The 72,089-nt window shown below is 39.6% G+C and overlaps 5 protein-coding genes and 1 non-coding gene across 6 annotated transcripts; 2 read left to right on the plus strand and 4 right to left on the minus strand.

Annotated features, from left to right (window-relative positions):
* Positions 1 to 1,358: 1,358 nt before the first annotated feature.
* Positions 1,359 to 1,790, minus strand: LOC117273492 (KNR4/SMI1 homolog). The gene has a single exon (XM_033652660.2). The coding sequence runs from the start codon at positions 1,788 to 1,790 to the stop codon at positions 1,359 to 1,361; it is 432 nt and encodes a 143-aa protein (XP_033508551.1).
* A 3,822-nt stretch (positions 1,791 to 5,612) lies between these two features.
* Positions 5,613 to 9,036, minus strand: LOC104120584 (QWRF motif-containing protein 3). The gene is made up of 6 exons (XM_070181386.1): positions 7,741 to 9,036; positions 7,530 to 7,649; positions 7,298 to 7,414; positions 6,253 to 6,342; positions 6,045 to 6,152; positions 5,613 to 5,897 (listed from the first exon to the last, which is right to left on the minus strand). The coding sequence occupies exons 1-6, from the start codon at positions 8,923 to 8,925 to the stop codon at positions 5,805 to 5,807; spliced, it is 1,713 nt and encodes a 570-aa protein (XP_070037487.1). The 5' UTR covers positions 8,926 to 9,036; the 3' UTR covers positions 5,613 to 5,804.
* A 5,141-nt stretch (positions 9,037 to 14,177) lies between these two features.
* On the plus strand, positions 14,178 to 14,694 carry LOC138895344 (uncharacterized). Its single transcript, XM_070180023.1, has 2 exons — positions 14,178 to 14,264; positions 14,311 to 14,694. Exons 1-2 carry the CDS (start codon positions 14,178 to 14,180, stop codon positions 14,692 to 14,694), a joined length of 471 nt encoding a protein of 156 aa, XP_070036124.1.
* An 8,540-nt stretch (positions 14,695 to 23,234) lies between these two features.
* TRNAD-GUC (transfer RNA aspartic acid (anticodon GUC)) lies at positions 23,235 to 23,306 on the minus strand. Its single transcript has one exon. It is a non-coding gene; the product is annotated as a tRNA-Asp (tRNA).
* Positions 23,307 to 23,924: 618 nt separating this feature from the next.
* LOC104120589 (homeobox-leucine zipper protein HAT9-like) lies at positions 23,925 to 25,098 on the plus strand. The gene is made up of 3 exons (XM_009632384.4): positions 23,925 to 24,269; positions 24,608 to 24,687; positions 24,783 to 25,098. The coding sequence occupies exons 1-3, from the start codon at positions 23,925 to 23,927 to the stop codon at positions 25,096 to 25,098; spliced, it is 741 nt and encodes a 246-aa protein (XP_009630679.3).
* A 513-nt stretch (positions 25,099 to 25,611) lies between these two features.
* Positions 25,612 to 30,491, minus strand: LOC117277310 (putative F-box/LRR-repeat protein At3g18150). The gene is made up of 6 exons (XM_070180024.1): positions 30,398 to 30,491; positions 28,550 to 28,601; positions 28,093 to 28,254; positions 27,792 to 28,020; positions 26,716 to 26,895; positions 25,612 to 26,186 (listed from the first exon to the last, which is right to left on the minus strand). Exons 1-6 carry the CDS (start codon positions 30,489 to 30,491, stop codon positions 25,869 to 25,871), a joined length of 1,035 nt encoding a protein of 344 aa, XP_070036125.1. The 3' UTR covers positions 25,612 to 25,868.
* Positions 30,492 to 72,089: the final 41,598 nt, after the last annotated feature.

Consider the following 72,089-nt stretch of genomic DNA (forward strand, 5'->3'; position numbering starts at 1 on the left):
AAGATTTATTACGTAAATAGGCTTAAGGTAAATCAACGAGTTCGAGCAACACTCACTCAACTATCAAGCCTACAGGCTACATTACTTCGAGTTCGAAAGCACTCACTCGACTATTAAGCCTACAGGCTACATTACTTCGAGTTCAAAATCACTCACTCGACTATTAAGCCTACGGGCTACATTACTTCGAGTTCAAACTCACTCACTCGACTAATAAGCCCACCGGCTACATTACTTCGAGTTCGAAATTACTCACTCGACTAATAAGCCCACGGGCTACATTACTTCGAGTTCGAAATCACTCACTTGACTTTTAAGCCTGCGGGCTACATTACTTCGAGTTCTAATCACTCACTCGACTATTAAGCCTACGGGCAACATTACTTCGAGTTTGAATCACTCACTCGACTACTACGCCTATGGGCTACATTACTTCGAGTTTGAATCATTCACTCGACTACTAAGCCTACATGCCACTTTTATTTCGAGTTCGAGCAAGCACTCACTCGACCATTATGCCTACGGGCAACATTACTTCGAGTTCGAAACATTCATTCGACTACTAAGCCTACGGACTACTTTTATTTCGAGTTCGAGCTAGCACTCACTCGACCACTATGCCTACGGGCTACATTACTTCGAGTTCGAATTATTCACTCGACTACTAAGCCTACGGGCTACTTTCATTTTGAGTTCGAGCAAGCACTCACTCGACCATTATACCTACGGGCTATATTATATCGAGTTCAAATCATTCACTCGACTACTAAGCCTTTATTTCGAATTTGAGCAAGCACTCACTTGACCATTATATCTACATGCTACATTACTTCGAGTTCGAATCATTCACTCGACTACTAAGCCTACAAGCTACTTTTATTTCGAGTTTGAGCAAGCACTCACTCGACCATTACGCCTACGGTCTATATTACATCAAGTTCGAATCATTCACTCGACTACTAAGCCCACGAGCTATTTTTATTTCGAGTTCGAGCAAGCACTCAATCAACTATTACACCTACGGGCTATATTACTTCGAGTTCGAATCACTCACTCAACTAATAATCCTAAGGGCTACATCACTTCAAATTCAAACAATCACTCAACTAGACTACTAAGCCTATGTGCTACCTTATTTCAAGTTTGAGTAAGCACTCACTCGGTTATAAAGGCTATGAAGTCCAAATTCGATCAAATTGCCTAAATCCTTATGAAAACATTCATAAGGAACGAATAAAATCTTCACAAGGCAGGAAACAAAATAGAAGCAAGTTGGTAAAAGAAAAAGATATTTATATATATACAAGATTGTTTACATGATTGATTACAACATAGAAACTAAGGGCTAAGTTTCTTGGTTATCTCTGGGAGCGGTCTCTTCTGCACCAGGCCCCCCAGTTCTCGGACCCGCTCTTACTCCCATCATCATTATCATCATTATCATCATCGTCATCATCGGAAGCCAAGGCTTCATAATCAGCTTTGAGTTCTTTAGCCTTTTTAATCTCTTCAGCGAGATCGAAACCTCGAGCATGGATCTCCTCGAGGGTCTCCCTCTGAGATCGACACTTAGCAAATTCAACGACCCAATGTGCTCGAGTATCGGCGGTCTCGGCTGCCTCTCTTGCTTGGACCTGGGCAGCTTCAGCATTGGCCCGATAGACGGCCACGAGTGCATCCGCATCGGCTTTTTCCTTTTCGGCGTTAGATTCGGCCTTGGAAAGTTCAGAGGCCAAGCGAGCCTCGAGATTCTCTATTCTTCTTGCTTGAACCGAGCTTTTCTCCTTCATACTTTGAAGTTGGTTTTTGGTCACTGATAATTGGGCTCAAGCGGCTTCTTTCTCTGCAGTAAAGTGATCCATACCTTCTTTCCACTTCAAGGATTCCGCTTTTATCACATCTACCTCCTCATTGAGTTTTCTGATCATCTCAATTTTCTGCTGCAACTGTGAGACCGAAAAATTAGCCATCGTTCTGGTATCGAGCCCATAGGCTTTTAAAAGTATCATTACCTGCTCGGACAGATCAGTCTGATCTTGGTGAGCCTTGGCTAACTCAGATCAGAGGTCTTTTAATTCCTCTCTCCTTTGCCCTAAGAGGAGTTTAAGGGAGTTCCTCTTCTCCGTAACCCATTGAATGTCGGCCTTATATTGACGTAGCTCGGTTCGAGACCGAGAACATGCTTCTCGATGAACTGTCACGGCCTGTAAAGAAAGAAGAAACAAAGTTAGAAAAGAAAAGCAAACATAAAGGTAATGCCAACAAAATAATTTAAGGCTTACCTGATTCAAAGCCTGCTGTACTCTGTGAAAAAGATCTGATGCCTCACTTGTACCGGTAGCGTCCTCGACACTGGTAAACAGGTCACAAAAAGGATCCTCTCCATCATGAGGACTGTCTAGTTCAAGGCCCCCCAAAGCTTGGGCTTCCCGAATCGCCCCTGTAGATAAAGTAGGGAAGGTGGGCGAGTCTTCGATTGCTACTGCCCCAAGTGAATCACTTGGAGCATTCTCTTCGGTTCGAAGAGATTCGGGGAGATCCCCTTCAGACATATCCCCTATCCGTTGGCTTCGATGGGAAGCATCTTCAATCTCCAACAACTCGGGGACTCTGCCCGAATCTTTCTCCAATATATCCTTAGTTTGAGGCGGAGCTTTATGAACCACCATCGATCCAGCTGCCTGTGGAACGTCAGTGGTCTTCTTCGTTCGGGCCGCCAGCGCGGACCCATCGTTTTCTTCTTCTTCTTCTTCTTCTTCTTCTTCTTCTTCTTCTTCTTCTTCTTTTTGATCCCTTAGACGCAGAACTGATTTTACGGTCAAAGGAATAGTATTCTTGTTCGACTTACGAGCCGTCCTCTTCTTCGGTTTTGGATCTTCGGGAACGGAGGCTCTTTTCCTCTTATTATCTTTCACCGGCTTTGGGACAGAGGCCGAAGCTTCTTCCTCGATGAACGAGGGCCTAAAAATCGCATCTTTGCACACACCTAGATACGGGAAATTTTATTAAAGTGTATGGAAAGCATCTTGTTCGAACTACCAAAAAATACGAGAAAGGGGCTTACCATGATTTTTGGCCTCCCGTCGGCCCTTTGACAAGTCACGCCATGAGCGCTCGGCCTATGCGGAGGTCCAAACCAGATCCCGTACCCAATTCTTGAGATCGGGAACTGTGCCGGGCATCCAGGAAACCGCTGCATCACAAAAGGGGGATATTGGTGAGAAAAAAAATGAAAGGACAAAATAATAAGAGATAACATCAGAATTATACTTACGCTTCATGTTCCACTCCTCGGGAAAAGACATCTTTTCAGTTGGAATCAGGTCCGAAGTCCTTACTCGAACGAACCTGTCCATCCAGCCTCGATCCATGTCCTCGTCTATGCTCGAGAATAGAGCCTTGGTAGCTCGACGTTGAAGTTTTATTAACTCTCCTCGAAAAAGGCGAGGACGGTACAATCAGATGAGATGATCGAGGGTGAAAGGCATCCCCTCAATTTTGTTCACAAAGTATCAGATCAAAATAACGATCCGCCAAAAAGAAGGATGGATCTGGCCTAGGGTTATTAGGTATTTACGACAAAAATCTATGATAACAGGGTCGAGGGGACCTAACGTGAAAGGGTAAGTGTACACACTTAAAAATCCTCTCACGTGAGTAGTAATATCCTCTTCGGGAGATTGTACTACCACTTCTTTGTTCCCCCAGTTACAATCTTTTTTTATCTGCTCGATATACCCCTTGGTTATCGAATAAATATATCTCAATACGGACTCACACCGGCCAGGAACCGGCGAACCTTTATCGAGTTTGAAATAGGAGGTAAGAACACATGCCGCCGGAACGCACTCCTCACGCTGTGGATCTACCGATATTTGGTCGGTGGCAGATTGGGAAGAAGAAGCTTTTTTTTTTTGGGGGACGGTTTTTGATGTCTTCACCATTTTTGGATTTAAAGAAGGTGACAAAGATTTGGTGGTTTAGAAGAAGAATTTTGCAGAAAAGAGTCACAGATCAGCGAATGAACTCAGAAGAGACTAAAAAGAACTTAAATATTTTTTGAAGATTGAAGACGTAAAAGTGATAAATGGTGGAAAGAAGGGCTATTTATAGATTGAAGTAATGACGGTTCAATATCAGCGGTGGTCGACCACCGTCTGACACGCATTAAATGCCTTGGTAAGCTAAACTGACGGACAGCTATCACGGACGTCATGGTCGGGCTCGATGCAAACGTCAGCGCATATCCAATCGAGCCATTGAGAAATCATATCGTTTCTCACCACATCCTTCCCGAGAAACAATGTGACTATCTGTATACGGTCGAAATAGATTTTGGCCTTCGTACGATTGATCGAGGTCGAAACATAATGGATCGAAGAAAGACTTCATAATATCGAGATGGGTTCCGAAGATGGTATGAACGAGCTTCAGATTTCAGGTATAGGTCAAACACTGAGTTCGAAGTCATTATCGAGCTCGGGTCTAAATCGAACTATGATGAGATGATTTCGAGCTTAAGGGGCAGAGGCCAACCGATACCGAGCCCAAATCATTACTTGATTCCGAGTTCACATCGAGCTCTAGAAGCACTACCGACCAGCACCGAGGACGATCGATCTCGAGCTCACAAACAAGAGCCGTTGCAAACACACTAAGGGAGAGAATCTCAGCGGAAATTAGGAAAAAACTAATTTATCATGGGTTTTCCACTATGTATTTTTAATTATATCTAAAGTAGGATCCTCCACTATAAAGAGGATGGCTACATTTATGTAGAGGGTAGTTCTTTGGCTTACATTGTAAATTCAAGCACCATACACTCCTATATTGAAGAGTTATTCTTTTAAGATTTATAAATTGATTCATCTTGCTTAGTCCTAAAAATCATCTTCTTTCCAATCTTGTTTATTTGGTATCCATATTGGAGATTTCTATTTATCCTTACAATTTGTATTAAGTTATACCACAAATTCTTAGAACTACGTACAAATTAAACTCTATCCGTTTTTTGGGTAAACACAATTAGAAACACGTCTTCAAGGATGTGGATTCTAATGAACCGACTTCATTGAAAAGAATTTATCATATTATGTGTTACATTGAGCTTTTATTTGCATATTGTATTAATTAGTTTTATTATATTTGTTTTTGTAAGTTGAAACTTTGTATGTTTGTAACGAATGTACTTTTCTCTGTGTAAATTTGTGTATCTATTGAGTATTGATTTGTTCTTCTGATAGCCTAACAGGTTATTAGATTGAGCTGCTTCTTTTCATAAGTGAATAGGAGGTCAATTCGTCATTTTTATTTATTTATTGTTTATTGGTCTAATTATAAAGAGTTTGTTTGTCAAAGAAGAAAATATAAAAATATATTTTAAAAAATTCAATAAAATGAAGGTATGTAAATACAAGAATTAAGAATTGAAGATTTTAAAGAAAGTATGTTAGAGCTCAATAAATTGTTAAATTTATGCATTTAGTGTTTGCACGATTGAACTACTTAGCGTACCTAGTAATCCAATGTTTTATATTCATTTTCAAGTGTTTTAAAACTCTTGGCACAAAATAACGTCATTTTGCTACAAGTAACAAAACACAGGGTCTGGGTAGAGGGCCGCCCAAGGGGTAAAAATGCTTATATACATGAATTATTTAAACGTTTGTTGTGCCACTATTTTCACGCTTGTACTAAATTCGGCGTATGTCACTAATATACAATGAAAAAAGTAACATAATAATGCACGTCCAGAAAGGAGAATGCGTTAAAACCTTGAGCATTTGTTTGCTGAGATCAAATGACTAAGCAGATACCATATTCTTCTCTTTTTTGCAGTACTGTTCTTGTTGCAATCTTAATTGCATAATGCTGCATTTTAAACTCCTTTCTTGACTCTGCCAATACAAAACAGACAAGATTTACAAAGAAAACTCAAATGCTAATCTTATCAAATAAAGCATCTGAATAAATTAAGAAATTTTGTGTATTGCAAAAAATGCCCAACTTGTATAATCTATAAAGCAAAGAAAAAAAAATTTAACCTCAAGTGCAGAAATATTTTTGAAAAGCTCCAAGAATTCTTCTAATAGCAACTTCTCTTGTACAGCTACCTCTGCCATTTCCTTGAGTACTTCAGCAATTTTCTCAGCCTGAACAAAAATTTAATTTACAACTCATTTTCTACTGAAACTATCTATACTATTAGAAACAATATAAGCAATGCAAGAATTTACAAAGTCGAAATCTTACTCCTGATGAGAAAGTGGATAATATCTTCTCGATCGATGAAGATACATCTGAGGCATGTTGAAGAGTAATAATAGCCGATTGTGGTTCCACCTGCAGGATTAACCTTGTCAGCTAAATGCTCTGTTTTTGCAACAGTTCAGTCCACTAGTGATATTATCCGCTTTGGGCCTAAGCATGCACGGTTTTAAAACGCGTCACTAGGGTCTAAGGCTTGTTTACTTATATACTCAACATCTCTCACGTGTTTTGGCGATGAGAGATTCGCCTGAGGTGTCATATACACCTCCTTAGGGCGTACGCGGAGTGGTTCTGATACTATATTTAACAACCCAGTTCACTAATGATATTATATGCTTTGGGTGGAGATCGACACGATTCGTCTGAGATGTCACATAGACCTCCTTAGGGTCTTAGCGTACGCGGAGTGGTTCTGATACCATATTTAACAGCCTAGTCCACTAGTGATATTATTCGCTTTGGGCCGAGGCCAACACGACTTTAAAATGCGTCATTAGGATCTAAGGCGTATTTACTTATATAGCCGGTATCTCTCCCGTGTTTTATCGATATGAGATTCGCATGGGGTGCATATTTCATGGTTCCACCTGTAGGATTAATCTTGTCAGCTAAATGCTCTGTTTTTGTAATAGCCCAGTCCACTAGTATATTATCTGCTTTGGGCATAAGCATGCATGGCTGTAAAACGCGTCACTAGAGTCAAAGGTTTGTTTACTTATATACCCAGCATATCTCACGTGCTTTGTTGATGTGAGATTCGACTGGGTGTCACATACACCCCTTAGGGACTCATCGTACGCGGAGTGATTCTGATACCATATTTAACAGCTTTGTCCACTAGTGATATTATTCGCTTTGGGCCGAGGCCAGCACGACTTTAAAATGCGTCATTAGGATCTAATGCGTATTTACTTATATAGCCGGTATCTCTCCTGTGTTTTATCGATATGAGATTCGCATGGGATGCATATTTCATGGTAGAGCAAATAGACCAAGTGAATAAAATGAGTTATTTGAATTGACCTACCGTTGCTCCTTCAATAAGAGGTACCCTACAAACTGCAGACTGTAAACCGTCTATGGATTTTGACACTGATGAAGAGTGTTGCCTTTCCATAGAATCCCATGCTTCTAGTAACTTAATCTGTACAATCATTCATATATGGCCAAAAAATATTACCTAAACACAATTGTAATGGTTTTGGTTTTTGGTAAATCATGTCATTTTACCAAATTAATTAAGGGTAATAAGTTCTTACTTGAGCATGAAGAATAAAACTCAATTTCATGTCCAGTTTTTGCCTCTGTAGCTGCAACTTCTTTTGTACCACAGATTGTCTCAATTTTATTAGACCACCCCAAGCATATACTAAGTTTGCCTGAGAAAACCAAATAACTCCATCAGCTGATTTTATAACTAAGGCCTAGTACTCATCACAACATTTTAAACTAAAAAAAGACTACACAAACCTCAGCCTGTTTACTTATATTTTGATTGACAATATCAGCTTTAGCCTTTACATATCTCCACTGCATCAATCTATTATGAAGCATCCTTAGCTGATGAACGCTCTCGGCCATGCCTGGCCGAAGAGGAGATGCTGCAACAGAAGAAAATTTCTTACCTTTGAACAATTCAAGCCCCATACTAAGAAAATTCCCGACTTTTTTCCCCCTAGAAGGACTCGTCGGAGGTTTCATATTTAACATAAATGTCCCTTTGTTTTCTATCAACATAGGAGGAGAGTTTGGCCTTCCAGGAGACAGAGTCCACTTAGAAGTTTTACTGTTAAGTGAACCAATCCTTTGAATTGGATTCTTGAATTTGAGTCCTAATTTTGGAGAACTGTCTGATGAAACTGGCTTCTGAACACTAGAATCTGCACTCCATCTTCGCGACCATTTTGATGATGAATCTTGCATATACTTTGAAGGAACTTCAATTCCAGCTTTTCTTGAACTCATTGTTGGTGCCATATAAGATGGTGCTAAGTTTCTCCGAATAACAGGAGAATCCAAGCTGTTGTTTGAATCAATGTCACTATATTCAGATTCATGTTCCAAGTCTGATAAAATATCTGATCTAATTCGTGCAGAATTAGATCTTCGTCGAAGGGAGTTCTCATCGACAGAAAGTCTTCCCGGGACAATATGATCACTATAATCTTCTAATAAATTTGAAGACTTTGAAGAAGTTGAAAATCTCCCTGGAAATTTGAGTTTTCCAGTGTACCTCATTGATCCACCAAAAAATGATTTTCTTTTTTCTTTTGTGCTTTCTTTTTCATTCTCAAATCTACTAAACTCCGTGCAACTCTTTTGCTTACTAAGAAACATTGGAGTTTTGCAATTTTTGCGCTCTTCAATGTCTTTTAGCCTCTCATTTCCTAAGTGATTTCCAAAAGTGTCGATTGTTGAACTTGAAGATGGCCAAAGTTTTCCCATTAATCCTGAATTCTCAAGGCTTTTATGCTTTCTAGAATCAGTGGATGATCTTGGTTTTGGCACTATGTTTTGTGGAGACTGATTCTCAGTATCAAGAATTGAGTGATTTGAAGTGTGGGAGAGATATCTTGAACTTATTTTTCTTGAATTTGGCTTTTTTAGCGTCAAAGAATGATCAAAAACCATGTTTTCACAGTCGTTCTCCTTCATAGTAACAACAAAATTAACAAGCAAACAACACAATAGAGTCCAGAGATAAAAGTTTTGGCTTTTGGATTTTAGATTTTTGGTTTGTTACAGAAATGGATGAGACTAAAAACAAACACTTGAAATGTGGCGGCAATATAGATGCTAAGCCGGCATATTTACCGGATTTCTGGTGAATGGATTTATGAATTTACGTAAACAGCCTTATATGGAGAGATTTTGGTAAGAATTAAAAAGGGTAGTTTTGGGTTTTGATGAGTGGAAGTAAGTTTTGAATGTTCTCAAAGGGAGTTGACTTGGATAGAGACGTTAGAAAAACAAAAGACATCAACAAAGATAATGTTGGGTTTGGAGAAATTAGCAACTAATCTTTATCAAAATGGAGTGTCGTTTGAGGATTCTGTTTGTTTAGCTTTGCCGGCATTCCTAGTATTAGCGTTGCTTTGGGATAGAAAGCTGAAGAGGTGCCACTTGGTGCCTCTTTAATTTTGGATTTAATTTATCCTCTGTAAATTTCTTTTTTCCTTTTTTAACTATTCAGTGTTTTTCAAAGGTGACCTGTGTAAAAAATAATTGTAAGCTTCTATTTTTGCAAGAAATAATATTTGTGAGTAGTAATTTTAAAATTTTCTATTCCCAAAATGCCAATAAATAAATCAATAACCCTTTCATAATTTGTGTAAAGTGTTAGTTAGCTTAATATGATTGTGAATTCGTGATTACGTCTCTCCATCAAGGGGCAAGTAAGTCAGTTTGGATTCAGGTATCCTCAGTTTCATTATATTACTACCTCTAAAATGAGGAAAAATGGGTCCTTCTCATAATATTTTAATCTTCCTACAATTTCTCCATATTGGTTGTAACTTGTGTTATGGATAACTTTAGTTACGTAGAGACAAACTTAAATATATCTTCTTCCATACTTCAAAGTTAACCCCCAACCCAAGGAAACATGTACTTGACGCATAAACTTAAAATTGCTGTAAAAATTCATAAATATTAAAATTTGAATTCCGCCTATGTGATCATTATTGATTATTATGATTTGATGTAAATATAATCTGATTGGTATAAGTAAGTACTTTCACCAATTGGGAATCCTCTGTATAAATCAAAATACTCCAATATCCTTCTCCCATTTCTTTTTTTTTTTTTTTTTTTGCTTTTAGAATATGCGAAGTTGCTAAGTTGTAGAAATTAATTGTATAGGGTAAAATATGCTATGACACGTGACCGTCCAAAAAAGGGACACGTGAAACCCAAGACGGGGATGGCCAAAGACCGAAGGCAACTATTTCGAATAACGCTCATAAAGATGTGATAAATACTCTTCGCCCGATAGCATGTAATAGAGAATATTTTATGGCATTAAGAACAATTACCCATTACAGGGAATTTGATATTTATGTTCACCGTTACATCTTCATCAATGTCCCTCATAATTGACATTAAAAAGGGCACGATCCTAGGATTTCCTCATAGCTATAAATAGTGAGCTCAATTGTCATTGTAAAAGACACGAATTTTCTAGCAAACTTACGCTACATTCTATACAAAGATCAATACAATCTTATCTTCTTACTTTTTGATTTCGTTGTTGTTGTACCCGGAAACCCTGTTCCCGAAACTATTGCTTCTACTGTTTCGTCTATATCCTAAGGCTAAGTATTGCATAATTCTTCAATTATTTTATTATTTTAGGCTCAAATTAATTCATTTGTCTAGAAACCACGTATAAATTCAACTGTACCATTTTACGGGTAAACAGTTTGGCACCCACCGTGGGGCCTAGACAGTCATGTAATTAAATTGATCCTTGCCTTTATTTACTAACATGTTTTGATTATTTTGTCTTAGAAAAAATCATAAGAAATGACAGATAACATTGTTAACGACATGCATAACCCCGAGATTCGAGGGGATCAGCCTCATTTCGAGGACTCAATCAGTGACACCCATAATGAGGGGAATGGCGCTACAGCGGTGCATGATAGGCAATATTCTCGAGATGTTCGGGAGACCACTCCCGATGATACTAATGAGGATTGTGTAGTTGACGCGATAAGGGTCTTGTAAGAGTAACAAGCGATCATTCTAGACTACCTCACGTGACAGAATAAGGTTATGACGGAGTTGAAGCAAGTGCCGTCGGGAGCTTCAAATAATGCAAACAAACGAGATCCAGTTCCTCCCGGGGTTCCCACGAATCAAACGACGCATAGGGTCGACAGCAACACCCCCAGGGGTGAAATTGGCTCCGATGGGGTAGGGGGAACGGATCCGGCCTCAACAACGAGAATGATCCTTTCAAGAATAAACTTTTACGGTTTATGAGGGAAGTGAACGCTCGCATGGACCAGATCCCGGGGGCGCCACCAGTGCTGAAAGGTCCGGATTCGAAAAAGTATACTCAATTTCCATACAAGCCAAGTATGACACGAGAGTTAATCTCGAAGCGGTTCAAAATGCCTGAAGTGACAAAGTATGACGGAACTTCAGACCCCCAGGAGCATATTACCACCTACACAACGACGGTAAAGGGAAATGATTTAGCTCCTCACAAAATTGAATCTGTATTGCTAAAGAAATTTGGAGAAACCCTCACGAGGGGAGCCTTGACGTAGTATTCGCTGTTACCTGAGCATTGCATAGACTCCTTTGAAATGCTCACGGATTCTTTCATCAAGGTTCATGCCGGAGCTATAAAAGTACATGCCCAAAAGGCTGACATATTCAGGATTGCGCATAGAGAATCTGAGCTACTACGAGAGTTCATTACCCGATTCCAGAAGGAGAGAGTGTTGCTCACGGTTGTCCCAGATGAATGGGCGGCTGAAGTATTCACCAAGGGATTGAATCCGAGGAGTTCAGACGCTTCCCGAAAATTGAAAGAAAGCTTACTCGAGTTTCAAGTAACAACCTGGGCGGATGTCCACAACCGGTACGAATCAAAACTAAGGATCGAAGATGATTAGGTTGGTTTTCCATCATCGACCAAAGGACGAGAAAAGAGGAGAGAAAATAAAAGGATGATTATGACGCGGAAAGGCGGACTTCGAGGGCCCGGTTTTTGCCCTACCAACGGACCGAAGGCCGCAACAGGGGTTTCCGGATAGTGTTATAAGTAGGGATTTTAACCTATTATTTGCTCTCTTTTACTTGTGTTTTAGGCCAAAAATGCTTCAAGGTATTCCCGAAAACTAATAAAATATTCTTGCTTGCAGGGATTGTTCAAAATGAGCCAAAGGAATCAAAATCAACTCACAAAGGAGTCAAAAGTTTAACAAAACCAAGGCTGGGCAAAGAGGTCTAAAGCGCGGACCGCACAAATAATGTGCGGCCGTGATCAAAATTATGTGGTCCGCAAGAGGGAGATCCAGAGAGTGTAATTTTGGGCCAAGTGATGAGCGCGAACCCGCACCAGAAATGTGCGGCCGCATAAGTCCTTGTGCGGACGCAATTGAAATTACGCGGTCCGCGATGACTGAGATTCAGAGAGCTGACAATTTGAGCAAAAGAGAGAAGTGCGGACCGCACCAGAATTGTGCGGCCGCAGAAGTCCCTTGTGCGGCCGCGATCGAAATTATGCGATCCGCAAGATGAAGAATCAGAGAGTTGATTTCACTCAAGAACGCGGACCACATCACTTTTATGCGGCCGCATAATCTGGAGCGCGGCCGCTCTTAGAATTATGCGGTCCACGAAAGTTTAGCTCAACCCAGATCCAAAAGAGAAGAACGCGTCCCGCATCAGAATTATGCGGCCGCGAAAGCAAGAGTGCGGCCGCACTCAGAATTACGCGGCCGCACAACCTACAGAGGGGTATTTTTGTCAGATATTTTTAGCTTAGTATAAATAAAACTTTTTATCATTTTTAGGGTATGTCAGGTTATGTTATGTTTTGTATAAGCACATGTGACGGCTGGTTTTACTGTTTTCAGAATTTTTTTGTACTAGATTCACTTCTTAATATTAGATTTTCATTCCATAAATTAATATTATAGATTTTATCTTCATTTCATCTTTAATTTCTGTTATTTTCATAAGTAGCTAAACCCATAGTTAGGGTTGTGACCCAACCCTAGTGTGGGTATTTCATTTTAGGGCTTGAATGTGAATGAGTTAGTGATATTTAGCCTAGTTCTTGCTAGAACTCAAGAATTAATGGTTGTAAATATTGATTTATGCATTTATGACTTAGTCTATACTTAAGAAAGAGGGACTAAGTCTATAAAAACTAGGCTTAACAAGGAATTGGGGTGAACTCAAAAAATTGATAGCCCCAATTAAAGGGTTAAACCTAGAGATAGTAATACCCAACTTGAGCTAATATCACTTGATTTGCATGAATACCCATTTGGACTTGAAAAGGCCAAATTGGGCAAAATCACTCAAACTACCGAGAGGTATAGAGTGAGTACCCTGGTGTGATAGCTATATTATAATCCCAACTAATCAAGCTTGCCCTAGATTTTTCTACCCGTTAGATATCCACCTAGGTAGAAGTCACTACCCTAGTCTCTTTAAACATTTGAAAAACAACAACAAAAACATTGTTCTTAGTTTCAATTATTGCAATCTTTAGAGTAAAGTTAGAAGTAGAAAAACCAATCAAGTTTATGGAAGTGCAATTAAAGCCAAAACTTGCTATTAACTTAGATATACACCTAATCCCATATTCTAACTCCCTGTGGATTCGATCCCGACCTTTGTTGGGATTATTATTGCGTCGACCGCCTCGCCACTCAATTGTGGTGTGGGTTTGGCACAGATCACAACGGGCATGTTTGCTGTTGACAGGAGGTTTGATCGCGGTCGGAACAATCGATCACTAAAGGATAACGAAGTGTCAGGATCGCGGGATCCTTCTTACCCCAAGTTATCGGAATACAACTTCAACGCCAGTCTAATGGAGTTGGTGTCGGCCATGAGAAACATCAAAGAAGCACGATTCTCGAAACCGTTGAGATCTGATCCCAGCCAGAGGGATCCCAACTTGTGGTGTGAATACCACGGGACGAATGACCACCGGACGGGGGACTGTCGACAACTCCGGGAAGAAGTGACAACATTATTGAAGAATGGTCACCTCAGAGAAGTGACCGAGCTAAGAACAATTATAGTCGTAACCGAGACAATGCAGAACCCTCGAAAGCAGGAGAAGATCCCCCCGTCAAACAATCAACATGATCTATATAAGGAACGAGATTAACGGGGTCACCTTTTCAGTAGCAAAGAAGATGAAAGTATCAATAATGCATAGCAAAAGGCTTCGGGAAGACGATATCACTTTTATGGAGGAGGACGCAGACGGATTGCTGCTACCACACAACGATGCACTGGTAAGTTATTTAAATATGCTAGATTTTAAGATTAAACGTGTTCTAGTGGATCCAGGAAGTTCAACTATTGTCATACAATGGAGAGTATTGGAGTAAGCTAAACTCACCGGAAGCATTATTCTGGCCACAAAACTCCTCATCGGATTCAACCTCAAGTGTGACAACCCGGGGAGAAATTTTATTACTCACGAACGCTGAAGGAGTAATGAAAACAACTCTTTTTGAAGCAGTAGATGGTGATATGGGACACAACATCATTCTGGGAAGGCCATGGTTGCACGAGATGAAAGTTGTACCATTAACATATCACCAATTGCTGAAGTTTCCAACGTCCGAAGTAATTAAGCAGATAAGGGGTGATCAACCGGCGACAAGGGAGATGAATACAATTTTGGTCTCCAGTAGCAAAGGAAAGAAACACATGGCATAGCAATTACAGGGACCAACACCTACTCCCAAACTAGATGACGTTAGCCCGGGGGCAGAGGCGTCGGAATATTATCAGGTGCCGAGATACTTTCAAGTTCCAGAAGAGACCGATGCAACGAAGTCCACAGCTGAAGAGCTGGAGCAAGGTGGCATTGTTCGAAGAATTCCTAGAAATGAAATTCTACTTGGGGATAGGAATACACCCAGAACTTAAGTCCGACTTTATTAAATTCCTTAAATCTAACGCCGATTGTTTTGCATGGTGGCATAAGGATATGACAGGCATCCCGATAGAGGTAGTCGTACACAACTTAAGCTTAGATCCCAGCATACCTCCGATAAGACAAAAGAAACGCTTGATTGCCGAAACGAGGAATAAATTCGTCAAAGAAGAGGTAACCCGCTTATTTAATATCAGTTCAATCCGAGAGGTAAGATATCCAGACTAGCTAGCCAATGTAGTAGTAGTTCCTAATAAGAACAATAGGTTTCACATATATAGATTATAGAGATCTTAACAAGGCGTGCCAGAAAGACTCATTCCCATTGCCAAACATCGATCAAATGATTGATGCCACGGTCGGGCACAAGTTAATGAGTTTCCTCGATGCTTATTCCAGGTACAACCAAATTAAGATGAACCCGGAGGATTAGGAAAAAACTTCGTTTATAACAAATTTCGATATATATATTGCTATAATGTGATGCCCTTCAGGTTGAAAAATGCCGGAGCCACTTACCAACGACTCGTGAACAAGATGTTTGAAAATAAAATAGGAAAAACTATGAAAGTTTATATAGACGATATGCTCGTTAAGTCTTTAAATGCAAGTTATCATCTTAAACATATGAAACTTAATCCCGAGAAATGCGCGTTCGGGGTCAGCTCTGGTAAGTTTCTAGGATTTCTGGTATCACAAAGGGGAATTGAGGTAAACCTCGATAAGATCAAGGCCATAGAAGACATATCGGACCAACTATCAAACGTGAAGGAAGTCCAAAGGCTTACGGGGAGATTGACAGCTTTGAGCAGGTTCATTTCCGAGCCATCAAAAAAGTGTCATCGTTTCTTCGCACTGCTCAAAAAGAAAAATAATTTCGAATGAACCCCGGAGTGCCAGCAGGCTTTGAGAGATTTAAAAAAAATACTTGTTAAGCCCTCCATTACTTTCAAAACCAAAATAAGGTGAAACGTTGTTGGTTTATCTCGCGGTCACAGAAGTTGCGGTAAGTGCGGTTTTAGTCCAAGAGAACGAAGGTACGTAATCTCCCATTTATTATGTTAGTAAAATTTTAACGGGAGCAGAAACTTGTTACCCACATTTGGATAAGCTGGCCTTAGCTCTCGTAGTCGCCGCTCAGAAGCTGAGGTCCTACTTCCAATGCCACCTGATAGCTGTGGTGACTACTTTCCCTTTGCGCAACATCCTTTATAAACTCGAGCTCTCAGATAGATTGGCCAAATGGGCCATCAAAAAGAGTGAATTCGACATAGAATATAAACCAAGGACTATAATTAAGTCGCAAGTCTTGGCTGACTTCGTGGCCGATTTCAGTCCAGGATTATTGCCTCTGCAACCAAGGAAGCAATAATGGTATCGGAATCGACATCAGGGGTTTGGACCTTATTTACAGACGGAGCTTCGAACGTAAAAGGGTACGGGCTCGGTATAGTCTTAATCACGCCTTCGGGGGAGACCCTAAGGCAAGCCATCAGGACGGTCCATTTAACTAACAACGAAGCAGAGTATGAAGCTTTGATTGTAGGGCTCGAATTGGCCCGAGGACTTGACTCCAAGGTCATCGAAATCAAATACGATTCACAGCTGGTGGTAAATCAGGTCTACGGGATCTTCGAGAGCAAAGAAGAGCGCATGCAACAATACATGGTAAAGGTTTAGGCTCTGTTGGCGCGATTCCGGGAGTGGTCAATTACTCATATCCCAAGGGAAGATAACACAGAAGCAGACACATCCTAGGATCATCGACGGAAATAAAGGGATCGGAGTCCAGGACGGTAGTACAACTGATGAACTCAGTCCTGGATACAGATGGTTACTATGAGGTAAATTCGACTAATCTAGTTTGGGACTGGAGGAATGAAATCATCGATTATCTCGAACACGGGAAGCTACCTGAAGACCCCAAACTATCCCGGGCGCTGTGCGCCAAAGCAGCAGGATATAGCTTCAAGACATGCCAATTGTATAGAAAATCTTTTCAAGGCCTGCTGGACCGATGCTTAGGGGCATCCGAAGCAAACTATGTTATGAGAGACGTTCACGAAGGGATATGCGGCAACCACTCGGGCGCAGATTCCTTAGTGCTAAAGTTGGTAAGGGCAAAATATTATTGGCCCCGCATAGAACAAGATACCAAAGATTTCGTACGAAAATGTTATAAGTGTCAACGCTACGCACCACTGGTGCATCAACTGGCAGAACCCTTACATTCGGTTCTGTCCCCGTGGTCGTTCATGAAATGGGGGATGGACATCGTCAGACCACTACCACCGGCTCCCGAAAAGGTAAGATTTCTTTTAATTTTGACTGACTATTTTTCTAAGTGGGTGGAAGCAGGTCCTTATCAGAAGATCGGAGAACGCGAAATGGTGGATTTCTTGTGGTTGCAGGTGCGGAATACCAAAAGAGATAGCATGCGACAATGGGCCATAATTTATCGGCGCAAAAATTACAAAGTTTCTCCAAGATTTAAAAATAAAGAGGATCACATCTTCACCCTATCATCCGAGAGCAAACGGTTAAGCGGAGTCGACGAACAAAGTGATTATTTAAAATCTCAAGAAAAGGTTGGAAGCAGCTAAGGATAATTGGCCCGAGGAATTACCCGGAGTTCTATGGGCATACCGAACAACGACCAAGTCAAGCACATGGGAAACCCCTTTTTCCCTCGTGTACGGTGCAGAAGCTTTAATCTCGGTGGAAGTATGGGAAGTACCCACCTTGAGATATTTCCAGCCAGATGAAGAATCGAATAACAAAGCAATATTAGTCAACTTGGAACTGCTTGATGAACGTAGGGACTTGGTGCATGTAAGAATGGTAGCTCAAAAGCAGAGAATAGAGCGGTATTATAATCGAAGAGCCAACCTCCGTTATTTCAAAGTAGGAGACTTGGTCCTAAGAAAAGTAACTCAAAACACCTAGGATCTCAACGCGGGGAAGCTAGGTCCAACGTGGGAAGGCCCATACCAGGTTTCAGCTATCACCGGGAAAGGTTCATACGAGTTGAAAAACCAAAATGGAGAAAAGTTGCCCAGCAATTGTAACATGGCACACCTCAAAAGATATTATTGCTGATGAACATTATCCTATCAGAAAGTATGTGCTGCACTCTTTTTCCCTTCGTTCAGTTTTTGTCCCAATTGGGTTTTTCTGGAAAGGTTTTTAATGAGGTAGTAACAGAAAGGATACTACGAAAACAATAACAATAAGACCTTTAATAGCAAGGAATACAAGCAAAGATCCACTCGGGGATGGTTAAATAATTTTTTGCTCTATAGAAAATTCCCATCGGGAAGTTAAGTTTGCTATTGAGCAAAGGTTACCTGATCGTTCACGAGTAAAACCACTAAAGGATTGTTAGATAGTCCTTCGCTCGATAGCATAAATTCCTAAGGGGAAGTAAAGTGTGTTACCAAGTTAAGGATTATCTAGCAATGCATTAGTAGAATCTTCGAAGATACAAGACTTCCAGTATTCCAATTCACACTCTTCGCATTCAAACACTGGGGGGGAATTATATGGGGATATGGCAACAATGACTGCCACGTCGATAGGAAAATAAAAATCGGAAATATAATTGCATCATCAGGACCGGGGACTGAGTGGCCAGCCTTGTAGAAATAAGTTGTACAAGTTAGTCAAAAGTAATGGCAATTTCTTTTCAGCATAGCAAAAGCTTATGTAGTTTTTGAAAATAGAAGGAATAAAATGAAATCCTTTTGTTTTTATCTTGTTTCTTGTCTGAATGATGAATTAACTTTGTCATTTGAAAGATAAACAAGTACTTCAAATGCTAGTGCCGTAATGAACAAGAGACGTCCTCTTCAAGAGCACCGTAAATATAAGAGGACCCTCTCTTATAAAAAACCTCACATTAAAGGGTTTGTTCCGGAAGAATTTATGCTCGGAATCAAAACGCCTTCGGGGAAAAGATACACCCGAACCCGTATACGAAAGGACGCAAAAGTAAATTTGCACAAATACTTATCAAATCCCTCTTGAAAAAGGGCTGATGCCCAGAGACAAAAATGCTTTCGGGGAGAATACACCCAAGGCTTCACATAATAAGACACAAAACAGAAAGGCTTACACAAAATTCTTAAGCAAAAGGAAGAAAATATTCAAGCGAAATGAAGACTCAAACAATAGTTGAGCAAAAGATATTTTTATTTACAAAAATACATTAAAACAGCACATGTACAAGAATTGGCAAAAGAAAAGAAAGCTAAACTGCAGTATCTCCGGAACCAGGAGGAAGAGAAGTGTCCGCGTCCCCGGGAGAAGTAGACGAACCCACCGATGGCTCAACGTTTTCACATGTTTGGCCTTCCGCATCATCATCCTCCGATTCTTCTTCAGTTCCCGAGGACTCGGAATCAGAACTAGAACCAGAAAGACCAGGTGCATCAGACCTCGCTGGGAGTCCACTTTTAGCAACTAACTCAAGCTCACATGCCTTAGCAATTTTGGCATCAAAATCAACGACACCAGTTTTGGCCTCTTCCAAGGTTTTTCTCCTCATGCTGTATATAGCGTAAGTTTTCTGAACAACGAGGGAAGTTGCTCGGCGCTTAAGTTGTTCTTTGAGTTGGGTTACTTCGGTAGAAAAGTTTTCTCTGGCGGACCTAGCAGATTTGAGGCTAATATCAAGGTCACGTACAGTTGAACTAAAAAGCCTATTATGCTCGATAGTTTTCCTGTACTTCTCTTCCAGCTGGGCGTATTTCGCCCCCGTAGCAGCAAGCTCTTCACTTTTGGAGTTCAAGGCTGCCTTTAAGTTGATCACTCTTTCAGGCAGCCTCACGTTCGGTTGAAGCAAGAACGGGCGTTATGAACTTCAACCCATTTGGCCATGGCTTCATGAAATCTAACCCTCAGCGGGCCAATTTATTGGCTAAGGGTTACCACTTCTTGCTCGCTTTGCCGCAAACGAGCCTCCAATACAACAGCTTCAGCAGCTTTGGCTTCCAGTTCCGAAAGGTGAGCGACATGTTGCTCCTACTCTTCCAAAAGCTGATCCAGTGCGGAGGTAATCTCTTCCTTTTCACGAATCAACCTTTGAAGGCCCTCAAAAGCAAGAAAGTTGGCCTACAAAGTAAGAAGGGTAAAATTCAGGATATGTTCATACCCAAAAATATAAGGAGAAATAAAGGAAGAAAGGAACGTACCGCTGCGGCGTTGTGCATGGCGTTGTTCAACAAATACTCTCCCGAGAGTGCCTGAATCTTTTCCCAATCTTTCTCTGAAGCCAAAGGCTTCAGATAATTAGAAAGCTCCACCGGCCGGGATAACAAGTTGCATCCGGTAGAGACCGAAAGAGTAACATTCCTCCTCCTTTGCGGATCATCATAAGGGGCATCATAATTTTGCCCCAAATTACCATGAATTGGGGATTGTGGAAGAGGAACACCTTCTTCATGGTCAGGTGCGGCCGGTGGAGATGATGTAGCAATTGCTGGTGGAAGAGTGGATGAAGATGGAAGTGATGTAGTAGTTGCTGGTGTTGGTGAAGATAAAGATGAAGCTGATGGAGTTGAATATTGAGAAGTAGCTGCATCAAATGCAGTGCTGGTTGTTGGATGCTCGCCAACCAAAGACGGCAGTGATCCGGTACTCAGCCCCGCAGTACCGGGTACAACAATTGGGGCCCGAAAATAAGAGTTGACATTATCTACCAAATTAAATTCTCCCTAAAGTGTCGAGGCATCGTCCTCAGTTGGTGTAACTATCTCAACAGGTCGAGTATTCTATTGAAATGATGATGATCGTCATCTCTACGTAGAGAAGCTCCCTCATCACTAGCTTCTTCATCATCGTCGATCGTCACGGTATCTATGACCGGCCCGAAAGGAAGGCCAGTCACCATCACTACCGGAGATGACTCGGGGATATCAGTCCTCGCCCTCTTATTCTTTTCCCTAGCTACGGATGAGCGTCTTCTCTTTGGTTGTTTGTCTTCCGGTCGGGGACTTCGTAAAGAAACATTTGCTCCCGAAGCAGGCTCGGAGACACCTGTTCGAGTAAGCGCCTCCTGAAGTAGCCTCGCTACATCAACATGATCAGTCAAGACATCCTCCTTGGGAACAACAACAGAGCCCGCGGGTAGACCTAATTTCATAGATAGGTTAGAAGGGATCAATCAAGTTCTTCACATGAAAAATTGAAATAAGGTGAGTTTGAATTACCATGATTCTTGGCCTTCTACACGTATTTAGGGGCCAGTTCTTTCCACAAGAGAGTCTCGGGCATCGTAACGTCCAAGATCTTTTGTACCCACCGATCCAAACCTTCAACCACCAGTGGGATCCATCGAGTTGTTGAACCAAGCGAAGGATAGAGGATCAATACGGCTATAGAAAATTATTTAGTAAAAGAAAATACTAAACAAAGAGCTTACGAGTGCGGTTCCAAGTAGCCGAAAAGGATGGAGCCGTTGCTGGAATGATGTCGTTGGTGGCAGCTGCAACGAACCGTTCCATCCACCCACGGTCGTTGTCATCATCCATGTTAGACAACAAAGCATGGTGGTCACGTTTGCAGAGGTTTATCATTCCCCCGCAGAAGATTTTGGGAGAATAGAGATTCATCATATGAGCTAAGGTTAGCTCCTCTCCAGTCTCCTGGCACAAACGTCGAAGGCAAGCAACCATCCTCCACACAGAAGGACTTACTTGTGCCAAACACACTTGGTAGAAGAGGCAAAACTCCGCAATCACAGAGTCAAGCTCTCTCTGCTCAAAGAGAACGCACCCAAAGTAAAGGGATACGTGTAAAAATATGTAAAACCCTCCTTGGGTAGGGTGACTCACTCCGATAGATCAGGAGCAATAATATCCAAGTCATGGCAGCGGTAGTCTTCCTTCATAGCAGGAATGCTAGAAGGACGTATGGAAGAAAGGTACCTACTGACGGCCCATGTACGAGAGTTAGTAGTAGAAAATTTTTCTTCGAAGTCTTTTGTGGTATTAAGACTTCTAGGGATGATGGAGCCCACTGTTGGAGGAGCAGAGTCCTCGGCCTTGTTCTTGCTCTTTGAAAAACTGGTACGCTTTGAGGAAGAAGCCATTGTATGGAAGAGGGAACAGGTTTTTTGTTTGAAGAGAATTAGAGAAAAGATGAAAAGCAAGATGCAAGTTAGATAAGGGAAGCTTGAAAAATTATGAAGTATAAGGGAGAAAGTTGATACGTATAAGTAAATATTTTGGCGGCTAAATTCATGGCCATGATTACATCGATAATTGGCAAAAGTTATGCTGAGTCATGGGATAACGCGTGTTCGGGGCATTAACTGCGGAGAGACATGCGTCTAATCAACCATTAGAAGCCTTCAGAGGGAATTATAGTAATTTTCGCCAAAAGAGTATTTCTACCAACTTCCCTGTAACACAAAGTTATGTCACCGGAAAGTAGGAGGACTATATGTATAGGGTAAAATATGCTAGGATACGTGGCCGTCCAAAAAAGGGACACGTGAAACCCAAGACGGGGGCATGGCCAAAGACCGAAGGCAACTGTTTCAAATAATGCTCATAAAGGTGTGATAAATGCTCTTCGCCTGATAATATTTAATAGAGAATATTCCATGGCATTAAGAGTAATTACCCGTTACAGGAAATTTGGCATTTATGTTCACCGTTATATCTTCATCAATGTCCCTCATAATTGACATTAAAGAAGAGCACGATCATATGACTTCCTTCATAGCTATAAATAGTGAGCTCAATTATCATTGTAAAGGATACGGATTTTCTGGCAAACTTACGCTACATTCTATACAAAGCTCAATACAATCTTATCTTCTTACTTTTTGATTTCGTTGTTGTTGTGTCCGGAAACCCTGTTCCCGGAACTGTTGCTTCTGTTATTTCGTCTATATCCTAAGGTTAAGTATTGCATAATTCTTCAATTATTTTATTATTTCAGGATCAAATTAATTCATTTGTCTAGAAATCACGTATAAATTCAATTGTATCGTTTTACAAGTAAACAGTAATAATTTTAGTCTCTTTATTACGGTTAGTCTCTTTATTACGGGTAGTTTAGCGTATTATACTTCGACTAATATTTCATATTTCTGGTCCCTCCTCTAGTAGGCGTTTGGCAAAATTTCTCCTCCTTTTGGTCAAAAGTAAAAGGAAAACGAGTCATGAGCTATGTGCAAGACACTTTGAGGGGCAATTCTAAAATTGGTTCATTTGAAACGTAGAAGTAGGAGCTACAAATACAAATAAACATATAAGCCTGTACTCTCCCGTTTACATACAGAAGAAATATAAAAGAGAATTAAAACAAAAGACGCCGTTGCCGGGGATCGAACCCGGGTCACCCGCGTGACAGGCGGGAATACTCACCACTATACTACAACGACCTTGTTGATTTATTACTGTTGCTTATAAAAAATAAATGCTCTCTTATTTTGCTCCTCTTCACGGCGATCTCCAGATATTATCATCACCAGCCAAATACCTTACATGATTTCTCTCTGTCCTAAATAATTCTTATCGTTACGAAATGTATGAAATTATGAATCCTTTCTCATTAATTTATGAGAATCATAAATGTATTAGAGTTTCTATACGCAAGAAACAAATAAGTAATAATGTGCAAGTAATTGGAATATGAAAAGCCCTTTGAATATATCAAAATCTTTTCTGGGAAATAGAGGGGCAAGTCAAACAAAGTCATAGTTCAAAGTAAGTTATTGGTCTCCTAAAAGGAGTCCTAGTTTTAACGCATGCCATAATTGCCATTACTACTCAAAATGCTTATTATTTCACTCCTCTCTTCTCTTCTTCTACTTTAATGACTTTGTATAATAAATACATAATTAACAATCTCATTCATTATTTCTGAAACAAAACATACTTATTCCCACTCTTACCATATAAATTAGATCCTGTTCAAGGAACAGTTTCAGTATTCTCAAATCAAACCATAATATTCACTCATCCTTTTCTCTTTTGCATATATCATTTCTCTCTATACCATGGGAAATGATAATGAAATTTGTGACACCAGACTCACACTTGGACTTGCCACAAGTGACTTATTACCTAAACAGAACCAATTAGAAGAACATAAGAAGATTATATGTTTAGATCTATCTATTCCTCTTCATTCTAGTGACATGGAGGAGAAAAAGACTGAGGGGTCCACCTCAAAAATTTGTAAAAATGGCCAAAGGCAAGCCCCTAAAAGTATAAGTCCAAGAAATTACAACAATTTTAACAGTGAAAGCAACAAGAATGGTATGAGAAAGAAGCTGAGGCTTACCAAAGAACAATCCACTTTGCTTGAAGAAAGTTTCAAACGGCACATTACACTTGCTATGGTATATCATTAATATCTTAAAGTTTGCATCTTTATATATATATATATATATAAGGGAAGCCTGGTGCATGAAGTATATTACAGGGTACGAGGAAGGGCCGCACCCGAGGGGTGTGATATAGGCAGTCTACCCTGATGCTTGCATCAGTGGCTGATTCAACGGCTCAAACTCGTGACCTACAAGTCACACGAAGACAACTTTACTGTTGCTCCAAGACTCCCAGTCTTCTTCTTATTTTTTTTGTTTTTGTTTTTATGTACTCTCGCAAAAAAGATTGACGGAAAATGTCTTTAACAAATGAGTTAAGAGTGATAGGCTAAATTTTGATTGATATGCAGGGTAAAAAACAAGAGCTTGCAGCCAAATTAAAACTCAAGCCACGGCAAGTAGAAGTTTGGTTTCAGAATAGAAGAGCAAGGTAATTCTCATTAATTTACTATACCTCTATTTCATATTTTTCTCTTTGTACTGTTTTAGATTCTTAATTATAACATTTATTTTTGTGTTATAAAGGACTAAACTGAAGCAAACAGAAGTGGACTGTGAGTTTTTGAAGAAGTGGTGCCAAAGTTTGAATGATGAAAATAGTAGACTAAAGAAAGAGTTGCAAGAGCTAAGATCAATCAAGATTGATCAATGGGCATCACCTTTTCATCTTCAACTTCCCAAGATTAGGACAATTGCCCTGTGTCCATCTTGCCAGAAAACAGAGAATATCAAATCTGAGCAAAAGCATTGTGATTTGGATTGTGGAAACCGAAAAGTGGCTAATGATGCAATGTCCAAAGAAGCAAATTCAGAAACTATTCTTGTCAATGAAAAAAACTAATAGTATCCCTTATTTACCACAAAGTCATTATATAAAATTGTATTAAATAAAGTAGGGCAAGAATCAAAATTCATAAGTGTTTAATAAATCTAATCTGGTTTACCAACTCTCTTCAAATTTTGGAGACTCTAAATTGCCTTTCTTCATTGATTGTAACTCCAGCGTATTGTTTTTAAATTTTTCATTTTAGGTATATATATACAACAATTATATATAAGATGAAGCTACCTATAACGAATTTAATAAGTAGTCCAGTAACTCCAGATTTTTAGCCAACTAACCACATGATGCAACTACCTTAAGAGAATATAAAAAAAACATATGAAATGATGAAATGCTTGAAAATCTAATGCTAAAGTATTACCACACTTTGATAGCAACCCAGTTTTTTGGTGTTCTCTTCCTATTAAGTTACAAGGTGCAGTTCAAAACTCAAAAGAGTGGCCTGTTTAACTCTAAATTCTCATTGCTAAGTAAGTTTTAAGGCCTAATATGAGTAGAAAACTGAACAAATAATAGAAAGCCCATTCATAACTTTCTCCTCTATTAGGACCCCATGTAAAAGCAATTTCACAAAAAGAAAATATTTTAAAGAAAAAGCTGTATAACATCCAACAGGAAAGCCCTTCAACAGTTTATTACAGAAAATGCAGGAAACGGTCCACGGCACAATTCATTTTGCACATTAATATCATAAGTTCAACTTATAAACACCGACAGTGTAAATGACTTTTACACTATCTAGGCAAATCATTCTGAAGGGTTCACCATCAATAGAAAACCACTGCAGCAGAGGCAGAGGCTTTTGGGGCATTCATTAGCCTCTCCTCGAATTCCTGAACCTTACCAGACATAAGAGTAATTGGGCCATAGATCCACGTCTGCTTCTCCGCGAATATCACCATTTCCTCTAACACCATGGAACTCCTGAGCAAATATTCCACAAAATGAATCACATGCTTCTCCATTACGAAACCAGCTACCTCCACCGTCTTGAGGTGATGAGTCAAGCACTGGACAGGAGTATCTACCATATTCCAAAATTCATCTCCATCAAAGTCATATGGGTGAATCCACGAGGTTGCGTTCTAAAATAAGCACAAGAGGAAATATCCAGTTAAGAATTGTCCTGAGCTATGTATAACGGATACTAACAAGGACTCGGAACTACAAAATCTTAGGGTAACACATTATGAAAATACATCTATAGTTACTGTGAAACAAACATAGAAAATCATACATGTTTAGAAATTTAAGTTTCCACCTTGAAGAAACATGATGTCTTATGTTTCTACTTGATGGTTTCTCATGACTCCCCAAATAATGAGTAAAAAGGAGATTAGGGAAAAAAGTCCTATTTGCATATAGTAGAGAGACACTCACATTTCACAGTAGAGTCCCTTATATGAAATTTAAAAATGCTATTTTTATAATAATGAAAAATGCCAAAGTTAGTATTCAACACATCCCAACATGCCAACTCGGATTTGTGTCCTACCAGTGTCTGATACCAACATGTTTCCAAATCTTTAGGGTCAATGATAATAGGCTCGACTCAAACATTGCAAAGAATACAGTTAACAGCAACAGCAATAAAACAATTAAATTTTATCATACTCGGGATGGATAATCATAGTAAGCAGTTATTTCGATGATAAGATTCTCCAAGCTAGGACAATGCTTCAGCAAGTTCACTATTCCTGGTAAGTGCCATTTCACAAAATCCAATTGAAGGTGAAGCATCTTGCAACTGAAGGTCGGAGCTGGTAGATTTGTCAACTGCCATGAAGAAAATACCTAGGCAGACAAAAAATAAAACACAAAAGTTAAAGAAACTAAATACATAGATTTTTTAATTGGGCTATTCAAACGCTTGGTCAACATTCTTAAACACATTCAATGCGCTGCACAAATTTGGTGTGTGCTTCAGCACATAAGTAAATTATTGTGTTGGCCAAAAGGACTATGTCTAAAAGAAAATGGTCCTATGCACTGTGAACGGTGCTTCTAAGTTATCAAGAAAACAAGGAGGTTTCTTCCTTAGGTATTGATATGATAAAGAATGCAATCAAAGAGATGCTTACAATAGCAAAGAATGCTGCATCCACCAAATTTGACGTAAATGCTTGCTAAACTGAACCATGAAAATGCAGACATCTAAATTGCTTAGAGGAAGTAGCCCACAGTCATATGACAGCTTCACTATACTCTGAGTTTTTATTGTCTAGCCTCCATAAGACTCTACATTAAAGAATATGCCTTTTGCTGATTGCACATTTACCATTTCTGAGTTTATGAAAAACAATATGAGAAGGTTGTGTTTGTAATCTGATGATATTAAAATAAAACTTTCTTTTTTCGATAAATTAAAATGAAATTTCTTAAGAAAAGCAGAGAAGCACAAACACAAAATGACAATTTAATCAAGGACGAGTGCTGACAACCACAAGGTACAAAATCATTAAAAAACTGAATGCATAATGTACATGAAATGTTGATGGACGCCTAAACCTGAGACCTTAAAGACAAAGTCCAACACCATAACCCCTCAGGTCCATAAATTTATTGATATTCCATATCTTGAATAGAAGAGTTTATAGTTAGTATGTCCACCTAAAACGCTATTTCTCCATAGAGTAAGAAATCTCAAATATACCTGGAGAAGTTGTTGAGAAAGAGAAAAAGCCACATACCAGAGCAAACCAGGAACATAGCTTGAGAGTTTTGGCCCCTGTAATTGTTTGGAGGAGTATTCTCATTTCTTGATAATCATTGTACTCTTTGAAATCAAACTTCTCCATACGATTGACAGACACTTCAACAATAGATGCTACATTGGTAATATCCAGCACCTCCACAGTTCCAGATATGTCTAATGATAGGAGAGTTGGACAGGAGACGTGTATCCTTGTTCCAAACCATCTAATACCAAGTACCAATGTCTTTAAATTCGAATTGAGCAGAACCAGTCTTCTATGGCCGTAGCAAAATCACAGAGTCAATTCCTCAAGCACCGGGCAACCAGATAGAATATAATCCATCGATTGATCCATTAGCATAACATTATCAAGATAAAATGTTGTTAGAGCCTTCAGCTCGCTCTTCTTTTTCGCATTTATCTTACAGTATGCCAATCGGAGTTCAACCAAATGAGGACTGCTTAGAACAAAAATTAGGCAGATCATAATAAGCCTGGGGCTCAAATGTACCATGTGCAGAGAAAGACAAGTCAAGGACCTTCAAATTCTTATTTAATGCGAACTGGATCTAGGTACCAATTTCATTAGCCATTCTTTTCTCACTCCTCAAACAGTCATACTGCCATCTGTCTGTTCTACTGGATACTCTTTGTCGAACTGAATGAAATAAGCTAAAATAAAAATCAAGGCAGAACTTATAAAAAGTTGGGCTCTTATTAAGAAGAAGCACATGACGAACAAAGTTCAAGAACCTTTCGTCATAGTCAGGACGATTAGCTTGACTATAATAGACGCAGTTGTGTCCTGGAAACATGCATTGATCAAAAGTGAGTGTGTGGATGAATGGTCAGAGGTGATTAAATCATCGAATCAAGATTGTGTTCAGAGAATCGATTGTTGGCAATAAGGAGAGAATATGGATGAGGATGGCATCAGGTAGTCCACTTATACGGTCTTCGTTAAAGTTACAGCTTCTTTGCCTTGCAGACATATTCCTTCTGTAAGACAACATAGTACATTTTTAGGTGCGATAAATTGCAAGCTATGAAATGACTGAGCATATGTTATTCCTAGAAACCAAGAGGCACAGAAAAAGAACTTTCCTCCCTCTAGTTAATCAGGCTGAGAAATCCTCGAGCGATAATCTCAGCATATTAAATTTCCATTTAGAGATAACAATTCATGATGATAAAACATGGGATCAAATAGATTGGAAAACTTTTTAAGTAATTACCATTCATAGTTTGGATTAAAAAGTTTCTAAGACAAGGCAAATGTATTCTTAGATTCAATCTCTTTCTAAGAGTACCCACTGATATAAAAAAAAAACTTCAAAAGGAATCCACTTAGAAGAGTTTTAAGGGAAAAAGAAATGTATATGCGCACATATCCAAGGCAACCACCTAAAAGATAAACAAACAGAATCATAAACCAAAAGAAAAGCTTAACAAGTTTCTAGTATCTAAACCTAAAAAATATCAACAGAAACGCATGGACCAATAAGTAGCAATGCAGCTCAGGTTACAACGTCACATAACTACATTTTATTCGGAGATCCAAAAATTTGAAAACAATGCAGCAACCCGGATTTGCTATTCTGAATGGGCCCTACCAAAAGTTTACCGGCACACAAATGCGATAAGTGCATAAAATGTATACCAATTCTCTTTTGTAGATGACCTCAATCCAAAATCTCATATATAGCATCGAGCTTACAATAGACTCAAACCAAATTTTAACCATAAAAGGGAGCAAGACAAAATTTTAATATCTAAAACCAGAGTACTTAGACCTTTTATACCCTGAAACAGAAAGAAACTGAAAATCATAAGATGCATTGATAAAAGAAAGATCCAATACAGTTTAAATCAAAGCAAGATTCTCATTCAGGATTCAACATTTTAAACACAATGCAAAATCCTAGATTTGCCAAACCTAAACGCCCCTACCAAAAATGAACCTGTATAAACATATGAGCGATTCCAGCCATAAAGTTAACAATTATCCAAAAGGAAAGAGAATGAATAGCATAACATTTTTTCATATACCTGTTTCAGGATTGATTTTTCTAGTGTTAGACGAGAAATCAAGCCCTCTTTTAGCGCAAGTTACACACTCGCCTATTTAGTACAGAAACGATATGAGTTTTGCTTCTGAAAATTACAGTGTTACACGAAACTTATATAGAGGATATCGGGCGTTTTCGGCCAAAATATCTTGCCACTAGGCTCACTCTGGTGCATGCTTTGCTGTCAGTAAATTACATGCAACCGTCCGCTATAAGCAACCCTCGCTTCGCAATAAATAAGTCAAAAATTATATATATGTCAATAACTTCATATCACAAGGGTTATATGTAACCAATCATAAAAGCAGTATAACGTCGCAAAAATACAACACAACCATAACAGGAAACCTAAAACTACTCCTATATATTAAATTCCTAAATTATTCACGCGACCTTGATCCTACCATATAAAGCTACCCAAATTGAGAAATTCTTACTTAAATGAAAAATGAATAATCAAGGTATTTACCTCAAGTATTCAGAAACCACGTCGCTCTTTTATCTGAATTTGTATGAGTGCCACTGCGTTGACCTAGATTCCAGCGACCACAAGCGTCTAAGATGACTCCATCGTCAATAAAAAACTGCATTTTCGCCTTAAAGTGGAAAAATAACTCCAGTTCCATTGCCAACAATCGATTCTCTCAACACAAACTAAATCCGAATTTCCTTGACCCCAAATACTTTTGTAGATCAACTTTTCTTCCCTTTTGGAATTCCAAATAAATTGCAAGCATACTTCCTAACCGCACTCTCTGTCATCGATTTCTTCCCAAAAGTAAAAGATAAAAACATACTTGGTTCAATTCGATCAAACAATAACATAGTCCAAGAGTCCGCCCGAGCTACCAATAAATTTATTTATTGTAAAAACTAAATAATAAGCAAATTTCTAAAATGAGTAGCTCTCACGCTCACAAAGTACAGTTTTAGGACAGAATCAACACCCTTCACATCAATTTCAAATTCTTGAGCTTAATCTTAGGATTAAAACCATAGCCCCATAAATGTTTTTACACAAATAAATATGTAATTCAAATCAAAAGAGCTTAATACCACGGTGTGGATTCATATTTCATGGTTCATATACGCATGCATGAATTCAAATCAAAAGAGCTTAATACTACTATGATTTGAAAAAATTATACAGAATTTTAAATAACTACTATGAAAGAGCAGCAACAAGCCATCAATACTAGTATTATTTGGTTTAATTTTAACAAAATATTCTTCCCTGAGTAAGGACTGAATCACCATTGCAGCAGAAAAACACTATTTAAGCAAATATTCAGAAATTGATTAAAGGGGAAACCCTCAACTGGGCCAAGATCGGTGTTACACTTAACAGCTTCAATTTCGACTTTCACGGTCTCCAATATTTATCTTAATCAACTGCACTCACAATTCCAAATTAATTAAAGTCCTATTTACTATATGTATTTCCAGCTATTCAAACTCATTCATATATTAATTTCACATTTGGTCCATAAACTTTAGCCACTATATAATTCAAGTCATGAAACTATTTTATTTTACGCTAAAGTATTCGAATTATATGTTAATTGCTCAAAAAATACACATGACTTCAGGTTGTGACAATGTCATTCTTCATGCATCCAAGCTATGTTTTGTCGCTCTATAACTTTTAAGTCACAAAATTATAATAAAATTAAACTCATTGTAAAATATATTTAAATAAATAAATAAAAAGTATATTATAGAAAAATAATTCATAAAAAAGATTACTATATACTTTAAAGTAATATCTTTGTAACTTATGGTCTTGTTATTGTGACTTGATTTTGTTGGAGAAATATACTTTCTTGAACATTATACTTACTTAAGAAGTTTAAATAGAAAGTGATTAAGAAAGCGAAAAATGTAATAAGATTTAAATAAAATAATAAGTTTTGAATTTAATATCTATTAAATCTAAAATGTTAGTACTAAGTTGCATAATAATGTTAATTTTAGTATTCAAATTAGCACATGTTAAAAATATTAATCCATTAATTTGCTAAAATTTACTCCAACTACTTTAGCATATTATCGATATATACTATTTTTTTATTTTCTCTTATTCTTTTTACTTAAAACTTCTTGAACTGCAAGAGAAACATAGCGCTTCATAAACTCATCGAACTATATATATTTTTTTAGTTGGTAGAACTTGTACTGACATTTAAGTTAATTATCCTGTTTTGGGAGTGGCAAATTGACAAAATCTACTAACTTTTGTATTAATTTCAGTTCATATTTATCCTCGTAAAACACATAAAGATAATCTGGAATTGAAGTCTGGTCATATCCATAGTTATAAACTCTGGCTTAATTAGTGTAGCTAATGTATTCCCTGCACTAGTGGTGCTTTTTGTTGAAGTTTGGTGATTGTTATTTTTATGGTCAAATTTTACTCTCTTGCCTTTTCATATTTTTCGCACACTCCTTAAGAAAGATATATATAATAGCTCTAGTTTGTTAGTTTTAATTGGAATAATAAGGATATATTCAAAAAAAGTAACATAAATAATTTCTTATTTTTCTAAAACGCCAATACTTTTAAAATAAATCAACTTTGTTAAAATGACTAATATTTGAAATAGGAGGAAGTAGTGGTAAATGCTATGACGAACACTAATTTTAGTATTTTGCCTATAAACTATTGACTTGGGAGCAAAAGGACAAAAGAAAATCTGTAGCATCTATAACTGATTTCAAACTCGTACAAATCAGGAAAATTATGATAACTCTACTCTTATCTCCTGTTATCTTTATAGACCACTAGATAATATAGCATTGGAGTCTCTTCACATCTCTTAGTTTTCAATTATAAACTTGGATTTGTATTTGACCTTGGACTTATCGCACTTTATTTGCTCGCACAAAAAGATAGTTTATAACAGCTAATATCGTCATCATTTGTACTAATGTAGAAATTAATGCCAACTCCATATCTACTTATCCTCATAAATCACAAGATAACTTAAAATTAAAGTCTAACCAAATCCATTTGTGTTAAGTCAAGATCTTATTTGCACAACTCATGCTTTGATCAGAAATCGTCAGTTATTTCAAAAACAATTGAGTCGCAAAAGAAAAAGATAATATTATGAGGCTTTAGGTAAAATTGATCAACCCTTTTCTATTTCACCAATCCTTTTGAAGTATCAAACAAGTTGTCTTGGTCAAGTTCAAGCAGACAGGACACGTCTACGGATCTGTCTTCAAGTATGAATTAGGACATTCATCTAATTTTATTAAGACGAAATTTACCTATTTAACAACTACGTAAATGTCACGACCCTAGTTTTCCTCCGTAGGATGTCATGACGGCACCTAATATCTAAGACTAGGTAAGTCTAACACTTACTGGATTAATCGGAGAAATCAACCATCAACGAAGAATATGGGATAAAAATCTTATACACAATTACAATTCCCAAAACCGGTAGTACAAGTCATAAGTTCTACTGAGTTTGCTACAAAAACCTCTAAATACAACTGTTTCGAAATAGAGATGAAACAATGCAAGTACAATAACCGAAGGTGACTCCGAGGCCTGTGAACGCAATAGCAGGTTTATCTTGAATCTCCACAGCAAGATCCGTACAGCTAGCTAGCGATCGACTGACTCCGAATTACCTGAATCTGCATTAAAATGTGCAGAAGCGTAGTATGAGTATACCATAGCGATACCCAGTAAGTATCAAGACTAACCTCAGTGGAGTAGTGACGAGGGACAGTCAAGACACTTACTAGACTGGATAACCTGAACAAGTATAGGTATAGAACTAACAGAGTATGATATCTCGACAGAACTACGCATATTGACAACAATAATACGGTGCTTGCAATAGGAAAAAGAAGCAACAATTAGCAGCGAGACACCACAAATATTAACACAGTAGAGTAGGTTGGACACAGTTTAAATCCGATAAAAAATAAATAAAGGAAAGACAAGTAGCAACTCGATACGAATAACCGCTTTCACACCAGGTTTATCCAATAATCCCCACGAGGTACCAAAACTCAAAAATGTTCACAATTCATGGATCCCAGTTCGTGAACCCTAATCACCTAGCAGCTTGTACCCTCATTACAACTGGTAACTGCACGGACGACGCACATGCCAATAGAACAATTCTCACATAGAAGGCAAGTAGATGAGGGTATGTATGAATGATCAATAACATCAGGATCCACCTTCTTAAACCGATAGGGGTGATTAATTACGTGTATGCTTGTGCAAGTGTTCTATCACAGTTAAGGCCAACCACACGACGCATAAGGTACAACCACACGATGCAACACATCACACATATACCCATAGCCATATCTCTGATCACAATAGCTACTGATCTCGTCCAAGTTCACACCTCAATTCGAGGTTATGAAAATGATTGATACAATAATAATACCCAACAAGAGTCGGGGTCGAATTCTGCAAGGAGATATATGTATGGGCGTTAGTAGTATATATCGTAGCGCGTGAGTTTGTATATCTAAATTTGCACTTCCACAAAATTGGGCTGTTTTAAAGTCTAAATTAAACTACGATTGCAATTTAAGAAATAAAATTAGGAAATTATTTTTGTTATTTTTCAAATGTTATAAAAAGGCTTAGGGCTATGACCTTCACCTAGGTGTTTGCCTAATGGGATATAAACTTTAAAGCTTATTTTATTGGTAGGGGTGTATTATAGCTATCAACACTCAACTACCCACTCAATATCTCTCGGTCATAGAGTGATTTTGCCCGATTTGGCTTTCTCAAATCCAAATGGGTATTGAACAAAACGGTTGATAAAAAGCTCAATTCAGGTTGTTACTATCTCTAGGTTTAACCCTTTAATTGGGATTGTCAATCTCTCGATTGACCCAATTTCTTGTTAGCTAAGTTTTTCTAGAATAAGTATCTTTTTCTCAAGTAGAGACCAAGTCAAATAGGCATGAACTAATGTTTGTAACCATTAATTCCACAAATAAAAGCAAGAACAAGGCTAAATAATCAACACTCAACCAGAAACAAGCATTAAATTAAACACCCATTAAGTTTACACACTAGGGTTGGGTCACAACCCTAGTGAAAATCTAGCTACTCATACTTGAAATGAAAGAAAAAGAAGAAAAAATGATAATTAAACTCATATTGCTAATTAAAATGATAAAATCTATGTTCAAATAGCTCAAAATATGAAAAACTACTAAAAAGAGTAAAAGGAAACGGCTACTGTAGCAGCTGATGTCAAAAGTTGACCTAAAAATATGAAACTCGTCTATGTATACATGGCTGGAAATTTCGGACAAAAATGCCCTTCGGGAGGTTCTGCGGCCTCACAATTCCATGTGCGGTCCGCACTTTTCTTCAGCTTGACAGGATTGGAAGTCTGCGTCCGCATAATTCTAGTATGTGGCCGCAATGCACTCTTTCTGCGGTCCGCACAATTGTAACTGCGGCCGCATTTTGCTCTTCTGCGGTCCGCACAATTGTAACTGCGGTCGCACTTCTGGGGGACTTGAAAAGCATCTTCTCTGAACTTTTCTCCTGGCCCAGCTTTTGCGGCCGCACAATTCATGTGTGGACCGTACTTTGCACCAAACTCTGATGGCTTTTCCTTCACAACCTGCGACCGCAGATGGTATTCTGCGGTCCATACTTCTGAGTTTCTGTGCCTTTTATGTCTTTGAGTTCAGATTACTCCCTCTTGAGTTGGATTTCATCTTGGGAGTTCATCTTCCAATATTCCTGCAATTAAGCACATTTTATTAGTTTTCGGGAACATAATTAAACGCTTTTGGACTAAAACAAAAGCTAAAAGGCGCTAATAAGTAGTCAAAATCCCCACTTATCAACTCCCCCAAACTTAAGTTTTTGCTTGTCCTCAAGCAAATAAAATTGTTCCCACCTTCACAAGTTAAGAACCATTACAACTAATCAGAGGTGAGTCATTCACACATCAATTGGGACCAACAATTACCCACACCACTTATGAATTATCAACAAGGCAACAAGTTAAACTTCCATGCACAAATAGTTCTAATGTTACACTTGAGCATCAAGAGTTGACTTTATTTATCAAGGAAGCTTGCTCTTTCATGTAGGTCATTGTGGATCCCAAACTCCTCCTCATGTACTCTCTGTTTGCCTATCTCACTTAAGAATTTAGCACTCAATCCAAAGATTTGCGAAAGGTTCACTCACCTCTCTCAAAAGAATGTCGTAAGTACGGATTTAAGTACCATAGGCTTGCCCCTCATGTAGATCACCACTAATGTAAACTCACTCGGCTTGAAATCATGTAGGGCTTTTTCGGAATGCAATGGCTTTTGGGCTAAGGCTAGACATGCTATGATAGAACAGGTTCATCTTTCCTTAAATACTCCATTTTCTTTTCTAGGCTCATGCTTTGCCAACTCTTTGAGGCATTTTCTTTTCCTTGGGGGAACTAGAGAGACTTAACATCACTCTTTCTTGATCATGACATTCATTTTCTCCCTCTTTGATTTCTCCATGCTTTGCATCATTACTTTTCTTTGAATCCCTACAACTCTTCAACTTATTCACTTTCTTTTTGCATTTTCCTTTTTGTTCTTTCCTTTTCTTGCCTTTCCTTCTCTTCATTTCTTTTATCTTTTTGTGCCTTGATACCTCTTTCAAGTTCCTCGTCTCTCCCCCAAACTTACGTTTTTAGCCAATTATTTCACAAGAGTGTTAAGGAAAGCTCGGGTGCCAAAAGAGAGTCACAATAAAATAAGCAAAGGCTTTTAACATGGTTATCAAATGAGAAATGTTTTAAGCTCAAATGGGTTGACTAGGGGATAACAACATTGGTGGGCAATAAAAAACTTCAATCGGGTCAAGGAGAGCCTACAATCACTTCTCAAGCCAAGCAAAACTTAAAATTTCGCCTAGAAACACATTCGGGGCAAGTTCTAGACCATTAGCACGGGTACTTGGACTTGCAACAATAACATCTCACCTCTCACGCAACTAGATTGTTAAAGAGGATAGGGTCGAGGGCCCATAACAACCATATTCAAGATTGAAAATCACTATGGTTCGATTAAACCACTCGATGATTATCTAAATCAACACAAGAGTCACAAGGTCACTAACTAGAGCTATTTCTTTCCAAAAAATCTTATTTTTAACCATAAGTACGTAGTTAAGTATGTTGGTACCAAGTGAAGCATGTTTGACTCTTCGAGTATGACTCAATTAGGTCTTTTTATTCATTACTACTACTATTATTACCTAAATACCAAAAACGGACTCAATCCCTTAAGAAGGTTGTCACGCCATCCATCGTTGGGAAGAGTCACCCGGTTCACAAAAAAACTACCTTTGGAAAGAACCATGGCATTAAGAAAACTAAAAGACTTATTATCCACTAAAACATATAAAGAAGCTATTAAATCAACAAGAAGCTACTAATTCAAAAAGAAAACAAACATAAAGATAAAGAAGCTACAAAGCAAAAGAAAAACTATTGAAGACGTAATAAATATATACATAATGAGAGATAAGAGAGAATATATACATAATGAAAAAGAAGAAGAAAATAGTAATAAGTTAATTATAGGCCAAATGTCTCATAGTTATCAAAATACATAATCATCAAAATTAGTCAAAGAAACTCCACCCCCTCCCCCAAATAAAGCTAAGCATTGTCTCCAATGCTTAACAATAACAACAACCCAGTAAAATCCCACTAATGGGGTCTGGGGAGGGTAGTGTGTACGCAGACCTTACCCCTACTCCGAAGGAGTAGAGAGGCTGTTTTCGAAAGACCCTCGGCTCAAAAAAATAAAAAGACAAAATGACAAAATGACAAAAAGAAAACAATATTAGTATCACAACAATAATCATAGGATAAATAGGAACACCATGAAATCCAGAAGAAAGATGCAAAGCAAAGGGAGACAATATTAGTAAATATTAGTATCACCACAACAATCATAAGAAAAATAGGAACACCATGAAATCTAGAAGAAAGATGCAAAGCAAAAGCGATAGCTAGTAAATAGGACATGCACTGAAAAGCGAAATAGTAAGCCACAACATTGCCAATAGCTATCTTAGACAAAAACCCTACATGGCTAGTCCCACAATGGTACGAAGTAAGGCACGACTCAACTACCTCCTAACCTACAACCCTAATACTCGACCTCCACATCTTCCAATCAAGTGTCATGTCCTCGGAAATCTGGAGCCTCGCCATATCCTGCCTGATCACCTCTCCCCAATACTTCTTAGGTTGCCCTCTACCTCTTCTCGTGCCATCCACAACCAACTGCTCACACCTCCATACCGGAGCATCTGGGCTTCTCCTCTGAACATGTCCGAACCATCTAAGCCTCGCTTCCCACATCTTGTCATCAATGGGAGCCACATGCACCTTCTCCCAGATATCATCATTCCTAATCTTATCTATCCTAGTGTGCCCGCACATCCACCGTAACATCCTCATTTATGCTACTTTCATCTTCTGGATATGTGAGTTCTTAACGGGCCAACACTCAGTCCCATACATCATGGCCGGTCTAACCACCGCTTTATAAAACTTACCTTTGAGTATCGGTGGCACTCTCTTGTCACACAGGACTCCAGATGCTAACTTCCACTTCATCCATCCTACCCCAATACGGTGTGTGACATCATCGTCGATCTCCCCTCCCCCCTGGATAACCGAACCAAGGTACTTGAAGCTTCCTCTACTCGGGATGACCTATGAATCAAGCCTCACATCCACACCCTCTTCCCCTGACTCAGCGCTGAACTTACACTCCAGGTATTCCATCTTCATCCTGCTCAGCTTGAAACCCTTAGACTCAAGAGCCTGTCTCCAAACCTCCAGCCTCTCGTTAACACCGGCTCGTGACTCATCAATCAGAACTATGTCATCGGCGAATAGCATGCACCATGGCATATCCCCTTGAATATGGTGTGTTAACGCGTCCATCACCAGGGCGAATAAGAACGAACTGAGCGCAAAACCTTGGTGTAACCCCATTACAACCGGAAAATGCTCAGAGTCGCCTCCTACTATCCTAACCCAAGTCTTAGCCCCATCATACATGTCCTTAATCGCCATAATGTAGGGAACCGACACACCTTTTGCCTCCAGGCATCTCCAGAGAATTTCTCTAGGAACCTTGTCATACGCTTTCTCTAGGTCAATAAACACCATATACAGATCCTTCTTCCTCTCTCTGTATAGTTCCACCAACCTTCTAACAAGGTGTATAGTTTCTGTAGTCGAACGACCCGGCATGAACCCGAACTGGTTGTCGGATACAGACACTGTCATCCTCACCCTCGCTTCAACCACCCTCTCCCACACTTTCATGGTATGACTCAGTAATTTGATACCCCTATAATTGTTACAACTCTAGATATAACCTTGTTTCTTATACAATGGAACCACCGTACTCCACCTCCACTCATCCACCAATGCTTAACAACATAAGAGTAAAAAAAGGGTGAGAGTGAAGAAAACTCCCTATGGCTCTGTGGCCATCTCTGTATCCCCAGCAGTGGCACCGACCTCAGCCTCATCCAATCGGATCTCATCATCCTCAAGTCCGGGAGTGGCTGGGTTGGTGAACATATGATGGACTGCCTCAGCAGTGTCAACAGTTGTGTCTGGCTACTCAGACTGGCCACCTGATGCTGTAGGTGCTATAGGATCTGGGTCTGGGTGGTGTGGGTTAATCAACATATGAAATGGAATGTCACCTGCAGCTGGAAACTTCATAACCTAGCTCCAAAGCTCGTCCACTGACTTCTTAGAGGCCTGCCGCTTTCTCATCTTCTTTACCTCTTGGCCCAACTCTTCGATCACTGCCCCATGCTGCACTAAAGTGGCCATGATCGTGTTTTGATTTTCAGGATCTTCTTCAAGGTTTCTTCAACTGTGGGGGGAATCTGGGGTGACAGAATAGATGACTGTGCTGCAACATGACTGTATATGTCAGACAGCTTTGCAGTAACTGTCTGCATCCAGTTGTTGAGGCTCGCTAGTGTCTGGGAGACTCACAACGCAGAGAGTGGAGTAGAAGGCATAGGCACCAGCTTCAAAGCCGAGGTGGGAGGCATTGGGGTTGAAGGTGGAGTCATGTCAGCTGCACTGGCAGAAGGCTCTGCTGAAGTGGATGGTATATCAACTGTCTTTGTACCCACCATCGATGGTTTGCCAGACTAGCCTACGATGGTAGTCGACTGACCCTTTCTCTTCGGGTTGTGTGCATCTATCAGAGATAGCTAGGCTTATAAAACGGTCCTCCCAGACCTCTTTCTTTTTCGACCTCTCAAGGCCGGCAACTGTAGTATCACTTCCTCGGCCATCATCTGAAATATCATCAACAATAGCCGCTGGTGCCTCAGGGACAGGTGTAGAAGAGGGCTCTGAAGCCTGACTGGCACTCTCCGAACCCTCAGAGGTGCTATGTGAGGAAGAAGGCTCGTCCCGGAGTTGATACCTTCCTGTAGCTGTGATTGGATAGCAGGCTGCTCTTGCACTGAGTCGCCCTCCGATGCTTCCCGAGATGGGGCATATGAACTTGATTCGGAGGGCTCTGGATTTCTTCCTCTGCCCGCTATAGCTTTCTTGGTGATTATGTTTTGGAGGGCGAGGGGTAAAGTGCATTTTCCTCGACCTCTGGAAGGTTCACCCCTCCCCTTCGAAGTATCACCGTGGCCTCGAGATGTAACCATTTTCTGTAACAAGCAACAACAGTAATCAGTTGTAGTTCAATTGCAAACAGACAGTAAACACACAGTTTAGAACATGCTGGTAGGGTGGGGAAGTGCGGTCCGCATAATTACAAGTACGGCCGCAGGCTGGGATGTGCGGACCGCACATTGTGAACTTGCGGCCGCAACAATGAATCTGCGGTAGGCACAATTATTAGTGCGATCGCAGATTTAAATTATGGTCCGCACTTTTATCATCGGGGCCGCACATCAGACTCACCAAAATGTCAACTCTCTGAAGACAGAGATTGGGCTATTTTGCGGCTGCATTTACTTTTCTGCGGCCGCGATGGGATTTCTGCGGTCCGCACAATTTTAAGTGCGGCCGCAAAATCAGCCTTGACTAAAGAACCCTAATCTCAACTTTTGCGCACCGCACAATTTCTTGTGCGGCCGCAGATTTCAAAAAAATACGAGCAGACTTTCTAGGGTTGTTCAAGTTTTTGCACAAATTCGACATGGTATTAACAATGAAGCATGAAAATCAATTCACCCATTTCCCATAGAGCAATTATAAGTTGACCTAACACTGTTTAAACCCCCACATGGTTGTAAAATTGAAATCTATTAACAAATGGCCTAAAGCTACCTAACAAATTGATAAAATTAAACTAAAAATTGAAGAATTTTATGAGTAATTGAAGCATTCCAGATATGATGTAGTGCAAATGAGTGAACACATATGTGGATTGAGTGTGGCAGATAATTTAACAAATGATTTCAATATTTTAAATTTTTGAGTGCCCAGAGAGGGGAACAAATGTACCGTATCCCCTAAGGTTATTATTTATACTTGACGATTAGACTGCATGGACATGGGATGAGTGTGGCCGCATAATTCCTTCTACGGTCCGCACTCTGTTACCTGGAGTCTCAAAAGCTCTTGCTGATCTACAGTCCGCAGAATATGTGATGCGACCACAAATTTTAATGTGCGGCCACACTTTGGCCATTTCTCTGACTGACCAAACTTCAGAGAGTTTGCATTTCCCCTTTCCAATTTGTGCGGTCTGCACTGTAATTGTGCGGCCGCAGTTCCCTTTTGTTGTAGCGACTACAATTGTGCGGTCCGCACAATACACATGCGGTCCGCACTTTTTCCACATTTAGCCAATTTTCTGAGCACAGTTCCTGTAAAGCTCACTCATTCCTTCAACACACTTCAAATCCAGTTAGCACAAAAATAACACCTATCTACAAAAGAAGAAAAGAATAAGAAAAAGAAACATGGGTTGTCTCCCAAGAAGCGCCTGATTTAACGTCGCGGCACGGTGCAAATTACCATCACTTCAAATGAATAACTGCCATCATGTGGCCATCATCAACCTTTCCCAAATAAAGCTTCACCCGGTGACCATTGACTCGGAATACCTCATAATTTTGTTCTTCAAGTCCAAGGCACCAAAATGTGTCACACCTATAATTTCAAAGGGACCACTCCGTTCAGATTTCAGCTTCCCGGGAAACATCTTCAATCGTGAGTTGAACAACAAAACAAGACCGCCCACCTTGAATTCCTTGTTTCGGATGTATTTGTTATGAAGGTACTTCATCTTCTCTTTGTACAAGGATGAACTTGCATAAGCATCGTACCGGAACTCATCCAATTCATTCAAATGTGCAACCCACAAGTTAGCGGCTGGATCCCAATCAAGATTCAATTTCTTTACAGACCACATGGCTTTGTGCTCAAGTTCCACCGGAAGTTGACAAGATTTTTCAAATACCAACCGGTATGAAGACATCCCGATAGGAGTTTTGAACGCAGTCCGATAAGCCCATAGTGCATCATCAAGCTTCTTTGACCAATCCGTCCGGTTAGTATTCACTATTTTGGACAAGATACTCTTTATCTCCCGGTTGGAGACTTCTACTTTTGTGGATGATAGGGAGTCGTAATTTTATGAGTGACACCATACTTTCTAAGCAAAGTGTCAAAAGCCTTGTTGCAAAAAAGCGACCTCCATCGCTAATGATTGCCCGCAGAATACCAAATCGTTTGAAAATATTCTTCTTCAAGAACTCCACCACACTCCTCACTTATTGGGTAGAGCAATGGCCTCAACCCATTTAGATACATAATCAACCTTGACCAAGATGTAGGTGTTTCCATAAGAACTCACAAAAGGACCCATGAAGTCAATACCCCACACATTAAAGATATCAATCTCCAAAATGGTAGTGAGAGGCATTTCATTCTTCTTAGAGATTCCACCGGCCCGTTGGCATTCATCACATCTTTTTACCATATCACTTGCATCGTTGTAGAGAGTGGGCCAATAAAAACCGCAACTTAGCACTTTGGTCACCGTTCTTGCTCCGCCATTGTGACCACCATAAGGCGAAGAATGGCAAGCCTAAAGAATAACATTTTTCTCTTCGTCCGGTACACATCTTATAATTACCCCATCTGTGCAAATCCGGAAAAGGTATGGCTCGTCCCTATAATAATCTTGACAATACTGTTTGGGCTTCTTCTTTTGATTTGAAGAGAGCTCATCCGGGATGATTTCACACACAAGGAAGTTTTCTAGATCTGTGAACCATGGCACCTCATTCATTGAAATATACAATAGTTTCTCATCGGGGATGAAGTCATTGATTTCAAGGCCATCATGCGGCCTCCCCTCCTCCTCCAAACGAGACAAGTGGTCTGCCACTTGATTTTCACTCCCTTTTTGATCTTGGATGTCAATATCAAACTCTTGCAACAATAGCACCCATCTCTTCAACCTAGCTTTTGAATATTTCTTGATCATAAGATAGCAAAGTGCTGCATGATCCGTATGAACAATAACCTTTGCACCCATCAAGTATGGGCAAAATTTCTCAATTGCAAACACAATGGCAAGAAGCTCTTTTCAGTAACGGTGTAATTAACTTGGGCATCATTAATGGTCTTACTAGCATAGTAGACCAGATGAAAAATTTTCTTGATATGTTGCCCCAAAACTGCCCCAACCGCTACATCACTAGCATCGTACATGAGCTCAAAAGGAATACTCCAATTTTGAGCGGTGGTAATGGGAGTTGTTGTCAACTTGAACTTTAGCAATTCAAAAGATCTCATACAATCATCATTTAAGTGAAGCTTAGAATCTTTCTCTAAGAGCTTGCACAATGGGTTCACTGCTTTAGAAAAATCCTTTATGAAACGCCAGTAGAACCCCGCGTGACCCAAGAAACTTCTCACGCCTTTCACTGAAGTTGGAGGTGGAAGTTTAGAAATCACCTCTATCTTTGCCTTGTCGACCTCTATGCCATTCTTTGAAATTTTGTGGCCAAGGACAATGCCTTCCTCGACCATGAAATGGCATTTCTCTCAATTTAGCACCAAGTTCGTTTCTTTACACCTTGCCAATACTCTATCCAAATTTGCCAAGCAATCATCAAAGGAATCCCCGACTACCGAAAAGTCATCCATGAAGACTTTAATGTATTACTCTACCATATCCGTAAAGATCTCCATCACACACCATTGAAAAGTTATCGGTGCATTGCATAAGCCAAATGACATCCGCTTAAAAGCGAAAGTGCCATAGGGACAAGTGAAAGTTGTTTTCTGTTGATCTTCCGGGGCAATAAGGATTTGATTGTACCCCGAATATCCATCTAGAAAGCAATAGAAATCACTACCAGCCAACCTATCAAGCATTTGGTCAAGGAAGGGGAGTGGAAAATGGTCTTTTCTTGTGACTTTGTTCAGCTTCCGATAGTCCATACACACTCTCCACCTGGTCACCGTTCTTATAGGAATCAACTCGTTCTTATCATTGGTGACCACAATTATGCTCCCTTATTAGGGACACATTTCACCGGAGAAGTCCACGAACTGTCGGAAATAGGGTAGATCACCCTGGCATCCAACCATTTGATAATCTCCTTTTTGACCAAGTCTTGCATGGCTTTATTGAGTCTCCTTTGATGTTCAATGGAGGGTTTGGAATCTTCCTCCAAGTTAATCTTGTGCATGCAAAATACGGGGCTTATTCCCCGAATATCTGCCAAAGTCCACCCAATAGCTTTCTTCCTCTTGTGGAGCACCGCCAATATAGAGTCAACCTGTACGTTAGTCAAACAAGAGGAAAGAATAACCGGTAAAGTAAAATAAGGGCCAAGGAATTCATACCTGATATGTGGAGGCAATGGCTTCAACTCCAAGATCGGAGGCTCTTCAATTAAAGGATTTGTAGGAGGAGTTTTTCTATTCTCAATATCCATGGAAAGTTTCTGGGGTGCATAGTTTTACGACCCCATTCCTTGCAAACAATTAACACATTCCATGAAGCCATCCATCTCGTCATCATCAAAATTGAGCAATACGACCTCCAATATATCACCCATATTAATCGTGGAACTTTTATCATCAATAATCACATCGGTCACCAAGTGCATGAATGAATACACTTCATTGCTATTCGGCTGCCTCATAGATTTACACATGTGGAACACCACTTTTTCATCACCCACCTGAAAAGTGAGTTCTCCAGCTTCCACATTAACAAGAGCCTTCCCCGTAGCCAGGAAAGGTTTTCCAAGAATAATCGGCACCTCATAGTGCACTTTACAACCAAGAATAACAAAATCCGCAGGGGAATGAACTTATCGACACAAACCAATACATCTTCAATCACCCCCAACGGTCTCTTCATTGTACGATCGGCCATTTGTAATCTCATAGATGTGGGTCTTGGTTTCCTAATTCCCCAAGGTCTTGAAAACCCGAATAGGGCATCAAATTGATACTCGTCCCAAGATCACAAAGAGCTTTGGCAAACTCGGCACTTCCAATGGTGCAAGAGATTGTGAAAGCACCGAGATCTTAAAACTTAGGATCCATCAAATGCACAATTGCACTCACTTGGTGAGTGACTTTGATAGTTTCAAAATTCATCGTCCGCTTCTTTGTCACGAAGTCCTTAAAATTTGCGTATCCGGGCATTTTCTCCAAGGCTTCAACTAATGGCACATTTATCAAAATACTCTTCATCATATCAATGAACTTTTTTAATTGATTCTCGCTATTTTGTTTGGTGAGCCTTTGATGATATTGAGGAGGTGGCTTAGGCAATGGTGCCTTAGCCTTTTGCACTACCGATTCTGGTATGTCAATCACATGCTCCCTAGACGGGTTCACTTCCTCTTGAGTCTCTTCCACCGTGTCATCAATATCAATCCGCACTTCATCATTTTCTTACACTACATTGGTTGGGATCTCCTCTTATTCTACCACTTGCTCATCACCCACAAGTTGTCTTTGACTTGAGGTGGGTGCATTCCCGCCTCTTTCACTTCTTGTAGTAACGTCCATGGCATGCCCCGTATTGTTCCCACCCTTCGGGTTCACCACCGTGTCACTTGGTAGTGCCCCCTTAGGACGAGAATGTAAAGCTTGAGAGATTTGTCCCATTTGCACTTCCAAGTTACGGATCGATGTGTTGTGTGAAGCAAGTTGAGCATCAGAATCGGCGTTCTTCTCCATCATTTGCTTGAACATGTTCTCAATACGGCCCATTTTATTGTTGGAAGAACTAGAACCTTGGGAAGGATAAAGAGGTGGATTGCTCGGTTGTTGATACATCGAGGGCCTTTGAAAAACCGACCCCCAATTTCCTTGATTGTTATTCCACCCGCCTTGATTGGTGCCTCCCCCATTGCCTTGGTTATTGCTGTTATGCCAATTCCCTTGATTATTGCTTCCACTCCAATTGCCTTGACTGTTATTGCTATTCCAATTGCTTTGATTGTTTCTACCACTCCAATTACCTTGGTTGTGAGAATTCCAACTGCCTTGATTATTTTGAGGTCTCCATTGTTGTTGGCTAGGGCCTTGGTAGTTGTTTCCTTGCCCTTGAAAGTTGTTCACATATTGGACCTCCTCTTCTTGGTCATTGTAAGATTCATCTTGATCAAATCCACTATCATCTTGCACAAAATTGTCCACTCTTTGTTACACTTGTGGACTTTTTGTTCTTCGCTTGTTCACCATCATATTTACTCCCTCTATTGCATTGACTTGCCTCGGGTTTTGCACTTGTTGAAGTTGAGCCTTTACCAATTGGTTCATGGTGGTAGTCAACTCGACCATAGCTTGTCCATGATCATGAAACTCTTTGTGAAGGTGAATAACATTGGGGTCACCTTGTGGAACATTACCCCGAGATTGCCACGCCGAAGAAATATCTGCCATCTCATCCAAGATATCACACGCCTCCGCATAAGGCGTAGTCATGAAGTTCCCACCGGCAAGTTGATTCACTGCACATTGGTTGGTTGTATTGATCCCCCTATGGAAAGTTTGTTGAATCATGTTCTTTGTCATATCGTTGTTGGGGCACTCTTTCACCATTGTTCTATACCTTTCCCATATCTCGTGTAGTGGTTCATTGGGCTCTTGCTTGAATGCTAGAATTTCATCCCGAAAAATAGCCATATGCCCGGGAGAGAAGTACTTAGAAATAAAATTTTCCGCTAGTTCATCCCAAGTATGAATGGAATGAATTGGCAAGCGTTCCAACCAATCTAAAGTTTTCCCCCGTAGAGAGAAGGGAAAAATCCTTAGCCTCAAAGCATCCTCGAAGACACTTGTTTATATGTATTTTGACCCGGTGCATCGGTGAAGAACCCTCATTGCTCGAGCAAAGTGAGCATCACGTTGGTGATTTGGAAGTTTACCGTCCTAATACGGGGAGGGACTATAGAACTTGCATACCCTTCATTCGGCAACACCCGGTGTGGAACCGCTCGTGGTGGAGGTGGGGGTGGAACAGGCATATTGTCATGAGGCGGTCAACCTCGTCTATTGGTTTGAGGTTTAATAGGGACCTCATCCATTTGATCATCCTGAACGTCCACATCACCCAAAGGTAAGTTTCCGAGCTCATTGTTTGCCATGATTGCACCTACAATTTCTCAACTCATTAGTAATAAGGAAGGAAAAGAAGATATCCCAAAAACACACCTAAATATATAGCTAACACCGTTTTTAGCTCCCCGACAACGGCGCCAAAAATTGATCTCGTCCAAGTTCACACCTCAATTCGAGGTTATGAAAACGGTCGATGCAATAATAACACCCAACAAGAGTCGGGGTCGAAATCCACAGGGAGCTACATGTATGGGAGTTAGTAGTGTATATCATAGCGCGTGAGTTTATATATCTAAATTTGCACTTCCACAAAATTGGGGTATTTTAAAGTCTAAATTAAACTACGATTGCAATTAGTAAATAAAACTAGAAAATTATTTTTGTTGTTTTTCAAATGTTATAAAAAGGCATAGGGCTATGACCTTCACCTAGGTGTTTGCCTAAATGGATATAAACTTTAATTCTTGTTTTATTGGCCGAGGTGTATTATAGCTATCAACACTCAATTACCCACTCAATACCTCTCGGTCAGAGAGTGATTTTGCCCGATTTGGCTTTCTCAAATCCAAATAGGTATTGAACAAAATGGTTGATAAAAAGCTCAAGTCGGGTTGTTACTATATCTAGGTTCAACCCTTTAATTGGGATTGTCAATCTCTCGATTGACCCAATTTCTTGTTAGCCAAGTTTTCCTAGACTAAAGTCTCTCTTTCTCAAGTAAAGACCAAGTCAAATAGGCATGAACTAATGCGTGCAACAATTAATTCCACAAATAAAAGCAAGAACAAGGCTAAATAATAAACACCCAACCATAAACAATCATTAAATTAAACACCCATTAAGTTTACACACTAGGGTTGGGTCACAACCCTAGTAAAACTCTAGCTACTCATGCTTGAAATGGAAGAAAAAGAAGAAGAAATGATAATTAAACTCATATTGCTAATTAAAATGATAAAATCTATGTTCAAATAGCTCGAAATATGAAAAACTACTAAAAAGAGTAAAAGGAAACGGCTACTGTAGCAGCTGATGTCAAAAGTTGACCTAAAAATGTGAAACTCGCCTATTTATACATGGCTGGAAATTTCGGACAAAAATGCCCTTCGGGAGGTTCTACGGCCGCACAATTCCATGTGTGGTCCGCACTTTTCTTCAGCTTAAGAGGATTGGAAGTCTGCGGCCACATAATTCTGGTTTGCGGCTGCAATGCACTCTTTCTGTGGTCCACACAATTGTAACTGCGGCCACATCTTGCTCTTCTGCAGTCCACATAATTGTAATTGCGGCCGCATAACTCTCACACTTCTGGGGGACCTGAAATGCATCTTCTCTGAACTTTGCTCATGGCCTAGCTTTTGCGGCTGCACAATTCATCTGCGGACCGCACTTTGCACCAAACTCTGATGGTTTTTCCTTCATAACCTGCGGCTGCAGATGGTATTCTGCGGTCCGCACTTCTGAGTTTTTGTGCCTTTTATATCTTTGAGTTCAAATTACTCCTTCTTGAGTTGGGTTTCATCTTCCAATATTCCTGCAATTAAGCACATTTCATTAATTTTCGGGAACACAATTAAAAGCTTTTGGACTAAAACAAAAGCTAAAAGTGCTAATAAGTAGTCAAAATCCCCACTTATCAGATGCCCGTAATCAAATCCAGCACCGACAATTAGCCTCATATCTGTTAGAACCCTATTTCAAACCTCCACAACACTGACAACGATGCAAGAAACATGAAGACCTCCTAACTATTCACCCGAATAAACAAGTCACCTCTAACGCCACCGGGGCACACACCTCGCAAGCTAAAACTCAATAAGCACAACACAAATACGGCTAAATATGCAAGGAGGAGCACATACGAGAATTATCAAACAAGCCCCACAGGCACAACTCCATATCAGTACCATTCTACGAATCAATTTAACAAGGAAGAATCAAAGTATATGAACAAATCACAAGGATCTCATCCTAATATAACTCCACTGTGGCACACAGCCCGGTTAAAACACCTCGAAACACCTGACACCGCGAGGGTCTCACCCTCAACTCTGAATCACAAGTAGCATACACATCATACCAATCGAAACCTTCCACTAATTCAATTTTGCCAACAAAATCACAACACATACTACACTCCTACACCCAAAAATCACATCAAAACTACCAAAATGAGGAATAGAAAGTCACTCAAAATCTCATAACTCTCAATAATGAATAAAAATAAAACGGTAGACACAGGCTACCACTATAGAATCTCCTAGCAGGGATAAACACATAAGCAAAGTACTAAGTCACGAAACTCACTCACATGTGAAGCAAGATAAGAGGACGCATCTCGATAAGAAGAATCGAAACAAAATACGAATGATGCTCCTCTATAACAAATCGAAACCATACTTGAACGACATTATCTGGTGCAACGGCCTTAGGCATACTATAGGAAACACATCAACGGGCCGGGCCTTCCCCTCTTAGGCGTCCTCTACTCACCTGACATGTACCCCAAGCCAGTGGTGCATGGATATCGGCAGCTGGAACCAAACTCATAGCCTGAATACCTCGTTATGACACATCTATCCGATGTTTGGGACAATCTCTCACCATGTGGCCGGTATCTCCATACTCAAAGCAATCTCTCTGCTGACGTAGCTGTGGAAACTGTGTGGTACGGGTACTCTGAGACCTATGGGTACCTGCAAGTCTAAGTTGTTCTTCCTCAAATGTTGCGGCCCTAACCATGGGCTGAACTGGGACCACAAGTTGAGTCGCCATGACATCTGGAACCTGACAATATGGACTCACTGCTCTGGAGTACGGGCGGTGGAAGTCTAAGTCCCTCCCTTGGTCTGTGAAGTAGCAGGCGCAACCGAAATTAACCCCGCCTGAGCCAATGTACCGAACATGCTCAGGAACTGTGCTAAATTCTCCTGAAGTCTGAGGGTAACAACAGGCACATCCGGTACCTGTCCCCCAATTAGAGATACTGGCGGCTCCTCAACTATTGCTCTGGTAGGCGCCCTAGCTGCGGCACGTGCTCCTCTTCGGCCTCTGCCTCTACCTTTTCCCCTAGTGACACCTGCTCCGGGTGTAGCGTCATCAGTAACTGCAGCTCATGTCCTCACCATCTGTGAGAGAATAGAATGATAAAACCTCAAACTCATAGATCAATAAATTCACACGATAGGAAATGAAGAAGTGAAACTATCCTAATATTTCTGTAGCCTCGTGAAGATAAGTACAAACGTCTCTGTACTATTCCGCAAAACTCTACTAAACTCGCTTATGACTCGTAGCACCTATGAACCTAGAGCTCTGATACCAACTTATTACGACCTCAGTTTCCCTCCGTAGGATGTCATGACGACACCTAGTCTCCAAGACTAGGTAAGACTAACACATACTAGATTAATAAAAGAAATCAACCATCAACGAAAAATATGGGATAAAAATTTTATATTCAATTACAATTCCTACAACCGGTAGCACAAGTCATAAGCTCTACCGACTTTGCTACAAAAACATCTAAATACAAATGTTTCGAAATAGAGATGAAACAATGCAAGTACAATAACAGAAGGTGACTCCGAGGCTTGTGAATGCAGCAACAGGTTTACCTTGAGTCTTCACAGCAAGATCCGTACAACTAGCTAGTGATCGACTGACTCCGAATTACCTGGATCTGCACAAAAAAATGCAGAAGTGTAGTATGAGTACACCACAGTGGTACCCAGTAAGTATCAAGACTAACCTCAGTGGAGTAGTGATGAGGGACAGTCAAGACACCTACTGGACTGGATAACCTGAACAAGTATAGGTATAGAACTAACAGAGTATGATATCTCGACAGAACTACGCATAATGATAATAATAACACGGTGCTTGCAATAGGAAAAAGAAGCAACAATTAGCAGCTAGACACCACAAGTAATAACACAGTAGAGTAGGCTGGACACAGTTTAAATCTGGTGAAAAACAAATAAAGGAAAGACAAGTAGCAACTCGATACAAATAACCTCTTTCACACCAGGTTTATCCTATAATCCCCACGAGGTACCAAAACTCAAAAATGTTCACAATTCACGGATCCCAATTCGTGAACCCTAATCACTTGGCAGCTTGTACCCTCATTACAACTGGTAACTGCATGGACGACGCACGTGCCTATAGAATAATTATCACATAGAAGGCAAGTAGGCGAGGGTATGTATGAATGATCAATAACATCAGGATCCACCTTCTTAAAATGATAGGGGTGATTAATTACGTGTATGCTTGTGCAAGTGTTCTATCACAGTTCAGGCCAAAGAGTAAGAGTAGAGGAAATACACGGCACATAAGAAACGATCCCCATAATTTGTACAAGGTAAAACTCACACAAGTTAGGCACGCCACTACACAAATAATAATAACAACAACAACAATGCCCTTAGGCCATATCAAGTCATCACAAATCAATTCGCGACATATCCCACTGTCTCGCCACGTGCGCAATAAATAAGTAAATGCCCGCCTTGTCTCGCCACATGCACAAATAATTGTTCCCACCTTGTCTCTCCATATGCGCAAACACACAGATATAGCCCGCCTTGTCACGTCGCATGTGCATCATCAATAGTAACAACGACATGGAAGAAACATCGTGCAAACACCCGAACAAAACCTCCCAACAATATCACGTGCCAAAAACACAACATCACAATAGAATGACTTTTACAACATGTGCTCATATTCCACAATATTTCCTCTAAACAGTGTCAATACCACAACCGCGCATAACCCCCGGCTCAACAAACCGAGTACAACAACAACAACAATAACACGAGAATACGGTAAGTAAATCAACTCAAGATATTTGGATCACAAGGAAGCGGTAGAACGAGCTCACAAAGAATAAACACAATAGGGAATACTAGTCTCAACAAGAATAGCTTAACAAGGGAGATATAATATGTAACAAATGATTCCACAAAAGTACAATTTGACAACAAGGGAGATAACATGAGTCAATAATTCCAAATAAGGATGAGGCAACTACGATAAAGGATGACTAAACTTCATTTAGGATTGAGCAATTACGAAGAGATATAACAAATTCAATTAAGGATAAGCAGCGGAAAATATAATCATAACCTCAAATAAGGATAGACAATTATAGAATAGATAATAATAATTTCAATTAAGGATAAGCAATTAGGAGAGGATAGCATGGCAATCGAAGAGGCAATAACTTCAGTTAAGGCACACAAGAGTCAAATAGGCAATAAGAGTGGAACATGAGGTAATTAATCTCAATTAAAACACGTAGAGGTGAAACTAGTAAATGGGGAACTTAACATAACAAAATAACTTCATATCTAATAAACATAAGAACCTAAGATCCCTAAAAGGTCATCTTTCCACAAATAAGCCAGAGCACATACTCGTCACCTCGCGTACACGGACTTCACATGACACAATTAACACCAAAGACTCTAATCCTAAGGGGTAGTTCCCCCACACAAAGTTAGGCAAGGTACTTTCCTCAAAGAAGCTAGGTCGATACTCTAAAATGGCCCTCTCAAGTGAAACATCCTCCGGACGGCTCAAATCTAGCCAAAATAACTTCAATCCATAAATAAAACTCATAGAAAACAATTTCGGATAATAAAGCTTCGATCTTTAATTAAAACTAAAAGGTCAACCCAAAGGTCAACCCCCCACCCCCCCGATAAAATTCACAAAACCCGAACACCCATTCCGATACGAGTTCAACCATACCAAAATTATCTATTTCCGACATCAATTCGTCCTTCAAATCATTATCTTACATTTTGTAAGGTTTCTACAAAGTTTTCCCAAATTTCCAACTTAATTCACTAATTAAATGATGAAAATAGCAATGGATTCATGAAATATAATAAGATTCGGGTAGAGAACACTTACCAAAATCAAACTCGTGAAGAATCTCTCCAAAGACGCTAAAAATCAAGGCTTCAAACTCAAAAATGAACAAAACAATGCCAAACCCTCGAATATATGATTCTGCCCAGGGCTCTTCGCATTTGCGCACAAAAATGTCGTGTCTGCGGCTTCGCTTTTGCAAGAAAACACCGCACCTGCGGTCTTCACTTGAAAGCCCATAACTCGCACCTGCGGCCCAATAATCGCATCTGCGATTGCGCAAAAGCGTGACAAACGCTGCAGAAGCGGACGACCACCTAGAACACATATCGCGCATTTGCGATCAACCTTCCGCAGATGCGATCTCGCACCTGCGCTCCCCTCTCCGCAGAAGCGACATGACAGGACCTGCACCAACATCGCAGAAGTGACCAAGAACCTCGCAGAAGCGGCTCCGCATCTGCGATCAAACATCCAAAGATGCGGATACACCAGAAGCAGACCTGGTCACAAGCAATAAAATCATCTGAAACTCGTCCGAAACACACCCGGGGCCCCCGGGACCCCGTCTAGAAATACCAACAAGTTCTATATCACCACACAGACCTACTCGAGGCCTCAAATCACGTCAAACAACACCGAAACTACGAATCACACCACGAATTGAACTTATGAACTTTCAAATCTTCCAACTTCCAAAATTCGTGCCGAAACACATCAAATCAACCCGGAATGACATCAAATTTTGCATGCAAGTCCCAATTGACATAACGGAACTAATCAAACTCTCTGAATTGCATTCCGACCCGATATCACCAAGATCAACTTTCGATCAAACCTTTCAACCTTCCAAAAACTTCAACTTTTAAATTTTTGTCGAAATGCTTCAAATTACTCTACGGACCTCCAAATTCAAATTCGGATGCATGCCTAAGTCCAAAATCACCATGCGATGCTATTGGAATCATCAAAATACTATTTCAGAGTAGTCTACACAAAAGTCAAATTCCGGTCAACTCTTACCGCTTAAGCTTCTAAAACATGAATCCTTCTTCCACATCAAATCCCGAATCATCCGAAGTCCGAACTCAACTACGCGCGCACATCATAACACATAATACGGAGTTGCTCGAGACCTTAAGCCACTAAACAGAGCGATAATAATCAAAACGACCGGCCGTATCATTACAGTAAAGAACAATATAATCACAACATTTAATTGTTAAAAATATTTAAAGATGTTTGAAGTTCATAGTCGAAAGAAAAGACTAGTTGGCTTTCTAAAAAACTAATATAGTGTAGTTCTTTTTGGACCAATGAATAATACTTTTTCCGGCCTTTTCTATATGCTCTGAAGGGGGAAAACAATTATGTGTGCATATACATTGTAGAACTAAACTAATACACACTTTACCGAACCTGTAGTGACTGAGTAAATAAAAATACCAAAATGAATGTTTGAGAAGCTTAGCACTAATTGAAACTGTTGTTGATGTTAGTATTATTTTGTCATGTCTGGGCAAGCATACCTAAGTCAGTTATTGAGGGTCTTGTGCTAAGATATTGCAGCATTGACATACTGGCTTAGCGCAAAAGCGAAGTGCTCTCTTTCAACAAATTATTATCAGTAAAATGGAGGAGAAAAACACCATCTGATAGAATAATGGTTGTGATCGAGTTAATTTCATTAACGGTATACATCTGTCGAAGATCCAAATTGAATGCATAATCTTCTCACATTGGGGATATAGTTGATATGCCCTAGATCCATTCTCACATTTGATGATTTGAACATATTTTTATGAACGTTATTTGGTATAAAATATATATGGCATTTGATATTCTTTTATCATTGTTATTATTAATTATTTAATTAACTTGATAAGGTACTTGATTAAATTTTGAGACTTGTCATCATGATGGAGATCATGATAATGAGGGTAAATTTTCTTATAATTTAATCTAAATTTGTTCTTGATCATAGGATTATTAATTTTGATATTAGTAATCCAGTTAGATCAATAGTTATGTGATCGTCTTTATTGAATAAAGATTAGTTGATCTCATAAACTAAATCACATAGATAGATGATGCACATAGAGATATGATCATTGAACCGACTCATTGGATAATTCTTAATGGTTAGAATTACCATAAACTGTCAATAGGATAATCTCTTGAAGAATGTGATATAAGAGTTTCCTTTGACCTGAGATCGTCATAGTAATTGACAAGTTATTTATTGTATTTTGATACTAGACACCTATGGCCCTAGGATGATAGTTGAAAGGATATTGGGTATGATTAAATACTTGTAGAATTTGTGATTGATCAAGATTGAATCTGTTGACTCTTGGTAATGAGTTTAAGCTCCATGTTGTCATGAATTATAAACGATAAAATTAAGACCTTGGTCAGGGCAATTGAATGAAATAAGAAAAGAGTTTCTTAGGTCATTCAATGGTCGATTATATTTGACATGAACACATAGTTGGTCGCCTATTAGGATTTGACAGTTGAACCATATCCTAGGGTGACCCAGAGCTATAAGGACAGAAGGAAATACTACATTACTCTTCTACCGTTCTTGAGAGTAAATTGTATACTTCATGCTATCCGGTCATTAAGGAGTGTTGCTAGACGCCACCCTTGATTAGTATACTGATATGATCAATTTACTACCGGCTTAGTATTGAACATATGGGATCGCACACTAACGAATGTTCTGATCTTTGCTAAAGGATTAATTATTTGATTGTTTGATAATTAAATTAAAGAATTTGATGAGTCAAATAAATTAAATTATTAGTTCAAATGAAATATTATTATGTTCTTTGCTAGCACAGAGGATATAATTAATATTGTGAACAAATTAAAGTTTTCTATTTGGAATAGAAAATTAAATTATCTCTTGATTGAAATATATATGTGATATATATATATATATATATATATATATATATATATATATATAAAATTAATATTTATTTATATAAGGTATGTATATAATATATTATTTGGAAATCCAATTTAGAATTGGACGGACAAAAAAGTCCAAAAATGGACGTGAGATTAGTTCAAACCCATTAAGTATGGGATTGATATTTTTTAGTATAAAATATTAGCTAATTCTCATAATCCAATCAAATTTGGAATTGAATTGGAACGTCCCCAAAGGACAAGCTGAAGACGGCGCACGTATAATAAACTTTTACCCTAAGTAAATCATTACCTCAACCAAATAGGAAAAATGTTTATAGGTGATGCTATATAAAGGGTGATGGAGAAAATTTGCCGCATTAATGCTTGAGAAGAAAAACTACTTTGTGAAAGTAAGAATACAATACAAAGCCAAGAGAGAAAATATAATTACAAGAAAAGTGTTTCTTGATTTTCTACCGTTGAGTTGAGATTTTTGAGAAAAATTTCAGCACAAGTTTTCATTCAATTTGTTCGCATGTTTCATTGATCAAAGAGTTTATAGCATGGATCGGTCTCGGTGTGGATACGCATAGAGTCTTCGCACTATTGAAGAATTTTTGAAACGAGACTCTCTCCACCAGGTACGTATCAGATCCGATCTTTAATATGGAAATAAATATTAAACACGAAAAGATCTTCCTAGGATTGTTATTGTCTTCCGCTGCATGTTACGAATATCTATATGCAATCCTACAGTGGTATCAGAGCCATGGTTTCTCGTGTCTAAAATTTATTTACGAAATATTTTAAGATTATATTTGAAGAGTTCAAACCATAATACTTTTTCATGTGCAATAGTCAAATTGTTTGAATACATATGGATTGATATTATTTTATTGTGAATAAATATGTATTCATATAAGTTAAACTATTGAGATAGTTTATAACTTGAATTTGAAATTTTGTATTTGATACGACTCTAATCTATAATAGGTTATTGGATTCTACTGTTATTTTATTTGTTATTAGTTCATGAGATGTTAATTAATAATAATATTCTGGCATAAATTATTTTTATATGATATATAATATAAACATGTTAGAAGAATGTTGAATTTCGTTTTTATGTCACGTGCTTGTTCATTACATAATTTTGAATTATTTATTACATGTGATGTAAATTAATTTAGGACTAAGCATGTAGACAACTTGAACTAAATTCATGTACTATAAAAGATTTGATCATAAATGTTATTAAAAGTTGTTCTAATAACAATTCTCTCCTACTAAAAATTGAGTTCTTAAATAATAAAATATAAGATATTTTATTGTAAAGCTATCCATCAAAATAAATATTTTTATTTATTTCTTGTTTATAAAGAGCGACCTGACAACCAAGAGACTTATAGTTCGAGAATATGTTAAAATTATTTATTGCATTGGATGCATGGATTGAAAGAATTATTTTGTAACGACCTGGACGATCGTTTTGAATATTATAACTCCGTTCTCCCATTTATTTCTCAATTTATGCCTTGCAGTTGATTTATGACGTATCGAGTTAGTTGGTTCGGGTCCGGAAGAAATTCGGAATAAAATGAGACACTTAGTCTCATAATTAAAATATTTAAGTTAGAAAAGTGGACCGGATATGGACCTACGTGTAAATGACCTCGGATTTGAATTTTGATGATTCCAATAGTTCCGTATGGTAATTTTGGACTTAGGAGCGTGTCCGAAAATTTTTTTGGAGGTCCGTAGAGGAATTTGGCTTGAAATGCCGAAAGTTGAATTTTTGAAAAGTTTGACCGGGGGGTTGACTTTTTGTTATCGGGGTCAAAATCCGATTCTAAAAATTATAATAGGTTTGTTATATCATTTATGACTGGTGTGAAAAATTTGAGGTCAATCGGACGTGATTTGATAGGTTTCGGTTGTAGAAATGGAAAGTTTCAAAGTTCAATAGGCTTGAATTGGGGCATAATTCATGGTTTTAGCGTTGTTTGAGGTGATTTGAGGATTCGACTAAGTTCGTATGATGTTTTAGGACTTTTTGGTATATTTGGTTGAGGTCCCGAGGGCCTCGGGTGAGTTTCGGATGGTTAACGGATCAAAAATTGAACTACAACAGCTGGTGCAATTTCTTTCTATTGGAAATTTCTTCTGCCAGGATCGAGCCCAGAATCGAGCCCAAATAAATCGAGCCCAGAATCAAGGACGATCGAGCCCAGGGTCGAGGGCCACGATCGAAGGCAGGGTCGAGGATCACGCTCGAAGCCACGATCGAGCCCAGGGTCGAGGGCCACGATCGGAGGCAGGGTTGAGGATCAGGCTCGAAGCCACGATCGAGCCCAGGGTCGAAGGCCACGATCGAAGGCAGGGTCGAGACCAGGGTCGAGACCAGGGTCGAGAGCCATGATCGAGGGCCAGGATCGAGGGACAGAATCGAGGCCCAGGATCGAGACCCAGGATCGAGGATCTCGATCGAAGGCCAAGATCGAGGCAGTCTGGGCAGAATTATAAAAACAGGGACTTTGTCCCATTCGCCATTTTTGGAAAATTGGAGCTTGAGGAGATGCGATTTTTGATATGTTTTCCAGGAAAACTTGAGGTAAGTCCCTTGTGATCATTTCTACTCCACAATATTGAATTATCATCGAATAATCCGACTAGATTACATGATTTTGAGGTGTAAATCGGAGATTGGAACTTAAAAATTTGGAAATAAGATTTGTAGATTTGAGGGTTGAGTTGAGGTCGGATTTTGATAAAATTGGTATGGGTAGACTCGTGGTTGAATGGGCTTTCGGATTTTGTAACTTTTGTCGGGTTCCGAGACGTGGGCCCCACGTGCGATATTTGAGCTAATTTTTGGATTTTTATGGAAAATTATTATTTTCTTATGGAATTAATTTCAATGAATTTTATTGACTGAAACGAATTATTTATGACCAGATTCGAGGCGTTTGGAGACCAATTCACGAGGAAAGGACGTTGCAGAATAAGAATTTCAAGGCTTGAAGTAAGTAACAGTTTTAAATCTGGTCCTGAGGGCATAAAACCACAGATTTTGGTATCATGCGATTATTTTGGAGGTGACGCACATGCTAGGTGACGGGCGTGTGGGCGTGCACCGAGAGGATTGTTACTTGGTCCGTCCCGGGAAACTGTAAAGTTGAATAATTTGTTGTTAGCTATATGCTCTCTATGTGTTGATAAATTTGACTGTAAATCATGTTAGAAATCATGCTTAGGCTATGTGATAGTACTGTTGGGACCCACAGAGGTCGCATACTTGTTAAATTGCCTACTAAATGCTATATGTACTCAGTCTCAGTTTTTACTTACATATTTTATCTCAGTCTTTGTTATTATTATTGATACATCATATCATTGTTGTTTGGGCTGATTTCGTGATTATTGAGAGCCCGAGAGATTTATGACTGAGTGAGGCCAAGGGCCTGATTGTGAGATATTGATACTATAGCACGTGAGTTGTCCGTGCAGCACGCGAGTTGGCCGTGCGTATCCTTATATTATACTATAGCACGTGAGTTGGCAGTGCAGATTCTTATATTATACTACATCACGTGAGTTGGCCGTGCGGATCCTTATATTATACTATAGCACGTGAGTTGGCCGTGCAACACGTGAGCTGGCCATGCGGATCCAGATATTTATATTATGGCACGTGAGTTGTCCATGCAGCACGTGAGTTGTCCGTGCAGATTATAGCGCTTGGGCTGTAGGAGCCCCTCCGGAGTCTGTACACCCCCAGTGAGCGTGGGTACCCATTGAGTGAGTGATGAGGGCTGGGAGCCCAGTAAGTGATTGTTGTCCTGAGAGGTTTTACTTAATTTCTATTTGTTGTTGCACTTAGTTGCTATCTGTCATTGTTGTGAAATCTCTGAAAGATTGTTGATATACGGATTTTATGAACAGGAACTGTATAAAAAAAATTGATTTGACATTAAAATTCCATATTTGATAGCATGTCTATTCTTTGCTGGGATTAATGGAAATGAACCATAACTGTGTAGCTCGTTTCTATCTTCAGTTCCTTATTTATTATTGTTACTTGCTGAGTTGGTTGTACTCATACTATACCCTGCACTTCGTGTGCAGATCCAGGTGTTCCTGGACATAGTGGGTGTTGATCCTTTCGCGCGGTTGATTTTCAGGAGATTTTGAGGTAGCTGCCGTGTTCCGCAGACCTTGTCTCTCCTTCTCTATCTCTTTGTTTACCGTATTTGGTCTCAGACTATTATAGACTATATTTTCCAGACTTGTATTCATATTAGATGCTCATGTACTAAGTGACACCAGGTTTTGGCGAGTGTTTGCATTGTATTTAAATATTATATTTTCAACCTTAAAGAGAAGTTTTGGTTTATTGAAATTTCGGCTTGCCTAGTATCGAGATAGGCGCCATCACGACAGGTTGGGATTTTGGGTCGTGACAAGTTGGTATCAGAGCCTAGGTTACATAGGTTTCACGAGTTATGAGCAGGTTTAGTAGAGTCTTGCGGATTGGTACGGAGACGTCTGTACTTATCTTCGAGAGGCTGCAGAACCCTTAGGAAAATTTAACTTTCTTGTATTCTGTCGTGCGAATTTGTTGATTCTGGAAACTAAATTTCTGCTATTCTATTCTCTTACAGATGGTGAGGACACATACTACCGGATCGGATGGTCATCCACCAGTGCCGCCAGTTAGGGCCAAGAGAGGCCGGGGCCGAGGTAGAGGTCGAGGTGTAGCTCGTACCACAGTTGGACCAGTGCATGTAGTACCACCAGTTGCTCTAGCTCAGGAGCAGATTCCGGATATAGCTGAGCCGATAGGATCAACTCAGGCACCAGCTATGCCCATTGAGATTCCAGGCCTTCAGGAGACTTTGGCCCAGATATTGATAGCCTGCACTGGTCTGGCTCAGGTGGTTTCGGCTCAGGCCACACCTACCACTTCTCAGCCTGGGGGAGGTACTCATACCCTTGTTGCACGTACTCCAGACCAGGTAGTACATGGACTTCAGATACCGAGGGCACTACCAGCTCAGCCGGTTATAGCCGCTCAGGCCCCAGTAGTTCCTGTTATGGCAGATGATGAGCAGAGGAGACTTGAGAGATTTGAGAGGCTTCGACCTCCACCTTTTAGCGGTGCTGAGTCAGAGGATGCCTAGGGTTTTCTGGATAAGTGTCAGCGTATGCTTCGGATAGTGGGTATTCTAGAGACCAGTGGGGTCTCATTCACTACTTTTCAATTTTCTGGGGCTGCCTTCAGGTGGTGGGAGCAGTTCTCTGGTCTATACTTGGAGAAGTTCGTGCCTCAGTCCCGCAGAGAGGAGCTGCACAGGCAGTTCGAGCAGCTTTGTCAGGGCGATATGTCCGTGACACAGTATGAGATGAGATTTTCAGAATTGGCCCGTTATGCTATCTGGTTGATTCCTACAGACAGGGAAAATATCAGGAGGTTCATAGATGGCCTCACTTTTCAGCTGCGATTACTCATGACTAAAGAGAGAATGTCTGGTGCTACTTTCGACGAGGTTGTTGACATTGCTCGTCAGATTGAGATGGTTCACAGCCAGGAGCGAGATGGGAGGGAGGCTAAGAGGCCTCATAGTTCCGGTGATTTTAACGGTGTTCCTTCAGGGGGTCAGTTTTACTGCGGTAGGGGTTGTTCTTACAGGCACACTTATGCGGGTTGTCTAGCTCATTGTGGTTCATCAGCTAGCCACGGTTCTTACAGTGCTCACTCAGGCTAGTCTTCATTCAGTGCACTACCAGTGCATAGTTCTCATCATACCTCGTCTGCTCAGGCTTCTACAGGTAATTCTTCGGGTTATCAGGAGTAGCAGTTCCGTCAGAGGAGGGGCTATTTTGAGTGCAGAGAATTAGGTAATTTCAAGAGAGATTGTCCTAGGCTGTTGAGTGGGGATCCACAGTAGAGTTCTCGACCAATGGCACCAGTACCAGCAGTTACACCACCCGCCCATCTAGCTCGGGGTGGGGGTCAGGCAGCTAGGGGTCACCCAAGAGGGGGAGGCCGGTCAGGTGGCGGGCAGGACCGATTCTATGCTTTTCCTGCCAGGCCAGATGTTGTTGCCTCAGATGCAGTAATCACATGTATTGTTTGAGTGTGCCACAAGGAGGCTTCTCTATTATTTGACCCTGGTTCCACTTATTCATATATATCATCGTATTTTGCTCATTATCTGGATATGCCCTATGAATCCTTAGTTTCACCTGTTTGTGTATCTACACCGGTGGGCGATATTATTATTGTGGACCATGTGTATCGGTCATGTGTGGTAACTATTGGGGAACTGGAGACTAGATTCGATCTCTTATTACTCGGTATGGTTGATTTCGATGTAATCCTGGGTATGGATTGGTTGTCTCCATGTCATGCTATTCTGGACTGTCATGCAAAAAACATCGTGACGTTGACGATTCCGGGGTTGCCAAAGGTTGAATGGAGAGGTTCTCTAGATTTTGTTCCTAGCAGGGTGATTTCTTATTTGAAGGCCCAACATATGGTTGGAAAAGGATGTCTGTCATATTTGGCCTTTGTGAGAGATGTTGATGCAGATACTTCTATTATTGATTTAGTACCGGTCGTGCGAGATTTTCCGGATGTATTTCCTGCAGACTTGTCAGGTATGCCACCCGACAAGGATATTGATTTTGGTATTGACTTGGTGGAGGGCACTCAGCCTATTTCTATTCCTCCGTATCATATGGCACCAGCTGAGTTAAAAGAATTGAAAGAGCAACTTCAGGAACTCCTTGAAAAAGGGTTTATTAGGCCTAATGTGTCACCTTGGGGTGTACCAGTTCTGTTTGTGAAAAAGAAAGATGGTACTATGCGGATGTGCATTGATTATAGGCAGTTGAACAAAGTTACAATCAAGAATAAATATCCATTGCCGTGTATTGATGACTTATTTGACCAGCTTCAGGGAGCGAGGGTGTTCTCCATAATTGATTTGAGATCAGGGTATCACCAGTTGAAAATTCGGGATTCGGATATTCTAAAGACGGCATTCTGAACTCGTTATGGCCACTATGAATTTCTTGTGATGTCTTTTGGACTAACCAATGCCCCAGCAACATTTATGCATTTGATGAATAGTGTATTCCAGCCATATCTTGATTTATTTGTAGTGGTATTTATTGATGATATTCTGGTGTACTCACGTAGCCAGGAGGAGCATGCACAACACTTGGGTATTGTATTACAGAGGCTGAGAGAGGAGAAACTTTATGCCAAATTCTCTAAGTGTGAGTTCTGGCTTAGTTCGGTGGCATTCTTGGGACATATAGTGTCCAGTGAAGGAATTAAGGTGGATCCGAAGAAAATAGAGGCAGTTCAGAATTGGCCCAGACCATCCTCAGTTACTGAGATTCGTACTTTTCTCGGCTTGGCCAGTTATTATTGTCATTTCGTGGAGGGTTTCTCGTCTATTGCATCGCCTATGACTAAATTGACCCAGGAAGGTTCTCTGTTCAAGTGGTCGGATGAATGTGAAGAGAGATTTTAGAGGCTCAAGACAGCTTTGACTACAGCTCCAGTATTGGTGTTGCCTATAGGTTCAAAGTCTTATACTGTGTATTGTGACGCATCGCGTATTGGTCTCGGCACAGTGCTGATGCAAGACGGTAGGGTGATTGCCTATGCATCGAGACAGTTAAAGGTACATGAGAAGAATTATCCAGTCCACGATCTTGAGTTAGCAGCTATTGTTCATGCCTTAAAAATTTGGCGGCATTACTTATATGGTGTCCAATGTGAGGTATATACTGATCATCAGAGTCTACAACATTTGTTTAAACAGAAGGATCTTAACTTGCGATAGCGAAGGTGGTTGGAGTTGCTTATGGATTATGATATCACCATTCTCTATTATCCCGGAAAGGCCAATGTGGTGGCCGATACCTTGAGTCGTAAGGCAGAGAGTTTGGGCAGCTTAGCATACTTACTGGTAGCAGAGAGTCCTTTAGCCTTGGATGTTCATGCCTTGGCTAATCAGTTTGTTAGATTGAATGTTTCCGAGCTGAATCGAGTTTTGGCCTGTGTGATTTCTCGGTCTTCTTTATATGATCGCATCAGAGAGCGCCAGTATGATGATCCACATCTGCTTGTCCTTAAGGACACGGTTCAACACGGTGATGCCAAGGAAGTCACTATTGAAGATGACAGTGTATTACGGATGCAAGGCAGGCTATGTGTACCTAATGTAGATGGGTTTCATGAGCCGATTCTCCAGGAAGCTCATAGTTTGCGGTTTTCTATTCATCCAGGCATCGCGAAGATGTATAAGGATTTGAGACAACACTATTGGTGGAGGCGGATGAAGAAAGATATAGTTGGGTTTGTATCTCTGTGTTTAAATTGTCAACAGGTAAATTACGAGCACCAGAGACCGAGCAGATTGCTACAGAGACTTGAAATTCTAGAGTGGAAGTGAGAGCGTATTACCATGGACTTCGTAGTTGGACTCCCACAGGCTTTGAGAAAGTTTGATGTTGTTTGGGTAATAGTAGATCGGTTGACCAAGTATGCACATTTTATTCCAGTTGGTACTAATTATTCTTCGGAGCGGTTAGCTGGGATTTATATTCGCGAGATTGTTCGCCTACACGGTGTGCCGGTGTCCATTATTTCAGATCGGGGTACGCAGTTTACCTCACAGTTTTGGAGGGTTGTGCAGTGAGAATTGGGCACACAGGTTCAGTTGAGTACAACATTTCACCCTCACACGGACGGGCAGTCAGAATGCACTATTCAGCTATTAGAGGATATGCTACTCGCTTGTGTCATTGATTTTGGGGGTTCTTGGGATCAATTCCTGCCACTCGTAGAGTTTGCTTACAATAATAGCTACCAGTCAAGCATTCAGATGGCTCCGTATGAAGCTTTATATGGGAGATAGTATTGGTCTCCGGTGGGTTGGTTTGAACCTGGTGAGGTTAGGCTATTGGGTACTGACTTGGTTTAGGATGCTTAGAGAAGGTCAAAGTGATTCAGGAAGCTTCGCACGGCACAGTCTAGACAGAAGAGTTATACCAACAGGAAGGTTCGTGATGTTGTTCACATGGTTGGGGAGAAGGTTCTGCTCAAGATTTCACGCATGAAGGGTGTGTTGATGTTCGGGAAAAAGGGCAAGCTGAGCCCTCGGTATATTCAGCCTTTTGAGATACTTAAGAAAATTGGGGTGGTGGCTTATGAACTTGCTTTAGCACCTAGTCTATCAGGTGTTCATCCAGTGTTCTATGTATCCATGCTCCAAAAGTATGTCGGGGATCCGTCTCACATTCTGGATTTCAGTACAGTACAGCTGGGCGGTAATTTGACTTATGATGTGGAGCCGGTGGCTTTTTTAGACCGGTTAGTTCGAAAGCTGAGGTCAAAGAATATAGCATCAGTGAAGGTGCAGTGGAGAGGCCAGACAGTCGGAGAAGCTACTTGGGAGATGGAGTAGGAGATGCGGAACAAATATCCTCACTTATTTGACACTCCAGCTATTATTCTAAACCCATTCGAGGACGAACGTTTGTTTAAGAGGGGAAGAATGTAACGATCCAGCCGGTCGTTTTGAATATTATAACCCTGTTCCCCCATTTATTGCTCAATTTATTCCTTGCAATTGATTTATGACGTATCGAGTTAGTTGGTTCGGGTCTGGAAGGAATTCGGAATGAAATGAGACACTTAGTCTCATAATTAAAAAAATTAAGTTAGAAAAGCGGACCGGATATGGTCCTATGTGTAAATGACCTCGGATTTGAATTTTGATGATTCCAATAGTTCCGTATGGTAATTTTGGACTTAGGAGCGTGTCCGGAAAAATTTTTGGAGGTCCGTAGAGGAATTAGGCTTGAAATGCCGAAAGTTGAATTTTTGGAAAGTTTGACCGGGGGGTTGACCTTTTGATATCGGGGTCGAAATCTGATTCTGAAAATTTTAATAGGTCTGTTATATCATTTATGATTGGTGTGAAAAATTAGAGGTCAATCGGACGTGATTTGATAGGTTTCGGCGTTGTTTGTAGAAAAGGAAAGTTTGAAAGTTCAATAGGCTTAAATTGGGATCGAAGGCAGGGTCGAGGATAAGGCTCGAAGCCACGATCGAGCCCAGGGTCGAGGGCCACAATCGAAGGCAGGGTTGAAGATCAGGCTTGAAGCCACGATCGAGCCCAGGGTCGAGGGCCACGGTCGAAGGCAGGGTCGAGACCAGGGTCGAGAGCCATGAGTGAGGGCCAGGATCGAGGGTCAGAATCAAGGCCCAGGATCGAGACCCAGGATCGAGGACCTCGATCGAAGGCCAAGATCGAGGCAGTCTGGGAAGAATTATAAAAATAGGGACTTCGTCCCATTCGCCATTTTTGGCAAATTAGAGCTTCAGGAGAGGCGGTTTTTGATATATTTTCAAGGAGAACTTGAGGTAAGTCCCTTGTGATCATTTCTACTCCATAATATTGAATTATCATTGAATAATCCGATTAGATTACATGATTTTGAGGTGTAAATCGGAGATTGGAACTTAGAAATTTGGAAATAAGATTTGTAGATTTGAGGGTTGAGTTGAGGTCAGATTTTGGTAAAATTGGTATGGGTAGACTCATGGTTGAATGGGCTTTCGAATTTTGTAACTTTTGTCGGGTTCCGAGACGTGGGCCTCACGGGCGATATTTGAGCTAATTTTTGGATTTTTATGGAAAATCATTTTTTTCTTATGGAATTAATTCCAATGAATTTTATTGATTGAAACGAATTATTTATGACCAGATTCGAGACGTTTGGAGACCAATTCACGAGGAAAGGACGTTGCAGAATAAGAATTTCACGGTTTGAAGTAAGTAACAGTTTAAAATCTGGTCTTGAGGGTATGAAACCCCGGATTTTGGTATCATGCGATTATTTTGGAGGTGACGCACGTGCTAGGTGACGGGCGTGTGGGCGTGCACCGAGGGGATTGTGACTTGGTCCGTCCCGGGAAACTGTTAAGTTGAATAATTTGTTGTTAGCTATATGCTCTCTATGTGTTAATAAATTTGACTGTAAATCATGTTAAAAATCATCCTTAGGCTATGTGATAGTACTGTTGGGACCCACAGAGGTCGCGTACTTGTTGAATTTCCTGCTAAATGCTATATGTACTGAGTCTCAGTTTTTACTTGCACATTTTATCTCAGTGTCTGTTATTATTATTGATTCATCATATCATTGTTGTTTGGGCTGATTTCATGATTATTGAGAGCCCGAGAGACTGGAGAGATTTATGACCGAGTGAGGCCGAGGGCCTGATTGTGAGATATTGATACTATAGCACGTGAGTTGTCCATGCATCACGTGAGTTGGCCGTGCGAATCCTTATATTATACTATAGCACGTGAGTTGGCCGTGCGGATCCTTATATTATACTATAACACGTAATTTGGCCGTGCGGATCCTTATATTATACTATAGCACGTGAGTTGGCCGTGCGGATCCAGATATTTATATTATGGCGCGGTAGTTATCCGTGCAGCACGTGAGTTATCCGTGCAGATTATAGCGCTTGGACTGTAGGATCCACTCCGGAGTCTGTACACCCCCAGTGAGCGCGGGTACCCATTGAGTGAGTGATGAGGGCTGGGAGCCCAGGGAGTGATTGTTGTCCTGAGAGGTTGTACTTGATTTCCATTTGTTGTTGCACTTAGTTGCTATCTGTCATTGTTGTGAAATCTCTGAAAGATTGTTGATATACGGATTTTATGAACAGGAATTGTATAAAAAAAAATGATTTGACATTAAACTGCCATATTTGATAGCATGTCTACTCTTTGCTGGGATTGCTGGAAATGAACCATAACTGTGTAGTTCGTTTCTATCTTCAGTTCCTTATTTATTATTGTTACTTGCTGAGTTGGTTGAACTCATACTACACCCTGTACTTCGTGTGCACATTCAGGTATTCTCGGACATAGCGGGTGTTGATCCTTTCGCGCGGTTGATTTTCAGGAGATTTTGAGGTAGCTGTCGTGTTTCGCAGACCTTGTCTCTCCTTCTCTATCTCTTTGTTTACCGTATTTGGTCTCAGACTATTATAGACTATATTTTCCAGACTTGTATTCATATTAGATGCTCATGTACTCAGTGACACCAGGTTTTGGGGAGTGTTTGTATTGTATTTAAATATTATATTTTCAACCTTAAAGAGAAGTTTTGGTTTATTAAAATTTTGGCTTGCCTAGTATCGAGATAGGTGCCATCATGACAGGTTGGGATTTTGGGTCGTGACATATTTAATCTTGTACTAGACGCCTGGACTACTCGGGGAGTATTAAGTTTAATAAGTTCTTTTCTATCATGATGGTTGAACTCAACTATGCCAATAGGATCGACGTAACTACCAGAGGATTATTTGACATTGAGCTAATTAAGGAAATTGTATGGGGATACAACTGGTAAGAGTAACTACCTTTAAAATATATGTGAGAAACGACTTGACTTCCAAGGGGCTCATACATATTGTTAAATGATTCCTTTACTCCACTAACAGAAATAATGATTTATTAAACTATAATGAGGGTAAATAGTTTAAAATAATTAGTGGATATATCATTTAGATAAAAGTCCATGTCTTTATGATTATGTAAATATGTTCTTATATTATTGCATTTTCTTTTCTATATTTTAGATTTCTCAATATGTCTATTATATCAGTGCGTAAAATACTTGAGGCCAACAAGTTGGTAGGATCAAACTTTGATGACTGGTATAGAAATTTGAGAATTGTTCTCATGCATGAAAAGCTCATTGATGTGATCGATAAGCCTGCAAAGATAATCCCACCAGAGAATGATGATCAAGGAACCAAGGTTTATCAAAAACTATTAGAAGAATGTCTTGCTATTAAACGCATCATTCTCGCTTCTATGAGTTATGAACTCCAGAGGAAACATCAGAATATGGATCCAACTGCAATCATTGAATATCTTAAGAAGATGATTGATACACAGTTGGATCCCATGTCAATCTTGTGATTGATCTTACCGAAGAACTTGAGAAGTTGGAGTACAAGCTTGGTAAAGAGATTTCTGAAGATTTGATCTTACAACCAGTATATAACGTTGAACGTTTTCATTGTAATAAGGAAAGGCATTGGAAGAGAAACTGCAAGGAGTATCTTGCAACTCTTAAGGACAAGAAACAAGGCGAGACATTAATGAAAAATATTTTCAAGGTTTCTTTAGCTACTACTAATTCTTCACTGTGGGTATTAGATACTGGCAGTGGTTATAACATCTGCAATATGTTGCAAGGGTTCAAAATAAGTAGGAGACTAAAGAAAAGAGAAGTTAATCTACAATTTGAAAATGGTGCAAAAGTTGCAGCCATAGATGTAGGATCAATTTCTTTAATATTGCCTTCGGGCAAAGTACTCATGCTAGATAATTGTTAATGTGTTCCTAAATTTGTTTCGAACATAATTTCAACTTCTATGTTGGACAAGCGTGGGTTTCACATTAATATAGGCAATGGTATTTGCTCTATTCATTATGGTGATGATTTATATGTGAATGACTATCTCCAACATGATGTTTATGTCTTACCTAATGTGAATGCAAATTCGATTATGCATGTTTCTAGTCTTAAGAGGAAAAGAGTTAATCAAGTAAATCATACATACCTTTGGCATTATAGGCTTGGTCATATTTGAGAGAAAAGAATTAACAAGTTATACAAGGAAGGGTACCTTGACAAGTATGATTTTGAATCATATCCAACTTGTGAATCTTGTCTCATAGGAAAAATGACCAAATCTCCATTTACTGGAAGTGGAGAAAGAGCTTCTGAATTATTGGGAATAATTCATACAGATGTTTGTGGGCCCATGAAAATTCAAGCTAGAGGTGGATACTCTTACTTCATCACCTTTACTGATGATATGTCAAGATATGGATTTGTGTATCTTATGAAACACAAATCTGAATCTTTTAAAATGTTCAAAAGGTTCGGTAGTAGAGGTGAGAAATGGACTGGTAAAAGTATCAAAGGACTAAAGTCTGATAGAGGTGAAGAATATCTTAGTGAATATTTTACTAGGTATCTCAAAGAGAATAGAATTCTCTCACAGTGGATACTTCCAGGAACACCACAACACAATGGTGTGTCTGAAAGGAGAAATCGAACCTTATTGGATATGGTGAGATCTATGATGGGATTCACTGATCTTCCAATAAATTTATGAAAATATGCTTTAGAAGCAGCAACATACTTACTTAATGAAGTTTCCACTAAGTCAGTCTCTATAATGCCATATGAGATATGGAAAGGACGTAAGTCTAACCTAAAACATATTAAAGTTTGGGTTGTCCAGCTTCTGTTAAGAGACTGCAATCTGGTAAACTTGACTCAAAATCTGATAAGTGTAGGTTCATTGGGTATCCCAAAGAAACAATGTGTCACGACCCAAAATCCCACCACAGACGTCGTGATGGAACCTAGTCTCTAATACTAGGTAAGCCGATTTCTATTACATTTTGAAGCCCCTATTTTTAAAAATAAGTTACCAAAACTAACAGCGGAATAAATATGAATATACAACCTTCCAAGACTGGTAGTACTGAATCACGAACTCTAACTATTTACATAGAATGATCACGAGGACCGAATATACAATACTATTTGATTAAAAATTAATAGTACAATGAAATGAAAAGACTCCAAGGGACTGCGACGACCAAGAAACTCTACCTTAAATCTTTACGGTCCCTCTTTAACTCTGCTCAAGTACGATATCTCCAATACCTGGCTCTGCACAAAAATGTGCAGAAGTGTAGTATGAGCAAACCATGGTCGGCACCCAGTAAGTATCAAGACTAACCTCAGTGGAGTAGAGACGAGGTACAGTCAAGACACTCACTAGTCTAATAGCATGTGCAATATAATATACAAGATAGTAGGCATCAGATAACAATAAGGACATCATAAAACAACCAGTGATATACACATCAAGACAACAAAATATCATTTAATATCGCTCAACAAATAATAAATACAAGTATACCCAATTAAATCAAATTCTTCAAATAAATGTCCTTCATATATAATTCTACCAAATAACTCTCCTTCAAATATAATTTTCTTCAAATAAAATATCTTTCAAATATAATTCTTTCATATAATACTTTCTAAATAAAAATCATTCCAAATAAATATTTTGAATATAATTCTTCAATTACAAGGTCACCATGTGACACCTTATTTCAAAATCATAAAAATACGGGTCTCAGCCCATTTTCATATCTCCACGGCACTTCGTGCCCATAATTAAATCATCATATTTTTCCAGCACCTCGTGCCCTTATTTCATATCACAACTGCACGGATAATTCACATGCCAATATCCTCAATGTATATAAAATCTACATGATCAATTTATTTCCACTAAAGTGAGTTTAGAATTTTTAAATCAAGTAAGAAATGAGTTTATTTTTTAACTCGTTTGGGTGAAGAAAAATATATTTCAATTAAAATGAAGCATTCAACGACTACTAATTTGGATGTAAAATTTATTAAATTAAAACATAATAGTAATTTCTTTTATTCGAAACAACTCAATTCTCGAAAACCAGTAAAAACCATAAACACAAATCTACTGAGTCTTGTACAAAGCCAAAGCCAACACAATACAACAAGGAATACCAAAACACATAATAAAATCAAATAATACATCACAAAAGAACACAAGAATTTACATATCCCGAAAAAACAAAATAACCAACGGCAAGTGCATCCATAGAA

Source organism: Nicotiana tomentosiformis, chromosome 7 (assembly GCF_000390325.3).
Source record: "Nicotiana tomentosiformis chromosome 7, ASM39032v3, whole genome shotgun sequence".
Classification (NCBI taxonomy): Eukaryota; Viridiplantae; Streptophyta; class Magnoliopsida; order Solanales; family Solanaceae; genus Nicotiana; species Nicotiana tomentosiformis.

Bases quoted from the DNA above. Each gene is read 5' to 3' on its own strand.
- LOC117273492 (XM_033652660.2), bottom strand. From the start codon at position 1,790: ATGAAGGAGAAAAGCTCGGTTCAAGCAAGAAGAATAGAGAATCTCGAG.
- LOC138895344 (XM_070180023.1), top strand. From the start codon at position 14,178: ATGCATAGCAAAAGGCTTCGGGAAGACGATATCACTTTTATGGAGGAG. The intron at 14,265-14,310 runs GTAAGTTATTTA...AACGTGTTCTAG, and splicing joins TACCACACAACGATGCACTG to TGGATCCAGGAAGTTCAACT.
- LOC104120589 (XM_009632384.4), top strand. From the start codon at position 23,925: ATGGGAAATGATAATGAAATTTGTGACACCAGACTCACACTTGGACTT. The intron at 24,270-24,607 runs GTATATCATTAA...ATTGATATGCAG, and splicing joins GGCACATTACACTTGCTATG to GGTAAAAAACAAGAGCTTGC. The intron at 24,688-24,782 runs GTAATTCTCATT...TGTGTTATAAAG, and splicing joins TTTCAGAATAGAAGAGCAAG to GACTAAACTGAAGCAAACAG.
- LOC104120584 (XM_070181386.1), bottom strand. From the start codon at position 8,925: ATGAAGGAGAACGACTGTGAAAACATGGTTTTTGATCATTCTTTGACG. The intron at 7,415-7,529 runs GTAAGAACTTAT...ATGATTGTACAG, and splicing joins GTTTTATTCTTCATGCTCAA to ATTAAGTTACTAGAAGCATG. The intron at 6,343-7,297 runs GTAGGTCAATTC...TTAATCCTGCAG, and splicing joins CTCTTATTGAAGGAGCAACG to GTGGAACCACAATCGGCTAT.
- LOC117277310 (XM_070180024.1), bottom strand. From the start codon at position 30,491: ATGGAACTGGAGTTATTTTTCCACTTTAAGGCGAAAATGCAGTTTTTT. The intron at 28,255-28,549 runs GTTCTTGAACTT...TGTTCTAAGCAG, and splicing joins CGTCCTGACTATGACGAAAG to TCCTCATTTGGTTGAACTCC. The intron at 26,896-27,791 runs GTATGTGGCTTT...TTGTCTGCCTAG, and splicing joins TATGTTCCTGGTTTGCTCTG to GTATTTTCTTCATGGCAGTT.